Source organism: Piliocolobus tephrosceles, chromosome 8, assembly GCF_002776525.5.
Source record: "Piliocolobus tephrosceles isolate RC106 chromosome 8, ASM277652v3, whole genome shotgun sequence".
NCBI classification, from domain to species: Eukaryota; Metazoa; Chordata; class Mammalia; order Primates; family Cercopithecidae; genus Piliocolobus; species Piliocolobus tephrosceles.
Window position 1 is genome coordinate 105,047,521 of NC_045441.1, and position 71,738 is coordinate 105,119,258.

General features: G+C 39.8%; 2 protein-coding genes and 1 long non-coding RNA gene across 4 annotated transcripts; 2 read left to right on the forward strand and 1 right to left on the reverse strand.

Moving 5' to 3' along the window:
* Positions 1–1,059: 1,059 nt before the first annotated feature.
* LOC111553396 lies at positions 1,060–14,930 on the reverse strand. Of its 2 annotated transcripts, XR_002734939.3 has the most exons (5): positions 14,661–14,930; positions 9,414–9,484; positions 6,283–6,477; positions 3,630–3,738; positions 1,060–2,145 (listed from the first exon to the last, which is right to left on the reverse strand). It is a non-coding gene; the product is annotated as an uncharacterized LOC111553396 (long non-coding RNA). The 2 variants fall into 2 exon arrangements; XR_002734938.3 differs by having other exon boundaries at positions 1,060–3,738.
* Positions 14,931–14,975: 45 nt separating this feature from the next.
* IFRD1 (interferon related developmental regulator 1) lies at positions 14,976–42,109 on the forward strand. The gene is made up of 12 exons (XM_023228164.2): positions 14,976–15,325; positions 20,241–20,345; positions 20,481–20,565; positions 21,370–21,494; positions 23,295–23,452; positions 26,294–26,344; positions 26,428–26,606; positions 26,697–26,805; positions 32,312–32,446; positions 37,114–37,242; positions 37,667–37,762; positions 40,354–42,109. The coding sequence occupies exons 1-12, from the start codon at positions 15,232–15,234 to the stop codon at positions 40,441–40,443; spliced, it is 1,356 nt and encodes a 451-aa protein (XP_023083932.2). The 5' UTR covers positions 14,976–15,231; the 3' UTR covers positions 40,444–42,109.
* A 7,148-nt stretch (positions 42,110–49,257) lies between these two features.
* On the forward strand, positions 49,258–56,050 carry LSMEM1 (leucine rich single-pass membrane protein 1). The gene is made up of 3 exons (XM_023228165.1): positions 49,258–50,151; positions 52,073–52,201; positions 54,953–56,050. Exons 1-3 carry the CDS (start codon positions 50,025–50,027, stop codon positions 55,081–55,083), a joined length of 387 nt encoding a protein of 128 aa, XP_023083933.1. The 5' UTR covers positions 49,258–50,024; the 3' UTR covers positions 55,084–56,050.
* The last annotated feature ends 15,688 nt before the right edge of the window (positions 56,051–71,738 follow it).

Sequence of the window (71,738 nt, forward strand, 5' to 3'; positions counted from 1 at the left end):
CAATAATTTTACTTTAGATTTCAATAAGTGATGGCGGTATTACCTCTCCACTGCAACACTCCTTCAAAACAGACCAGAGCATCTCTGAAAGCTTCAGAGTTGTCATAGTGACCATCAAATTGTGAGCCACTCCAGGGCTTATTCTCATAGAGAGTGAAGATTCCCAGGACAATGAGTCATTATTAAAGCAGAGAGAACCTCTAAATGGTTCCCTTATTAGATCAGTGAGTGTTTGACTGCAAAACATGGATCTGAGAACGTGGGTATCATCATTAGCCAGGGGCTGTCTTCAATTTCACAGACTATGTCGTGAAACTGTCATGTTAAACATTTATTTTTCTAGCTGAATGTCATCTTTAAGGAATATTATTTCACTGGAGAATTTGCTAAGAAGAGACTGACTTGGATTTTGCCAGTCCAAAACTGAGCCAGAGGAATCTGCTACAGGTGTGTGTGTGAGTGTGTGTGTGCACGCGTGTGCTTGTAGAAAACACCACATGGTCTGACTGCAACCACATACATGAGCTCCAACAGCCAGTATAAATTCAAGTTGACCTTAAGAGAAATATTTTTATCTGGTCAGGTTTTAATTGTCTCTTACTGAAATGAACATTCAACATTCATACTTCATTATATCATTAATTTTGAAATATTTTATATGCCTATTACTCTATCGATATTTTGTTTGTTTGTTTTTTGTTTTTTGAAATGGAGTCTTTCTCTGTTGCTCAGACTGGAGTGCAATGGCATGATCTCAGCTCACTGCAACTTCTGCCTCCTGGTTTCAAGTGATTCTCTTGCCTCAGCCTCCCGAGTAGCTGGGATTACAGGCATGCGCCACCACGTCTGGCTAATTTTTGTATTTTTAGTAGGGACGGGGTTTCACCATGTTGGCCAGGCTGGTCTTGAACTCCTGACCTCAGGTATCTGCCCACCTTGGCCTCTCAAAGTGCTACGATTACAGGCATGAGCCACCATGCTGGGCTGAATATTTTTCTTCTTAAAGAAAAAGAATTTCAAATAATGTTGACTGATTAAAGCAGATATTTTTCCTTAAAATTTTCCTTTTTTAAAAATGAAAATATTTGTTCAAGAAACATGTTTTAACCATGAATGAAAGCTGAATGCAACAAATGCAAAATGAGGTCACCAAGGCACATGCCAAGTATTTTGCTTCATTGAATACCCAGAGCAGCAGTGATGAAAATGAATGTAGGGGGATTAGGGATATTCACTATCAATGATTAAATGGGTGGCAGTTTTTCTTGGCCTATACAACGATGATCCATAAATATTTACTTACATTTTATTAATTCAACAAATATTTGTTGAGTGCCTGTCTGTGCCAATCATGGGGCTGGGTGATTGAGATACAAAGATGAATAAAGCAGAACCTCTGTGTGCTATATTCTGTCCCAGCTAATCAGTGTTTCATAAAAGGGGCTAATGGCGTGAAGGAGGAGGAGAGATCAGTTCTAGCTACAGGGTGGCCATGAAATCAGGAAATGCAAATATATTATTTCATTGTGTATTATAGTATAAAACCAACAGACCATTTATTATGTATGTGTCTATGTTTCTAGACTTGCTGGCCACCTATAAAAGGGTCAGGAATGATTTTAAAGGAAAAGATACTTGATTAAGGTCTTATATATAAAAAAATGTTCACCAAGTTTGGGGAAAGGGCTTGGAAAGACATTCCTGATTGAAGGAAATGTCCAGGCAACTGCAAGTGATCTTGCTTAGAGTATAGGAGAAGATTAAGCTGAATAGGTGCATAAATCAGGCTAAAGAGTACAGTGTTTTGTTTTGTTTTGTTTTGAGACAGGGTCTCTCTCTCTCAACCTCTAGAGCCGAAACAATCCTCTCACCACAGCCTCCCAAGTAGTTGGGACAACAGGTGTGTGACCCAGCTAATGCCCAGCTAATTTTGTAATGTTTTTGTAGAGATGGAATCTCACTATGTTGCCCAAGCTGAAAAAGTATGACTCTTATTCCACAGGCAATCAGGAGCCAGTGAGGAGTTATGAGCCAAGCAGTAACCTGATGATTCAATCAAAAAATATGTATGGAGTGTCTCCTACTTTTCAGGCCAGTGCTAGGTGCTGGGTTACAAAGATGAATTAGGTACAAGGAACTCAAAGCCTAGTAAAGAAAAATATAAACAAGTTAGTGCAGTGAAAGTTGTAGATTTTCTATAATAACGATGATGATGATAACTTATTGGGTGTATATCAATACCATGTGCCAGGCATGCGCTAAGTGCCGGCATGTATCATCTTACTTGATTCTCCCATCGACCCCAAGAAGTACTATTGATTAGTGCTATTTTATAGAAGAGGAAACTGAGGAACAGAGAATTGGTAACTTGCAGCTGGTAAGTGGTAAAGCCAGGATTCAAATTCTAATGTTCTGTCTTCAGAAAATGTACCTTGTAACCACTAAGGGCTATGTTACTTCCCCATAATGGAAATCCCTCCAGAGCACTAGGGGCCACACTAGATAAGGCAATCCATTCTGCAGGGATGAAAGTGGGGGCTGGAAAGTCTTCATGGAGATGGTAATGGGATGAGGGATGGGATAAGGAAGATCATTCTGTTAGCTTAGAGCAGGGCATAACTAGAGGTGGGACAGTGAACTAAGAGGCTAAGTAATACTTGGTAATATCAGTGGGAAGGAGAGGAAAAGGACAGGGTGTAGACATATTTTAGATGTGAAATGGTTTAGCATGCTGAATGAGGTAAGGTTTCTGGTTTGCATATTGAGATGGATAGTAGAGCCATTAACCATGATGCATAATGCCAAAGAAGAAACAGGTAAGAGTGGGGTAGTAGAGTGGATACATGTTTCATTTGTTAAATTTGACCAGTCTGTGGGATAGAAAATGAAGAAGACAGTAATTGGATATGCGGTTCTGGAGTTTGGGATAAATATCATAGCTAGGGATTTTATTGAATGTCATCTTTGAAGAACTTCAAAAGAATACATTACTTAATTGCTTGTATCTCTCTAAGTGTCAAATCATAACTACTGATTTCATAAAAAATGGGGCCAAATTTTTGGGTAAAAAAGGAATAATAGCACAAGAAAGAAAATAGTGAAGCTGGCAAAGTGTACTACCTCATTTAAAAGCAAACGTGTAGGCAGGTTTTCTAGCGCATAGGGCTGTGAAAATGGCACGGAAGCACTATGCATAACTTTGAGGAGAAAAATACAGAGGGTGAGGAGAGAGGTAGATTAAGGTAAAGAGGTAGAGTTTGAGAGAACAAGGGTAGGGAAAGAATATTCCTGAATGTTGCCTCAAGCACATAAAGAGCTATAAGTATAAATGTTGTTGGTTCACTTCCTATTTTGAGAGTTTCTTGATCAGCCTGGGGTTTCTAAAAATTTATCATAAGAAACAGAACCTGGAGACAAAGGCAAGTTTGTTTGAATGGATGCATGAATAGAAATAACTTGGGACTAGAAGATACCTCCTTAGCCAAAAAAGACTAGGCTATGGAAATCAAGCCAACAAATAAATAACCTTCAATCTATATATGTCAAGTCAAATTAACCCTATTATCATGTGGGTGGAATCTGTTTTATTCCCTCAGTCTTTGGAATATAGCAAACGTACCATTACTCACCCATCATGGCAACGCTCGTTTAGAAGGAAAACTACCATTCATGAATCATCGACCTGAGCATAATGAAAGTTAGCCACCTGGGATACATTGACAGAAAAATGGATTCCTCCTGTTGAAAGATGTTTCAGTTAAAACAAGTTCTGATGCCAATTAACAACAACAACAACAACAACAACAAGAACAGTAACAAACAACCCTATTAAGGACCACTAAGGGAAATGAAAACTCTTAATTCAGAAGCCAAAGATGGGGAAAGAACAAGAGAGTGAAAAAAGCCCAAAAAAGCAGTCATACACAATAATAGTGGGCATAGAAGGAAGGAAATTCTCCACATAGTTTTAACAGAGTGTCCCTGGACAGAATTCTGTGGAGGCAGAATGAAGTGGGCAGGGCCCTATGTTGGTACATTGTATGTACAAAACAGCAGGTGACAAGAGTGAAGATTTCAAAGACATTTTCTTTCTTGGAACATATGGGACTTTTAAGGGAAGTAGGGAGATAGTTGCACGATTATTTTTACTTATTTCTGAATGCATATAAGACTGTTAGAAATTGCCAAATGGTACCATCATTTTAAAGAGATTGTTAGATATAACAGTACCAGTTAAGATGCTTTTCAGCCCCAAGCCACAGAAATCTCAAGTTTAAATTGTTTTAAATATTAAAGGCATTTATTATGATCACATAAGTGGTCTAGGGGTAGGGGACAGTAGGTGGTGCCTGTTGGTTAATTCGGTAACTCAAAAACCTCATGTATGTTCTTTTACCCTTCTCTTTTGCTGTTCTTGGTGTTAGCTTTGTTTGCCTTTATGGTCACAAATGACAACACCCAGAAAAAGACAAGACCATCTGTTCATTTGTATTTCTCTTGGGAAGGCAAAATCTTTCCCTCAAGCCCTCAACTCTTACACCTCACTGGCTAGAGCTGTGTTCTGTGCCCAAGAATAAACCATTTATAAGAGGAATCAATTATGACCCAACCTCTGGAGCTGGGGTAGGTCTAGCCTTCCCCTGAAGCACATGGCCACTTGAAGGAGGTTGGATATCTAAACAAAATTGGGGTTCTGAGAATAACGAAGAGAGTAAGATGGATCTGCAGCAGGAAATCAATGATGTCTGCAACAAATTAATTTCAAAAGACTTTCTTTTTTTTTTCTTTTGAGATGGAGTCTTGCTCCGCAGTGGTACAATCTCGGCTCACTGCAACCTCTGCCTCCTGGGTTCAAGCAATTCTCCTTCCTCAGTCTCCAGAGTAGCTGGGACTACAGGCGTTCACCACCACACCAAGCTCATTTTGTATTTTTAGTAGAGATGGGGTTTCACAGTGTTGGCTAGGCTAGCCTTGAACTCCTGACCTCAAGTGATCTGTCTGCCTCGGCCTCCCAAAATGCTGGGATTACAGGTGTGAGCCATGGCACTCGGCCACAAAAGCCTTTCTTGAATGGAATGAAAATATTTACTAAGTGTGTCTTATTTATATAATCTTTCAGCAGTCTCAGCAGTTTGATAAATGGTTAGTTTTCTCTCTTGATTTTAATAAAACAATTAACATAATTATAATTTTAAGACTATTTAAAATAAATATTTCTATGTGTTAAGCCTGGTACAGTCAATTTAATTTGGCATAGGTTTTTAAAGTGTCTGTTCAGAATTCTTTTGGCTGGATTGGTTCACAATAATTATCAGTAATGATGAATGAAATTTGGCAGTTCACTCCTCCATAATTTAGAAAGGTGCTAACATGCCTCCAAAGTGTTGGAGAATCTGTTCCTACTTCCTACTGCCTTTCATCTGAGTGTAAAAGATAGGCTTTTAAAGTCCCACTTGCAAATGCCTGGACAGTTTTCTGGAACTCCAAGAGACAGTAATCAAGAAAACAGAGGGGTGCTAAGGAGAAACTGTGAACTGTCCCAGCTTGCAAGAAATAAAAACTGACTGGACCTAACTTAAGCATAAGAAACAGTTTATTTTAAAAGTTGAGGCTGAGTGCGATGGCTCACCCCTGTAATCCTAGTACTTTGGGAGGCCAAGGTGGGCAGATTGTGTGAGTCCAGGAGTTCCAGACTAGCCTTGGAAACACGGCAAAACCCCGACTCTACAAAAAATACAAAGATTAGGCCAGGTGGGGTGGCTCACGCCTGTAATCCCGACACTTTGGGAGGCTGAGGTGGGCGGATCACGAAGTCAAGAGATCTGAGACCATCCTGGCCAACATGGTGAAACCCTGTCTCCACGAAAAATACAAAAATTAGCTGGGCATGGTGGTGCATGCCTGTAATCCCAGCTACTTGGGAGGCTGAGGTAGGAGAATTGCTTAAACCTGGGGGACAGAGGTTGTAGTGAGCCAAGACCATGCCACTGCACTCCAGCCTGGGCAACAGAGTGAGATCCTGTCTCAAAAAACAAAAACAAAAATCAAAACAAAAATTAGCCAGGCATGGTGGTGCACACCTGTAGTCCCAGCGGCTTTGGAGGCTGTGGTGGGAGGGTCACCTGATTGCAGTGAGCTGTGATCGCACCATTATACTCCAGTCTGGTTGAGAGGCAAGACACCATCTCAAAAAAACCAAACCAAAACAAAACAAAAAAGTTCAGGGTGTCCCCTGGAAGCCTAAGGCAGAAATTCAGTTGAGTCTCTGGCAGTTCTGCCTACCTGGAAGTGGAAGCTCATGACGAGATGGGAAGATCCATTTCTTTCTCTGCTTCTCTCTATATTCCTGTTTCATTCTCTCCTCTCTGCAAACTTTCTTTCTTGTTTTTTCATGTCTGTGGTGGGCAGATGATAGCTACTTTTTATTCTCTGCTCAGAAGACAGTCCAGACTCTTCGAGTGTCTCTCAGTTCTAATTCTGAATTCCAAGGAGAGAGATTCTGATTTACAAATGATGCTGAGCTCCCGTGCTAGACTAGGAACTTTATGAGGCCAAATACTCTATTTTCAGGCATTCCTTTGTTCTCATGCTCTAGAACATGCTTGGTATATAGTGGACACCTGAGAAATGTTTGTTGAAGGAACTGAGACTTTTCCAAAAATTATGACTATCCAGTGTTGAAACTAGCGGCCCTGAAGAGTTGTGTGATTCCTAGCACTCACAGAGTTTAAGAAAAAAAACGGATAAATATCTGCTTACTAATATTAATGGCTAACATGTAGTGTTTCATATACTCCTCATTCATATAGCTTAGATTAAGGAACTTGCACACAGTCATCAAACTAGTAAGTGGTTGATAAGGCATTTTGACTCTAGTTCTGTCTGTCTGGACCTAAACCTTGGTGATCCTCCAGCACAATATATGGCCTCCAATAAGATTTTTAGGAGCAATGCTGGAGGCGTGGTTGACTCAGTCTAGTCTAGTCTTGTCCTTATAAGTCTGATCTGGGGCTTAGTAAATTTCTCCTCTTAACCACTTTATCAGCTCCCAACCAAAAGATCTTCCCTTGCTTACTGATGTCTAAAATTCCATCTTTAGGAGAGTCATTTCTTTCTTTGGTTTAATATAAGGAGTATCTCATCATTATAGAGTACTTGGGAGGTTACAAAGAACTTTACATAATGATGTCATTTTTATGACAATCCAGTGACATCAATAGGGCAGGGATTATTGACTCCCATTTCGAGATAAGGAAATGGAGGTTCACTGTGGCTAGGTGACTTGCCCCAGAAGAGATGACTGAACTCTCTAGGGAGCCTGTGGACTCGCTGCTTAGGGGTAGAGAGGAGGAACCTCCTTGGTCATGTCCCTGGGGGTGGGTAGTGAAAGCTGATCTGTCATGAGAGAAGCAAGAGTCACCTCCAAATGGGCTGAGAGGGACGGACAGCCACAGGCCACCTGGCACTGAGTTCTGTTGCTAGACTAGGGACTTTCTGAGGACAAACACTGTTTTCAGTCATCCCTTTGTTCTCATGCTCTAGAACATGCTCGGCATATAGTGAACACCTGAGGAATGTCTGTTGAAGGAATTGAGACTTTTCAAAAAATGACAAATATCCACTGTTGGAATGAGCTGCCCTGAAGAGTTGTGTGAGTTCTAGCACTGGCAGAGTTTAAGAAAAAATGGATAAATATCTGCTTACTAATATTCATAGCTAACATTAATTGTTTACTGTGTGCTGAGTACTGGGCTAAGTGCTTTACATGTATTGTTTCATGTATTCCCCATTCCAGCCACGTGAAATAGGTTCTATCATTAACCACATTGAAACCAAGGCATGGAAGAGTGAAATTACTTGCTCAAGAATCCATTGCAAATAGTATGGCCAGGATTTGAACCCTGTAATACTGAGTTAGAGCCTTGGATCTTAATCATGTTGTCAATGGTTTCTTAGATGAGGCAGGAGTCTGAAGTAGGTCACCCCTTAAGAAATTTTCAACTACGTAAGATTCTCTGGTTGTTGGCCGTAAGATTAGTACTACCACACAGAGAAAGCTGGGAACAAGAACTGGTTGTAGACTGGGTGTGGTGGTTCATGCCTGTAATCCCAGCACTTTGGGAGGCTGAGGTGGGAGGACTGCTTGAGCACAGGAGTTCGAGACCAGCCTAGGCAACACAACACAGCAAGACCCCATTTCTACAAAAATAAATAAGTAAATTAGGTGGGTGTGGTGGCATGCATCTGTATCCCAGCTACTCAGGAGGCTGAGATGGGAGGATTGCTTGAGCCCAGGAGGTCAAGGCTGCAGTGAGCTGTGATGGCACCACTGTATTCCAGCCTGGATGACAGAGGGAGACCCATCTCAAAAAAAGCCCCCCCCTCCCCCAAAAACGGCCGGGTGTGGTGGCTCATGCCTGTAATCCCAGCACTTTGGGAGTTGAGGTGGGTGGATGACTTGAGGTCAGGAGTTCGAGACCAGCCTGGCCAACATGGTGAACCCCATCTTTACTAAAAATACATGAATTAGCTGGGCATGGTGGTGAATGCCTGTAATCCCTCGGGAGGCTTTGGCAGGAGAATTGCTTGAACCTGGGAGGTGGAGGTTGCAGTGAACCGAGATTGCACCATGGCACTCTAGCTTGGGCGACAAGAGCAAAACTGTCTCAAAAAAAACCCCCCCAAAACGAACGCCTTCCCCAACAAAAAAACAAAAACAAAAACAAACAAAAAAACAAAACTGGTTGTAGAATGTAGAGAGGTTTGGTAAAGAACAAGTTGATTTTAGTTATGTTTGGTATGAAGAGTCAGGATATCCAAATGGAAAAGTCCAATGATATCTTTATGTTCAACAAAAAGATAATTCCTACTTATGCTGTTGCCATAAAAAGTTCTTCCAACACAATGCGTCATAACTATCCTAGTTTGGCTGTGTGTATCATGGTACTTATGGCTCACAGTACCCTGCTAACACAGTCTCATATTTTATTATTGATAATACTGCAGTATTGTGAGATAAGCAACATCCCCGTTTTAGAAGACAATTAAACATTTACTGTCTTTTGTCAGAAATTTCATTAGAGAAAGTGCATGTAATTTCAAAACTGAAAACCGCATAGAAGTGTCTTCTACACAACAAAAAGAAAAAAGCAAACAAAATATATCTGCAGCCTTGAAGAGTTCTAACTAAATTTGCCCACTGTATCATTTCTTAGCAAACAGGGATCTCAAATTTAGCATGCTGTATTATCACCATTCTTGGCAATAACACAAAAATTGCAAACATATTAAGAAAATAATGCAATCTAAAACCTAACAAGTGATAATCCATGTAAAAAATTATTTGATGGAATAACATTACTATTTAATAATAAAGTTCTGCTAAAGCTTTATAAATATCAGAAAAAACTTACACTGGCAAACAATCACCAGGCAGTCAACAATTGAATGTCTCCAGTATACTGATACTAGTGGTGAAGAGACTCTAAGAAAAGGGGGAAGAAGGCAAGATTTAGCTTCAACGGGCCTTTTTCGCAGGATTGCAAATAAAACCCATAACTCTGGACATTAAAATGGCAACAGTGACACTGGGGACTACCAGAGGCAGGAGGGATGGAGGCGAAAGAGTTGAAAAACTACTGGGTACTATGCTCACTACCTAGGTGACCTAGGTGACGGGATCATTCATATCCCAAACCTCAACATCATGCAATATAACCATGTAACAAACCTGTACATGTATACCCTGAATCTAAGATAAAAGTTGAAATTATAAAAAAGCAAACAAGAAAACCCATGACTCCTGGGAACAAGCAGTCAGGTTCCCATATGGCCAAAGCAAGCCACGGGCAAACTTGGAATCAGTTAGACCTAGGTTTTCATCACAGACTCACTGTTTACCAATGGTACGACCTTGGGGAAGTTGCAAAACCTCTCTGAGCTCATTTCTTCATCCACAAAATGGTAAAACTAATCTTTTCTGTGTAGGGTTGCTGTAAGAATTACATGAGAGGTGTGAAAACAGTCTAGAACAGTGGCAGTGTGGACTTCCAATAAATGTTAGCCTCATCCTTTTCCCCACATTAGTTCCTTTGCTTTTAAGAAAACTGCTAAAATACAGAGGAAATTGACTCCCTCATTCAATTAAACATATACAGTTATTGTCTACTGGGCCACTATGTACAGATGTATAGGTTGTTCCCTGCTGAAGGGAGACTGGTGACTGGATTCCAGCCCATAAACACTCATCAGGCTTGGTGTTCTGCTTCTAATTTGCACAAAGGTGCTACATATGTGTTTCAGAAGTGACAAAACTGGGCTTTGACCACATGTAGCTTGTAGCTTGTGTCTGAGGGGAAAACAGACAAGTAATCAAGAACTACAATACATATTGAAAAAAAAAGAAGTAAAAGAAAACACTACAATACATATAATTAACGCTAGTCTAAAGAAGGCACTACAGGAACAAAAAAGAAAGACATTTAAATCAGACAAGTTGGGGGGCCCAGGATTAGCGGCCCAGGATCAGTCACTTAAAGGATGATGGGGAGATCGTAGAGAAGGATGTTCTAGGCAGAGGAGGGACATTTAATTATTAATACATTTATCCATTCAGTAAATGTGTTTTGTTAGTTCATGTCTTTTATTAACTCATATACAAGTAACTGTCTTCTGGTTTGCTGAAGCAATAAGTGAGACATTTGTCACAATAATGTCTGCCAAAGTGGCTGGCCATAAACACTCCAGCACGACATTCATCTAAAGAGCACTCTAGATGAAGGTGACCTATTTTGCCATTCTCATCCACCTTACAGTATTTCAGAACGGCCAGCTTCGCCTTCTTTTGCTTACACTTATTCTTCTCAGGAGTGGTATAAACATTCAGTAAATACTAATTGAATATCTAAGTGCCATGTACTGTTCCAGTACTGAAGATACAACAGTGAATGAAACAGACAGGATCTCCTTCCTTGTAATTCTAACATTCTAGTAGGAGAGACAAAAATGATTGGGCCAAAAAAATATTAAGTAGTGAGATGTACTTTGGGAGAATATAAGCAGGGTGGAGGTGCTGGTGGTAGGTAGGGTGAGGATGTGACCTTAGAATGGAGAGTGGAAGAGTGGGAGAGTAGGAAGGCCTCTTCAGGTAGGTGTCATTTAAGCTCAGATCTGAATGGCAACTGTGGGAATCTCGGGTTGATCATTCAGGCAGTGGGAGGAGCTGTTGCAAAAGTCTTAAGCAGGGAATGAACTTTGTGTTTTTGAGTTGGGAAAGACCAGCGTGGCTGAAGTGCAGTGGGTGAAAAGAGGGGCAGGAGATGCAATACGGAGAGAGGCAGGTGCCAAACCTAGGTGAGGTCTGGAAGCTTGAGAGTGGTAAGCTCAGAGACCTGCTAAGAGTTTGATATGGCATTAGGAAAGGGACTGTTAGGTGATGAGAGAAGTGATTTGGGAGATATAGGCAAGAAATGGATTCTGACAAGCCCTACATGGAGGATCTGGGAGGCATTATTTCTGCTTAGTGCCATGCAGAGAATCCCAAGGAGGCCATGACTAAAGTCATTCAAAGAAAACCTTTCACATTTATGCCTTCAAGGAAGGTATGAATATGACTCTTATCTCTATTACTTGTTCTTGAATCAAAGTCATCAACGCACAGACTCCATGAGAACTTAGAACTTTTCTCGAGTGTGCCCCTAAATTCTGATTAATGTAAAATTTATTTTTGCAATATTTGAGTATACTTACCCTGATGGTGATTTCTGTTCGATGAAATGTTAAACTAAGTTGTTTTATAAGAGAATATATTTTACAATGACTTAAATGTTGAGGTAGCACATATTGTCATGCTGGTAACAAATACGTGATATTTTTTTACTAGAGCATGATAGAATTTTGCCTATTGGTACATGAGGCAGACATTGTTATTTGTCTACCTTATATCCATGGTTTCCCCTTCATTCTTAACAATAGAACCTCAATTTTGTTTGCCAATGAGCCCAACCAAAAAGACTTGTGTTTTAAACTTTGCAGCTAGGGATCATCTTGTGACACAGTTCTGGTCAACATGTAGGTGGAAGTTTCTAGGGAGCGTGATCTTCCCTGAAGAAAAAGGCAAAATCTGGAGAAAGCCCCTTTTCCTGTTCCCTTTCGTGCTTCCCCTTCCTTTCTGGTATTTGTAATCATTTAGTGACTTGATGTTTGGAGTCTCCTAATTTCTTTAAACATGATGCAAAACAGTATGTGGAGCTGAAGACCACTGTCCCATGAGGAGTTGGGCTAAATCTTTGTGATATTTGCATTGGTCTGGAGCTAAACTGTAGAAGTAAAACTATAGTAAGGTAATTTTATCAAAAGTACAATATCTCTCAGAATTCATTATACTGAAGGCTATACTTCACGTATGTAGTGATAAGTAGTTTCTCCCTTTCCTTGATCCAGAATGTATGTATGTAGTGATACATTTCTGCCTTTCCTTGATCCAGAAAAATCTAGTCAACAATTATTTCTTAAATGTTCATTTAACTATATATACACTGACTATAATTTCAGTTTCAAATGTAACACTTCTTTTTGTGCCATGAGTGATACAGAAATGATGAAACCAAGATTTTTTCAAGTTCTTGGGTCTACAGATTTAAAAAAAAAAAAAAACAGAAAGAAAAGTAAGAAAAAAGAAAAAAAAACAAATTAAAATAAAAAAAGATTTTTGTTCTTGGAAAGCTGATAATTTCATGAGATGACACATGTGTTCACACATACATGTAAAACAAGTATGTATATGATGTGGTGGGCCATGGCCAGGCCTGCCCAAGAAAAACTAAGTGGATGTGAAAGGATTTGGAAAAAAAGCCCCTGCCCCAAATGCAAAGCACACATTTCCAGGACTTGAACCTGGACCTTAGGCCTAGGTGATGTGCCTCCAGAGTGGTAAAACTGTTGCCTTATGTATAGTACAAGTCGTTTCTGGATGGTGAAGAGCCTAGGGTTATTAAAGTTATTGAGTCTACAATTCTATGAGACATCTCATTCTGTGTAGGCCCTGTCACTGAGTTGCAGTGTGCCTCTAGATACAACGAGTCAGTGCGAGCTGCTTCCTCCCCGACAATCTGCCTCTGTATCTGGTTTCTGTGCTCTGTGCAGTTTACTGGCTGCTTCAGGATTAAACAAAGTAAAAGCAACCCTGAAATGTTGCCCATTTTAGCATCTTTGAGTAGGCCGTGTGGGGAGGTAGTAAGTGCCATTAGGGCATTATTAGGATGAGTGTTAAAGAGTTGTGAGGAGGAAGAAACAATTCTGGCTGGAGGCTTCAGGAAGGTGGCAGCATGAGATACCTCTTGAAAGGCGGATAAAATTTCTTAAGGTGAAGATGGGAGGAAAGGCATTTCAAGAAGAGGAAAGAATATGAATGAGGAAATGGAGGTAGGAGAACAGAGCTGTGTATTGGAAATGAAAAGCATCCCGTTTGGCTGAAGAACAAGGACTGTATGAGGAAGCAGTGAAAGATGAGGCTAGAAAGGGAGTCAGGGCCAGGCTAAGAGGGTTGGCATTTAAAAATTAGTCATGGGAACCATGGAATGTTTTTGAGCAACTATTAAAGCAGGTGGATTAGTAAAACAGAGGACACACAAATAAATCTGGCAGCATTACTGTGCATGAAACATGGAAGAAAAGACTGGGAGGTCGCTTAAAATGCCCAGGCATGAACTGAGGTCACATGTGATCACAGAATAGGACAGGAATTTAAGAGTGTTACTTTAAAACTAATTGCTTTGTGTGTGTGTGTTGGTGGGGGTGTATCAAAGAGAAAAAAGACTGTGAATTTGAGTTTTGGAATTTAACATACGGGAGGATAATAAATAGTACAGTGAACAAAGGGAAGACAGGAAGAAGGAAATACAGTATTTGTTTCAGAGATGTGGGGTTGAGGTACAAGTGGAACATTCTGGTGGAAATGTGCTACAGGCAATTGAAAATAGAAGAATACAGCTCAGCTGAGCGGTGGAGTGGCAGATGACTCACCTACATTGAGGTGAGTCAGGGACTTTGATCTGTCATAAGCATAGTATATGAACCTAATAACAGGCTCTAAATACTTGACAAATGTCCTAACAAGGAAGTCAGAGATCTAGGAGAGTCTTGAGAAAAAAACCAAAACTGCGATTATTGATATGTATAACTTATGTTTGTTTTACCAGCTGTGAAGTTCTCAGAAACTCTTATCCTCAATTGACCTCCCAACTGGCAGGTAGTATTGTCAAGGGACACATTCTTGTATAGAAACCCACAACGCTGAATTGCCATATATTCCTGGTCTAGAATCTGAGATATACACGAACTCCACAACTAAGTAGACGAAAGCATCCCTTTTTTGGGGGGTTGGTGGGGGCACATAACCCTGAACCATGGTCCAATTACAGGTACAGTACTGATGATGGCTTAACTAGTTCATGGAACTAGTTAAAACTAAAACCATGGAAATGTTCCCCAGGAGAGGTAGGGCTGTGTGCCTGGCAGATGCCGCAGGGAAGTAGGGGAAAGGTGAAGGAGAACACCAGCCTCCGGAGAAAGAGAAGCAAAGGTGATTGCATAGCTGCCAGCTAGAAGCCGACTCCCGTCATCGGGCGTACTCGCCCCCCTTGCGCATCGCCCGTGCCTACCTCACCCAGTTCCAAGGCGGGGTCCGAGCGGAGGCAGGGGTGGGGTCACCAGGAGAAAAGGAAGTGGGCAGAAAAGCCCGTAGGGAAGAGAGGGCTGGAAGGAGGCCCCGGCCCCAGCCTTACTACGTTTCCCAGAATTCAGTGAGGCCACGAAGACAGGCTCCCTGGGCGCGGACGGAAGACTGGCCGCATGGGATTTGTAGGCAGGATCCGCGCCCCGCCCGAAGGAGGATTCCAGCGGGGAGGTATGCAGGGATTGGCTGGGGAGAGCTCAAGTCCCGCCCACATGGTGACGTCAGGCGGCGGTCTTGCTACTTAAGGCGTCGAGGCCTCGCCTGCCCCGCCTTAGCTCCCGCGCTAAAGAGAAACATGTATCGTTTCCGATCACAGCTCTTCACGGGGATTTCTGCTGCCGCCACCGCCCACTCTTACCCCCGCCGTTTCTCGCCTCTGTTGTTAGCCGAAGACTCGCCTCTCAGCCGCCCGCCGCACAGACGCACGAGTAAAAAGTGCAGCTCCATCGGCTGATCCTCGCTAAGCTCCGACTCTAGGCGGCACCGGGCGTCCCACGATGCCGAAGAACAAGAAGCGGAACACTCCCCACCGCGGTGGCAGTGCTGGCGGCGGCGGCTCCGGAGCAGCTGCAGCGGCGGCGGCGACAGCAGGTAAGGGGTATCCCCGCCGCCGGCATCCCGGTTGCCGGCCAGGCTGGCGAGGCTCCCATTCTTGGGCACGGTGGGAGTTGTAGTTCTTTCTCTGCTCTACACGTTTGCGTTTCCAGGGTGCGTGGTTTGGCCGCTGAACTACAATTCCCAGCGTGCCCTGGGCGCCGTTCCTCGCGCGATGTAGATCTGGCGTGCGAACCGGACTCTTGGGCACTGGCTGTGGGGGCGGGGAGGAATGGGTCCATGGGCCTGAGAGTGTGTGGGAACAGGGGCTGACCGGGAGCTGGGCGGGAAAGGAGAGTTCCTTTCTCTGCGGCGATCTCTCCCGATCTCTCCCTGACCACGGGTGGGGAAGAACAGGGAGTTGGGTCCATGCCGTCACTGGCCGCCTTTGAGCCCCCGGCTCCAGTATGGAGCTTCTGGGATGCCAAACGTCCGGCGGGTTTGGACGGGCTCTTGCGTCACGCGGCCTGGGCCTTGCGCTGTGGGCCCGGGGTGACGCAGAGGCTTCGGGGAAGTTTTCCGTCCCGCCTATCCACCTGGCCAGGCGGAGGCCTCGGAGGCGGGGGGACCACTTTCTCCCCCCTAGGCTGTGCTCCTGCCCCTAACTGGCACCTGCAGAAGCCCCGAACCTCTAGCACCTCTGCGGTCACCCGAGGCGACCTCCTGCTCACAGGGGAAAGAAACGCGTTCTCCTTTGTGCTGCATTCTATATGTTCTCTGCAGTGAGCCCCAGAGAGGCAGGGTGTTGGGGAGCTTAGGTTACAGTTGGCTAAAAGTTGAGGTTATTGTGCCCTCGCTACGAAGTTGAAGTTTTTCCTGGGTGGGATGGGTAGGTGCTTAACTGAATTTATGGTTTTCTACTTACCATATGATTAAGAAAAGGGATTCCAATTGGAATTGGAAGGCCCTTCTAGGAGAGACCCCAATAAACTCAAATCGAGTATTAAATAACCTGGGTAATATTTTATTTAGAAATTTAAACAGGAGTTAAATATTGGAGTATTCTCCGACGTTATCGTACTGGAACTATTAGCCATTAGGTATTTTTGAACACAGTTGTCACTCTGCCACGGCTGCCACTCAGAACGATATGCCTTTGTTCACAAGAAAAGTAAATATGCGCGTTATGTTGTTAAAGGTTATTGGAAACTGGCATTTAGAAAGCTCAAAAACTCGTGATCATGTATTAAACATTTAATACTTGACCATAGGGAGGGATTCTTAAAACAGCAATCTTTTCCATTTTTTTAGGTGCCTCTTTATTTTGAATGCTCTCCATGTTGATGAAATTCGTTCTTTATCAAGATGTAAAATATGTAATTAGTTTATTGTGGCCTCTGGTTGCTTTACGTGAATTGAGGATACTTTTTTTTTTTTTTTTAAGGGGAAGGGAGTCTGTCTGTGTCGCCTAGACTGGAGTGCAGTGTGGTGTGATCATAGCTCACTGCAACGTCTTAACTCCTGGTCTCAAGCAATTCTCCCACCTCAGCCTTCTGTAGCTAGGACTATGGGCATGTGACACCATTCCTGGCTATTTTTTACATTTTTTGTAGAGACAAGGTCTGTGTTGGCCAGGCTGGTCACAAGTCCCTCGTCCCCAGGGATCCTCCTGCCTCAGCCTCACGATGCTGGGACAGTGCCTGGTCTGAGGACATTTCTTACCACTGTGTTTCAGCTTTTCCTCATCTGAATCAAACATTTTAATTCTTTCTAGAAGATATTTATTTTATTCTTTTACCCTTTTGTTGATGAAATGGAAAAGTTTGACAGCTAAAGTTTGAAAGTTGTAATGATATTAGTAATGGCCTAGATCACGCACAAACCTTTATTCCCGTCTAAAGTTTCTGGGCAAGCCTCCTTCCGTTTTTGTGCTTACGGTACCTATACAGGCTTCTGGTGGCTGTGCGGGGATTGCCTTTTAAATTTTGCCTCAGGGCTCTTTTGTGACCTTTCATCAACTTTATTGCTGCTACCTTTTCACTATTTTAGTAGAAAAGATCCATTTCACCACTGAATTTTAGCATATGTAAACAAATGGAAAATTATTCTTTGATTAATTTATAACACAATACATGCTTTGAATATCTTTGGAAGTATGTGCTAGAACTTGTTAACTGTGGTTGCCTCTTAGAAGTGGAACTGGGGAAAGGGATGGGGTGAGATTTACTTTTTGAAACTTTAACTTGGTCCCATGTGAATGTTTTACGTCTTTAATAAACAATTAATAAATAATAGTTGAGTAGAAGAGATGGAAAATTACACAAACTTTTGCTTACTTACAAGCCACTTACCTAATTGGTATTTTTAAATGACATCTAGAAGAAATGGGATTCAAATGAGGTCTCCACTATATAACCAAATTGTCATTATTACTTTAATGACTTTTCCATTTAAACTATTTTTTATGTTAGTGGAGAGTTTTAGGAAGGTAATAAAATTGACTTCTTTTATACAGGTATGTCATAGCACTTAATTTAAAGAGAATGTTTTCAAGAAAGAACAAAACCTTGTTAGTAAGCCCTCTAGAAATAATTTATGTACCTAGAGTGCCGTCTCTTTCATGGTACTTAGGCTCACAGCGTGGGTGAGTTTGACCTAGATATCAGACATTCATACAGGGTTTTTTTTTCTTGATATTTGTATGTGTGTATTTTTTTTCTTTCCCTCAAATCTTAGAAATCATTAATACTGATGAGTTAAGGGACCAGAGTAAGAGCTGCATAGGAGGAATACTCTCAGAAATAGGCTATGAAAAAGAAAAACTGTGAATTGACTTGTGAATAAATGTTAATAAAATTAATCAGATGACACTCATCTATTGCCATGACTTCAGCCATAAACACGAGGAAGATAGATCCAGAAATAGAGTATGATGTCATAGGTCTTTGTTTATTCCTGTCCTAAGCACTCTAAGAAATGTTGAGATTTTGGCTTCATTACTTAATCTTTATGGTTTACTACTTTGGCACCATGCAAGCAAATCTGAAGGCCACTTGCTTGCTGTGTTAATTTAAAAATCTGCTAAATTCTCTGTTTTGATTTTAAAAAAAGATAACTCCTTTAAAAAAAAATCCAGCCCAACAGTAACAGGCTTAAATTTGGAGCATTAAAAAAAACAAAAACAAAACTCTTAGGGTGGAGACATTTGAACATAGGAACTTTGATTTTACTGAAAGGGAATTAGGTTCAGAGGTTAATCAGGTGACTCACTGTCACTTTTAGGGCAGAATTTGGGACTTAACTCAGTGCTGATTGTAGTGCATGACTTGGCAGGCCTTTTATTAATGCAAAATCCCTAAGCAACTGTGTATTTATTCCTGAAGTTAATGAAGTTGAAAGAAAGATTCTAGTTTTTAAAAAGATTTTATTTTTTTTAGTAACAGCATTGGTACTTTTTTTTTTTTTTTTTTTTTTTGAGACCGAGTTTCACTCTTGTCGCCCAGGCAGGGAGTGCAATGGTGCTATCTTGGCTCACTGCAATCTGTGCCGCCTGGATTCAAGCGATTCTCCTGCCTCAGCCTCCCAAATAGCTGGGATTACAGGCGCCTGCCACCAGGCCCAGCTAATTTTTGTATTTTTAGTAGAGACTGGGTTTTGCCATGTTGGCCAGGCTGGTCTCGAACTCCTGACCTCAGGTGATCTGCCAGCCTAAGCCTCCCAAAGTGCTGGGATTATATGTGTGAGCCACCTCACCCAGCCAGCATTGGTACTTTTAAACTCTTGCACGTTGTATAGAACCTTTCCCTTAAAGGTAGTTTATCTGATAGGCTTTTATACTATATCAAATACCAAAACTTCTATTTTAAGCCTTTTTTTCTTCTCTCACTTTAAGTTGTCTTTAAAACTGCCCTGTCTTAACTCCTTAATTCCCCTCAACATAAGACATGTGTAACCTAAAAACCTATTCACCAGTTCATGTTTGCTAAGCCCAGCCATTCTCATTGGAAAATGTATTTGTCTTACTCTTATGATTATCTATGATACAACACTCTATTTCTGGATCTGTTTTCATGATTTGAAATCATAGTCTGGAAGTAATTTTTTCATCTTCATATCAGTTTTTTTTGAGACAAGGTCTTGGCCTGTTGCCCAGGCTGGAGTGCAGTGGCACCATCTCGGCTCACTGCAGCGTCTGCCTCCCGGGCAGAGCGATTCTTCTGCCTCAGCCTCCCGAGTTGCTGGGACTATAGGCGTGCACCACCACGCCGGGCTAATTTTTCTATTCTTAGTAGAGACGGGGTTTCACCATGTTGGCCAGGCAGGTCTCAAATTCCTGACCTCGGGTGATCCACCTTCCTAGGCCTCCCAAAGTGCTAGGATTGCAGGCCGGAGCCACCACCCACCTTCCTATCAGTTTTGGTGTCATAAAAAAATGAGTGCCTCAGCTGGGGGCGCAGTGACTCACACCTGTAATCTCAGCATTTTGGAGGCCGAGGTGGGTGGATCACGTGGGTGGTTCACGAGGTCAGGAGTTCGAGACCAGCCTGACCAACATGGTGAAACCCTGTCTCTACTAAAAATACACAAAAAATTTGCCTGTAATCCCAGCTGCTTAGGAGGCTGGGGCAGGAGAATTGCCTGAACCCGGGAGGTGGAGGTTGCAGTGAACCAAGATTGCGCCACTGCACTCCAGCCTGGGTGATAGGGACATTAAAAAAAAAAAAAGAATGCCTCTTGTTAGAGGACTGATGCGTATAGTTGATACATCATTGGTGCTTTGAAATACGTATTAGGTGAACTGACTTAGTTTAAGAATATTTAAGAATGTTCACTTGTGATAAAATTCTCTCTTTTTATATGAGTCTGTGGTTTTATTACTGGATTTCTCTTAAGTAAACTTAAAAATTCCAAAGTTAAATATTTAGATATATGCCAATAAAATAACTTATCTTTTTCCTCTTTTACCTAATAGGTGGCCAGCATCGAAATGTTCAACCTTTTAGTGATGAAGATGCATCGATTGAAACAATGAGCCATTGCAGTGGTTATAGTGATCCTTCCAGTTTTGCTGAAGATGGTATGAGTTTTAAATTTAAATTTGCGACTTTAGATAAAATGTTTCAGGTGGAGGAATTCTTGTAGCTAAGGTATACTATTGTTCCCTGTCTTTTTTTCTTTTACTTTATGATGGCTGGTTTATATTATTTCTTAGGACCAGAAGTCCTTGATGAGGAAGGAACTCAAGAAGACCTAGAGTACAAGTTGAAAGGATTAATTGACCTGACCCTGGATAAGAGGTAGGCAATACTGGAAACTCCATTTTGTGTGATTCTATGCTTGATCTTAGTCAAAAGCTAAGAGAAATGATTATTCTGTGTGATTCTAATCAGCTACCTTACATATATATAATTTGTGCAGCTCTCAGATAATAGCAATCTATTTTTCCAGAAGGTTAATTTGTTTACTTTGGATCATGTTTCTTGTTCCATTGGACTTTAATGTGTGTGGTAACATGCCATTAGAGTTTAGATTGAGTCAGATTAGTAATTGTTCTAGCATAACAGCACATACATAACTCTATTTGATTATAATATAAATGAATTTGTTGAATTAAAACATAATGAAAACTTGCTTTAAGCTGCTTGTCTACTAATGTTATAATATGAAAAAATGTCAAAGCTAGATTGTTTTTCTTCACTGTAGCTTCAGAACTGACCTTAATAGAATTAAAAAGCCCTGAAGATGCAATTCTAGACGTTTATAGTTTTTTAAAAAGTGTAAATTTACTTAAATATGTAATATAGGAAAATAATACATTGAAACTATACTCATACATTGAAACGATAAAATATTATGTAGGCATTTAAAGTTGTGGCTATCAAACTAAAAAAAATGCCATGATATAAAGTGGCCTTAAGTGTTTTGTGTAATAAGGTGAGTCATAGATGGAAATTAAATTATATTATTGACAAATGGTTAGAACTTGATGAGAATTAGATTTAAAAAGTCTATACATAGATAAAGTTTAGAAGGAAATAAGATTTTAAAAAGTATTATATACTCCAACTGGATCTTTTTCTCTTACATTGGGTGTTAAATAGTGCGAAGACAAGGCAAGCAGCTCTTGAAGGTATTAAAAATGCACTGGCTTCAAAAATGCTGTATGAATTTATTCTGGAAAGAAGAATGACTTTAACTGATAGCATTGAACGCTGCCTGAAAAAAGGTAATGCCCTTATTTTTGAGTCACAGACATAGAACTAATACTAATAAGAAGTATGTTAACTTCTTTTTGGTAACATTCAGTAATAGCACTGTAACACTGGTCTACTCTTAAAATTTTCTAATAGTCAAGGAGTACACCATCTTGTTATAGTTCAAAATGAGGCTTGTTAGAACTTTTTGTTTTACGTAAAAAAAAAAAAAAGCTTGAAACTAAGAAGGATTGGGGTAGATTGTCATCATCCTTTTTTGTATCAGTAGAGGTGATGGTCATTCTCTTGTTACCAGAAAAGCTTGAAAGTGTATGTCAGACATCTAGCTCATTTTCCCTTGCACTTACATAAAACATTGATTATACCTGTAAATTACATCATTTTCAGGATATCCCTTGGAATACTTGAATTCTAGAACTTTGTAATAGAAATTCTGGAATTCAAGTTGTTACAGTGATAGAACTTTTAAGACCAAAGAGAGATCGTAAAGATAATTTTGTCAGACCTTAAAGTCCAGTGTTACCAGACTTATCAGATTTAGGACCACCAAATTTAAAAAGACTTGTGACCAGGCATGGTGGTTCACATCTGCAATTCTGGCACTTTGGGAGACGGAGGTGGGAGGGTCGCTGGAAGCCAGGAGTTGGAGACCACCTGGGCAACAAAGCAATACTTGGTTTCTATTATAACAAATGAAACAAAGCAAGATTTGGTGTCTGCCAACTTAGCCAAGTAAGAACATTATGAAAATAATTATCTTCCACTATCATTATTTTATTAGCAAAATATTCTAGCACCAAAAATGTAGAAATGCACTTTTAAAAAATTGAATGAACTAAGCTTTATATTCTTATTTTTCTCATTTTACCTGAGAGTAAAAAATTTTGTTGTAAGTGAAACCTTTGATCAAATTCACCTCTTCCATTGAATAGAATAAAGAAAGGCCTAGGAAAACTGAGATGGATCTAAGCTTATATATCTTGTTATTGGTATAGTTGATAGCAGACCCAACTTTTAAAAAATAACACAATGGCTCTATTAAAGGTGTTTTACATTCAAACTGTATGCTATAATGGTTGTTGGACTAGATGACCTTTAAAAATTCCATTTTAGCTTGCATATTTTTTACATTGTTAATTTATCAGGTAATAGTTTAAGGTTAGTATTTGCCCCACACCTCACCTGTGGTATATACAGTTCTCAAGAGTTAATTTATAGTTACCTTTATATAAATGTATTTTTTGCACCACTGCATTCCAGCTTGAGTGACAGTGAGACCCTGTCTCAAAAAAAAAAAAAAGTTAATAAATGTATTTTTTATGGTCTTAAAGAGTTATTTTTAATCCTGTATTTATTTAAAAAAATGTTGGTGGGGAAACCCTGAAGGTTTACCTGATGGACTGTGTACACCTGAAATGCTTAGGAGATTAATTCAAGGGCAATTTGAGCACTGTTTATATGAGTACATTAAGGAGTTTGAAGACAGAAATTGGCTTGAAACACATTTAGTTGAACTGTTAAAATACTCCCTTAAGATAGATATTAATCTCCATTTTACAGATGAGGAACCCTAGAGAATAAGAGTAATTAATCGATGATCGTTTGGCTACTAAGTGGAATCTAGGATTTGACTGAGGTCTGTCTGTCTCTATAGTTTGAGCCTAAGTTTGTAACTTGCATCAAAGCCTGGAGCATGGGGTTTCAAAACTGGTAAATGCTATTTTGTCATTGATCAAATTTGGGAAATTACTGTCTTAGTAAGTGAGTCTACTGAAAAGACTATCGTGATTGCATCTTGGCTGCTTTTATAGGTAAGAGTGATGAGCAACGCGCAGCTGCAGCATTAGCATCTGTTCTTTGTATTCAGCTGGGCCCTGGCATTGAAAGTGAAGAGATTTTGAAAACTCTTGGACCAATCCTAAAGAAAATCATTTGTGATGGGTCGGCTAGTATCCAGGCTAGGCAAACTGTAAGTATAAGATATTTATATTTATAGATCTGTCTATTCATGATAACCAGACATGGTGCACCTATAGTACCATACCAGCTACTCAGGAGGCTGAGGCAAGAGAGAGGATCTTGTAAGTCCAGGAGTTTGAGGCAGCAGTGAGCTATGATCATGCCACTGAACTGTAGCCTGAGACAAAGCCAGACACTGCATCTTAAAAAAATAATAATAATTAATTTTATATTTCTGGGTTTGGGTAGACATAGGAAACTCTGAAATTCTGACTTGCAAAATAGTCTTCCAATTTTGGGGTTCGAGAAAGCTTTCATTCTCTGATTGTTGGATGTTTACCTCTTGTAACACTTGACTTTAGATTTTGGGTTTTGGGGGTTTTATATTTTGTTTTTAGTGTGGCAATAAGTGATACAAATGATCATATGGACATGTTTTACTTTGTCACAGAAACATCTGATGTGGTCTTAGTGGATTTGGGAAAATAACGTGTGATCCTAAACTGTTTTTTTAAACAAGTGAATCAGTTTAAGCTTGAAACATTTTAATACTTGTAATATTGATTATCCGAATCAGCTTCCTTATTAGTATTACTTAAGTGACATTAATCTTTGTCTAAGTAGCTTGGTACAAATGTATTTCTTCTTCTTATCATCACCACCCAATGCAAATTGGCTGGAACCCCAGGCCTCCATTGCAGCTCCACCCACCTGTAGGTTCTCTCCATATGGCAGCCACGTTAGCTAGGTGACAGACTCAGACAGAGCATGTCACTTTTGCATCTAGTTCCTTGGCTTACCAGCCATATGGAAGCTGGGAATAGTCTAGCTGTTTGCCCTGGAGGCAAAGAAATTGGAGTTTGGCAACTTCATAGTAATCTCCGTGCCCTCCAGTAGTTAGTAATCCTGAAATATTTAATTAGCTTTTGCTACTTAACTTTTTCTTTTCTTCTTTTTGGGTGAATATATGCAACTTTTAAATCATGTGGAACTATGGGTATAATTTCGTACTAGAATGACAGAAGACACTCTGCTGGGTAGATTTTTGGAGCAGTCACTTAATTTTGATTGTATGCGAGTTTTTTGTTCATTTAAAGGCATTTTCTTTTTCACACTTCGGAGTTGCTGTGAATTTTTAAAAAACGTTAGTCTCCCTGTTTAGCAGATGGAATCCTTATTAAATTGAGGCAATCCTAGGGTTTTTTTTTTTTTTTGACAGGGTCTCACTCTCCTACCCAGGTTGGAGTGCAGTAGCACAATCATGGCTCACTGCAGCCTCCACCTGCTGGGCTCAGGTTATCCTCCTGCCTCAGCCTCCTGTGCAGCTGGGACTATAGGCATGTGCCACCATGTCTGGCTCACTTTAAATTTTTTGTAGAGATGGGTCTTGCTGTATTGCCCAGGCTGGCCTTGAGCTCCTGGGCTCGAGTGATCCCCCTGCCTTAGTCTCTCAAAAGTGTTGAGATTATGGGTGTGAGCCCATATCTGGGCTCTGCCTTAGTCTCTCAAAAGTGTGAGATTATGGGTTCTAGTTTTTAATTGGCTGTTTTTCTTAGAGTCATCAAAAAGGAACCATGTAGCCTTGCTTCTGCTGCTTACTTAGCAGAAGGGATTATGGATTGAAAATTTCCTTTAATGCTTCGGCTACTTTTAAATTTTAACAGTGTTCAGTTTTTACCAGGATGATATAATGAAAATAAAATAGTGACACCAAGCAGATTAATATCACAGATATCCTCATAGTACCGGAACAGAACTGACTGAAACTTGGGCCTGATGCCAATGGTGACTTTAAAGACTTAAAGCTTTAATAATACTTGGAACAACATGAGGGAATTTTAGTAACAAAATGTGGAGAAAGGGGAAATGGAGAATAATAAAATCTCAGATTACAAATTCTGTTTTTATACGGATTAATTTGTTAAAACAAATTTTCTGAGAATCGAAGGCTTCTGTTTATGTTGCAGGTAGATGGCTTGTGTAAGTATTGTGTTCTAAGTGTTTTATTCGATAAGCTTTACCTGTCTAATCATACAGTGTACTCACTTTTGTTTAGCCCTTCCCCTCCGCAAACAAAAGGCAATTATATGATTCCCGGCCCTTTTCAGCGTAATCCAGAATAAGTGAAATTTGAATTAATGGGATTAATTAATTAATTAGGTGGGAAGTTTGAAGACAGCTATTTATGTTTTATGAAATTTCTGCTCCTGTGTGCTTATTTCTTAGAAGCTGATTTCTTTTAGAAGTTTTCATAGTAGAGTCTTCATAAGAACAAAAGAATATAGATAGTTTTAACAGCTAAAAAACCAGTGGAATTGTAATGTGTTTTAAAGGCTTTTTAATAGAGAGGGCAGGCTTCTTTATCTCATATGTCTGAGCTTTCTATCTTTGAATTTCAGTTGAAGTTTGAAATGATCCAGTAAGCACCTGTAAAGCATACAGAAAGGAAACGAGGGGATAGTTCACCCTTTCAGAATGCTTTACTGACATAGACTCATAAAATTAATTCAGTAATTTAAATCATAGGTTATGGAGCTGCAATTGTTTTAGAAATTATGTAATTCTTTTGCATGCTTTTGATTTTATGGATCAATAAAAGAAGACTGAAGAAGAACAGAATCACTTTGTTAAAGTCATGCTGTGAATTTGGTAGCAGAGCTTGAACTGAAACGCACTTCCTTTGATCTTAGTTCAGTATTCTTTCTCTCCTCACCTCTTTTATATATAATGCTTGGGACCTAATATATCATGTTGCTGAGAACATTTTCACATTGAATTATAAAAGCAGGAAGATGTAGAATTGATAAATAAAATCATTAATGTCTATATATATATATATATTTTTTTTTAGTGTGCAACTTGCTTTGGTGTTTGCTGTTTTATTGCCACAGATGACATTACTGTAAGTAAAAACCTTTGATTCTAGTTATCTGTGGTTATTTCTAATTTAAGGTGGTTATCTTACTTCATATTATTATGCATTAGGAACTGTACTCAACTCTGGAATGTTTTGAAAATGTCTTCACTAAGTCCTATCTCAAAGAGAAAGACACTACTGTTATTTGCAGCACCCCTAATACAGTGCTTCATATCAGCTCGCTTCTTGCATGGACACTACTGCTGACCATATGCCCAATCAATGAAGTGAAGAAAAAGCTTGAGATGTATGTATTTTTAGTTTCATGTTTTATAAAAGCAACATTTAGTGGACGTAATTGGTTGTATTCACATAGTAATGACTAACTGTTTTTTAGGCATTTCCATAAGCTTCCAAGCCTCCTCTCTTGTGATGATGTAAACATGAGAATAGCTGCTGGTGAATCTTTGGCACTTCTGTTTGAATTGGCCAGAGGAATAGAGAGTGTAAGTATCTAACTGGCCAGAGGAAAAAGCTTGTGTCACAAGGCCCATTGTTCCATCATTACCTTGCAATTGAGAATTGGACAATAACTTTGGAACGTGGCCAGCTTGAGAACCCAGTGATTTATTTCCCTGCTTCTTGGCGGTGGTGGTATAATATTTTAGAGAGCGGAAACCAGTAGGGGTTGGTAGAGCAGTGTTTGACTGTGGTTCATTATACTTAATTTTTGCTGTCTGTAGAACTGCAGTTTAGGGATGCTCATGGAGAGAGTTTTTTCTAGTGTAATCTGTATGGAACTGCTTGGATTTCTCAGATACCCGATATATCAAGCTAGTGAAGGCGTGTGATACTTCATAATTAATATCAAACAAATGAATAAAATATTAAGTCATCATAGGTTTGGGATGAGATGGGTTCAGTAACTTCTCTAAGCCAAAGATGGAAAGAAACACTGCTCATTAGACTGGGACATGTGCTTTGCAGTTACCCATTCACTTGTTCACTCACAGATGTTAGTTACCATGGCTTGGCTCTCGAAGGGATTTGAGTTTGTGATAGTTTGATCAGCCGACCCAGTTTGCTTTGTACCTATTTTTGATTTAGTGCCTACCATCTTATGTTCCAGGAAATCCTTTAATTTGGGCAAACTGGGTCATTTGGTAGCCCTAGTTTGTCATCTCTGTTTTAAGGATTGCTAAGATAAAGGAATGCCTCAAATCTTACCATTGGAAGGGAGAATTTATTCTTAAGATATGTGATTCAGATACTGTGCTGATATTTAGAAATGAGGAGCAGGTTTGACTGCCTTCACACCGAATCTGTGAAGGATCCAATAAGAAAACTAAACATTTGGGAAATGGGTAACTAAATAGTAGATATTATTGCCAACCTTGAATTGCTTACTAGCTGCTTTTTAATTTAAGGAGAAAGAGTATATTTTCAGAATGAAACTTTTTTGCATTTAAATAAGTTATTTAACAGTGAACAGTCCCAAACAGGATTAATACAGTTCTGCCATGTATAGTCATTCACATTCCATTCTAGGCCTGTATTGAAGAAAGTTTACAGTCTTAAAATTTTTGTGTGTGAAGGGACTCTCTTCTCCCCTACACTCCTTTTGTTGGAGGGATAGTAGGTAGGAATGGAAAGTAAGTTAATGTTGTCAGTAGGTGGTAATTCTCCTTATGTGAGAAATTGGACTCAAATTTAGCAATTAATTTAATTTTACTGAGCTAGTTAATACCTTCTTAACCTCAAGGCATGGAAACCAGATGTCCCAATTTTTAAACTTACATTCTTCTACTGGCCAGAAATGGCAGTGTCTTTTCGTTTTTTTCCTTGGAAATGCATTTTTAAAATGAAGTCATAATGCAGTTTTAATTATACGTGTTGAATTTAAGTTTGTATAAACATTATATGTATAGACACATACATATATATACACACACACACGTACAAACCCACATATCTTTTCTCTAACTTAATAAATTACACAAGATAACCAGGAGAACTCATCCAGACATACTTCATTTGACTTGAATTTTTGTCCAAGGGCAAAAATGAACTGGGTTACAAAATAGAACCTAGTGTTTTTATTTGCTTTTTTTTTTTTTTTAAATAAGCTTTTTATATGTGGGTGCTGGTTGGGGGATAGTTATAGGGTGTTCAAAAATGAAATCTAGGGTGTTAGTGAAAAACATGGACAGATTTGAAATAGGGTTCATACAGCAAATGAGTTTTGAATTATTCAAGTCCTTTTGCTAACTTACTTTCTGAAATCTAGTGATGTGACGAATTCTGCCTGAGAGACTTAGAAAAAAACTTTCGAAGAGCTAACTTTTAGGTTGGATTTTAATGAATGAGTTAGTTAAATAATAATAAACTGTTCAAAGTTGAAATTAGTAATTATTACTCCTTTGTGAGAGTTCTAGGTTAATGGATGTTTGCCATATAACCAATTAGATAATAGTAGACTCTGGAGCTGTTCTGCCTACCTTCAGATCTCTTTCTCTCTTACTACTTGGATAATATTGGGCAACTTCTCTATGCCTCAGTGTCCTTATCATTAAATGGAGAAATTATTAGTCACAACCTCATAGAGTTGTTGAGAACACATGATAGGTACAGTATAAGTGGTAGCTGTTACTTGGAATGTTGGTTGAATTGAGTATTGCGTTTGGCAGTAGTCTGCTAGTGGCCTTTTGGGAACTCTAGAGTAACTTAATATAAGAGAGACATTATTTGGTGGGCAGAATTAAGATCTTGGGAGCCATTGCTGGTGCAATCCCAACTTGGGAAAATTTAACAAAATCTAGTTAGACCTTTTCCAAGTCTCACCCATTCCATTCCCCAGCTGGGCGGACAGAGGAAGTGCTACAGCATAGAGAGAAAAAAAGATAATAAAAGACCAAATATACTCCTGGGAGCCAAATCTGAAATCACCTAGATTTTATACTTTGGAAGCAGCAACTTAGCATTCTTCTTGTTTTTTGCCCTTGTTTGTATAATAACTGACCCTGTGTAAAAATATCCCCATACCTTGACAAAGATATTCTGCCTTGATGAGTAGGAATTGAAATAAATAAGTCTTTTTAAAGACAGGGTCTCACTCTGTTGCCCAGGCTGGAGTGCAGTGGCAGGATCATACCTCACTGCAGCCTCAGACTTTGGCCTCAAGCAATCCTCCCTCCTCCTTCCAAAGTGTTGGGATTATAGATATAGAGCCACTATCTGGCCTCAAGTATTATTTTAATATTAGGCTTTTGTGTGATTTTGATTTCTTAATACTTAGCTATCCAAGACTCAGCTTATTTTGTTTATAATGAGTGTTCCAGTGACTTCTGTATAGAAATAATAGTTTGGGGAATGGTTAGTTTTTGTGACCTTAAGCATCTCAACCTGTCTGCCTGAACTTTTCCAGAAATTTTCTTTGATTTCATTTCATACTAATTCCATTCAACTTTTGAAACCATTTAATTGGTAACTTATTTTGCTTTGAAATAATTATCTTCAGCTGACCAGTTTGTTGTATTTATTTTGTGTTAGATTCAAACAGGCTATTTATAACAGTAAGATCTATAACTTAATGGATGTTTATGTCCTGTGTTTTATATATTTCTAATAATTCCTTATAATAAACCTATGAGATGTGGGTGGTAATAACTGTTACATAAGAGGAGCCTGAGACAGATTGCTAATGTAGTTCTGTCAGGTTGTATAGATCTACGTGGCGGAAGCTTGTGATTCAAACCTAGATGTTCTGACTGCAAAACCTGTGTCTTAGGTACGATATTAAACTGCCTCATATAGTTGTGATTGCTACACAGATTTTTTTAAAACTGTGAGTTCTATATGCCTCCAAATCTAGAATATTGATATAATAGTTAATGCTTCAGAATTTATTGGGGATTTTATTTTTATGTCTTTTTAATGCTTACAACCATTGTTGGAGAGGGTGGATATTGTCTTTTTTTCAGATGATAAGATAGATTTATAATTTATAAAACTTAGTGTGGAGAGTAGTAGATTTGAGATTCTAATCTAGGATTTTTGACCCTGTTGTGTAGTAATGACTGCTATTTTCTTTTTATTATTGATAAGAGTATATTAGGATAATTAATTTATTTCTCTGGGAGCTCATTTTTTATTTGCCCCAGAGTGGTACAGCTCTATTATATAATTATCCTAAACTCCAATTAATAGGCTTTTGAAAGCTGTTTATGGCCTGTTCTTAGTTACATGTTACATTTTATTTCCTTCCTTCCTTTTTTTTTCTTTTTAATGCCCAAGTACTCTCTAGAGCCTTTTTTCTAAAATACTTAGCATTTAATTTTTCAAGTTTTAATAGGATATTGAACTTGGTGATTCACAAACTAAACTTGATTGGGTTTTATCCATTGCTAAGATTATATTACAGTGGAGTTTTTCAGCCGCAGCATGCACTATTGATATTTTGGGCTGGATTATATTTTGTTGTTGTTGGGGTGGGGGGCTGTCTTGTGCGTTGAAAGATACTTTGCAGCATCCTTGGCCTCTCTCCCACTAGGTGCCGATAGCACCCCCCTCTCCTAGTTGTGACAACCAAAAATGTCTCAGATGTAGTCAGATGTCCAGTGGCAAATAAGAACATCCCCAGTTGATAATCACTGGCAGTGATTCTCACTTCTTAGAACAAATTAAAATAATGTATAGAATTTTCTTAAATTTTGATTTATTCTTCTATACAAATTAAAAAACCCTTTACATATACAGATATACACACACATATATATTTAGAATACTGTAAAAGAACAAGTAGCCAATAAAATGAGTAGGAGACTGCTAGTCCCTGAAATGTACTTGTTTTTTATAAATAAAATTATTCCCATCTTGTTATGATGCAAGCTGATTCTTTGGAATTTAAACACAGTTTGGTCTGTTTTAATACCCACTTTGCATCTTATTAATGGGTATTGTTTCTAACTTAGATATAGGAGGTTGAATTGGAACATTAGAGGAAAACATTTGTTGGAATAGTTAAGAATATGTAATTGGAAATATGCCAAGAAGATATTTATGTACTTAAAAGCTAGAATATCTGTCACATTAATTTCAAGCTTATTTTTCACCAGTGTAATAATCCTTTTCATTTTAGACATAAAAAGAAACCAAGAAGGTCCAGAAGAGCTGTTATTTTAATTGAATAAGTTAAATGATTCTTAACCTCTAATGCAATAAATGTTAAACATGTATGAATAAACTAGAACTGGAGATTGCCCATCTCCTGGCTTCTTAGTAAGAAGTATCTGTTCTAGTTTTGATCAGCTAAATAAGTTTGACTCATTTTTTAGTTTTTAGTGTGGTTGTAAAATGGAGTTAGGGAATAAAAACACCACAAATAAAAGAGACTTCTTAAATGCATAGCCACGTTAACTGTGACAAGGAAGCCCGTAATCTGCTTGAGGTCACAGCAAATTTCAATACATTTTTCAGCTGTGCCCCAGAAAGGGATTAAAACTTGTTCTTGTCTTAAATAATTTAATCACCTGAATTATGTGCTTTATTGCTTATTTGAAATATGGCAGTAAATTAGAAAGTAGGTGCTTTAAAAGCACTACTAGTAGCTTTATGCCTTTGGGATAAGAATAATTGGAATTCTGTGAATGTTTGGTTTGGGGATTGGGAAGCCAAGGGTGGAAGCTATATTGATATATCTGTCTCTCACTGGATTTCGAAATCCCAGTAATGTCTCATATATGGTGGGAACACAAGAAGTATTTGTTGGATGCATGTACTTGGAAGGGAAATGTTAATTGTTTTGCTGCAGTACATCATCTTGTAGTCAGCATTTCTGGGTTCGATTATTTCATGAAAATATGTGTTTATGTGTGCCTAGTCCCTAAACACCATGAAGATTTACATTGCCCTATGCAACTGGATATTTTCCAAAGGTAGACTGTTCTTTGTTAGCTCTATATGAGGTCAGAAAAGAAAAACAATAAAGGAAACAAAATTGCTTTTCTTGACCAGGACTTTTTTTATGAAGACATGGAGTCCTTGACGCAAATGCTTAGGGCCTTGGCAACAGATGGAAATAAACACCGGGCCAAAGTGGACAAGAGAAAGCAGCGGTCAGTTTTCAGAGATGTCCTGAGGGCAGTAGAGGTAGGCTTCTTAAATGCTGTAATAGCTTCTCATTTTGAAATTGGATTGTTTCAGGCTAAACTTGACAATTGGGCCGTTTTGTTGATTGGATTTCACCTTTGAAAATAATATCTCATTTTACAGCCTAGCAGGTTTTTAACAATGTAAGTGAAGACTTTTGTTTTTGTCAAAGGAAAATTAATGCTGATGTATAAAGATACTTTATTTTAGTTTTTTTTTTTTCTTTTAAATCAGAAGACTCATAGTGATAGAAATGTATTTGACCTTGGTGTATTTGTCATTTAAACAGTGGTGCTTAGCATATACATTCTTAGTGTACAGTATTTTTTGTGAATTTAGTAAGTTATTGCCTACCCCTTAGACTCCAACCCAGCTTCATTGTCTTTTGTTTGTTTATTTATTTATTTATTTGAGATGGAGTCTCGCTCTGTTGCCAGGCTAGAGTGCAGTGGCACGATCTCGGCTCACTGCAACCTCCGCCTCCCGGGTTCAAGTAATTCTTTGCCTCAGCCTTCTGAGTAGCTGGGATTACAGGTGCCCACCACCACGCCCGGCTAATTTTTTGTATTTTTAGTAGACACGGGGTTTCACCATCTTGGCCAGGCTAGTCTTGAACTCCTGACCTCGTGATGCACCCGCTTCGGCCTTCTGAAGTGCTGGGATTACAGGTGTGAGCCACCGTGCCAGAGGTCTTCATGATCTTTCTAGGAAAGCTGGAGGCTAAAAACCGAAATAACAAAACCCAGCATTTTAACAAGGCCACTTAAAATCATTATCTGATGCTTGAATTTCTTTTATAATTCTCAAACCTGTTTCAATCTATATGGCAAATAAATTGGTTTAGAATGCATGGCTAAAATGAACTATAGGACAAAAGATAGTCTCACTGGAGAAAACTGAAAACTTTAATAATTGTTTTTGGTAACCCAGGTAAATATTTTTTGGATTTAAAGGGTGTGTTTCTTAGATTATTGCTATCTGATATAGCAGTTATTTTAAGAGTATCTTCAAAATGTCATTCAACTTGATGTGTTTGTGAAAATTTAAAATGAGAATTTAAACTGGAGATAGTGAGACCCCACAACAGATCCAGTTTTAATATGTTCCAGGGAATTCTTACAAGTACCCTACTTTTTTTTTTTTTTTTTTGAGACGGAGTCTCACTCTGTCCACCAGGCTGGAGTGCAGTGGCACGATCTCGGCTCACTGCAAGCTCCGCCTCCTGGGTTCACGCCATTCTCCTGCCTCAGCCTCCCTAGTAGCTGGGACTACAGGCGCTCGCCACTGTACCCGGCTAATTTTTGTATTTTTATTAGAGACGGGGTTTCACCGTGGTCTCGATCTCCTGACCTTGTGATCCGCCCGCCTCGGCCTCCCAAAGTGCTGGGATTACAGGCGTGAGCCACTGCGCCCGGCCTAGTACCCTACTTTCTTAATTTTAATCTATTTTTAGAAAAGTAAAATCTAGGATACAAATTAGATCCTTTGGGATTTAAATACTTTGGTTAATGCTGACTTATCACATTATAGTAGTATTTTGTATTTACTCTGGATATTATAGTCTAAAAAACAAAAAACCTAACTAGAGCAAGTATCCATATTAAGAATTGAAATTAGTCTTATAATTAGGGTGGCAGTATCTCTAAAGTAAGCCATTTTCTTTAAGTAACTATAAACTATTCCTATATTTAGATTTTTTTTGAGATACTATAGCCTTCAAAAATATGATGACATGCCCTAGATTTTCTGGATGGACCAGATTTCAAGTTTTCTGCCCTGATGCATCACCTTTGAGTAGTAGATTGTAAGAGTCTCTACTGGCCCTCAAACTGGGCCAACCATAGCACTCAGTACTGATTATTCAGAGGAAGACACAAGTGACATTTCAGCCTACACCAGTATTAACAGCCCCTTGTTGCGTATTCCTCAGACACAGGTAAATGGAAGCCATTCCTATCCCATAGTGATCTACCTGCCCACCTTCTTTTCTTCATCTCAGGATCTCCCTTGTCTCTCCAGCCTCTGCTTCAATGCACCTGCCTGAGAAAGTCCTGTCCTCAGAACCTTGCTAAGGGTTGTTTCTCTTTTTCTTTTCACTGGAACTTAACTTTTTCTGGAGTACCCAGCTTCTCAGATGGGTGTTTTAAATGAAAGTTGCTCAACTGCCACAAGGGAGATATAAACATCTTAGGTGTCGTAGTGGCTGCCACACCATTTCTTTTCATTTAAAACCTTCCTTGAGGCTCATGCATTCTTCAAATCAGTGAGCACTTAATATTTTAGGTGTTTTGCCATAGTTTTCTTATTTCATTTCATTATACCTCTTAAGCAATAGAATTGTCTCCTTTTAAAGGAGAAATGGGGACCAAAGGAATAAAGAATAGTTAAGTAGCAGAGCTGAAATTTGAACCCACTGTTCCGTGCTCTTTGAGCGTGGCCCAATCCTGTATACAGATAGGTCAAGTGAGAGAGTAACCAGTTTCACTTAGGTCTGTCGATTAGGTCCTTAGTGACCTTTATAACAGCAGCTTCAGTGGACTGATGAGGGAAAAGCCAGATTGAAGTGGATTGAAAAGTGAGAAGTGATTAAGTGAAGATGGTATGCCTTGACTATTTTAAAAACCTTGGCTGTAATGGGAAGGGGAAGAGAGTTGATAGTTGGAATGTAGTGGCGGATTGCGGGAAGGTTTGTTGTTTTGTTTTGTTCTAGATAATAGAGACAATTTATGGAGAAGGAACCAGTGGAGAAAGGAGCATCTGAAAATGTAGTCTGTTTCTTAGTATCCATGAGGCATTGGTGCCAGGATCCCCCTCAGATACCAAAATTTGAGTATTCAAGTCCCTGATGTAAAATGGTATAGTATTTGCATATAACCTATGCACATGTACTTTAAATCATCTGTAGATTACTTATAATACTTAATACAATGTAGGTGCTGTGTAAATAGTTGTTATACTTTATTGTTTAGGGAATAGTGAAAAGAAAGAATAGTCTACGTGTTCAGTGTAGTTGCAATTTTTTTCTGAATATTTTCTTTTTTTTTTCTTTTTTTCTTTTTTTGAGACGGAGTCTCGCTCTGTCACCCGGGCTGGAGTGCAGTGGCCGGATCTCAGCTCACTGCAAGCTACGCCTCCCGGGTTTATGCCATTCTTCTGCCTCAGCCTCCGGAGTAGCTGGGACTACAGGCGCCCGCCACCTCGCCCGGCTAGTTTTTTGTATTTTTTAGTAGAGACGGGGTTTCACTGTGTTAGCCAGGATGATCTCGATCTCCTGACCTCGTGATCCGCCCGTCTCGGCCTCCCAAAGTGCTGGGATTACAGGCTTGAGCCACCGCGCCCGGCCCTGAATATTTTCAATCCATGGTTGGTTGTGAATCCATGATGCAGAACCAACCAGATATGGAGGATTGACTATATACGTAAAAGATTGGGATTAACCTTGAATTGTGGAGGGACAGAAGTCTATCTCTGTTACCACCAGGAGAGACGATAATAGGTAAGGATGCTGATGACTTTATAGAGGGTTGGTGGGAAATAGTTCTTTCCTGGTGCCTTAATGTTTTCTGAAATAAACAAGGTTAAAATAAGATAACTCTGCTATTACTTATTTATTTTTGAGCTGATGTTATGCACCGGATGGTCACTGTGTTTGCCTCACAGGCATGTCCTCTTTTACACCTGTAATAACCCTCATGCAGTGTAGGTAAAGATGGCCCCATTTTATGGGCAAAGGAACAGACTCAACAAGGTTAAGTTACTTGATGAAATCACAAGCCCGCAAATTGCCTGTCTGTGTTGTCTAGAGTTGATGGTCTTTTCTATTACATTATATACTTTGTCTGCTGAGTGAGAAGGGGCTGAGGTAGATGTCTGGAAGGCAGGTGGAGTGGTTTTGTCCTTCAAGTTCTGTCTCCTTTCTCCTCTCCCTGTGGCAGTCAGCTTCTTCCTTCTTGGTTGCTCTGACATAGTCATGATTTACCAAAGAATTAAGTAACCAGTTTTCTTAACAAGTTCTGCCACTATTCCAGCTGACTTTTCTTTATCCATCTAACTTTTATTTCCGTGTCATTTGGGCTGCACTCCCTTGGTTATATCTTTGAAATGGTCTTCTGACAGAATTGTTCCATTACTAAATCTTAGATTCTAGTGTTACCTCTTATTTTCTTATAAACCTAGCCTGAACCTCTTGGAGCCCTCTGGTTGCTGGACCTTTCCTTTTTGCTTGGTCAGTTAACCCTATTTACCCTCACTTTCTTCCCTGGATCCCTGCTGCTCATCATTTCACCACCCCGTTTGTGGTGCCATTGTGTTTTCCTGACTGTTTGCAACTTTCTTCCCTCTCCCATCCTAGGCCATTAAAAACACCTGACCTTTTTTTAAGTTTGTTGAGACATGTTGAAATTTAAAGGTGTTCTCAACAATGCGGTTTTTTGCCTTAATAGTTATTGAAACTCAGTTGAGCCTTCAAGTTTATCAAAATTAGACCAATTGTGTACCCTTACATACAGGATAGCAATAGTTTGTCTACATCTCAGGTATGACAGTATCAGTTTAAGCCATATTGTTCATTTATCTCAGCGTATATGACTGTTTAGAAATTGTGTTTACATTAGATCCCTTTGGGCCTTTTTAGTGCCTGTGGTAATTTTGGTTCTTCCATTGGTTAGGAACGGGATTTTCCAACAGAAACCATTAAATTTGGTCCTGAACGCATGTATATTGATTGCTGGGTAAAAAAACACACCTATGACACCTTTAAGGAGGTTCTTGGATCAGGGATGCAGTACCACTTACAGGTAAGTCTCATCCTTTCTACATATTTGCTTTTAAAGTAGGGAGCAGTCTTGAATATAGCTCACTTAATTGGCTTTTGAAATGAATTAGGTATCCAGAGTGCTTCCACATGTTAGAAAACAGTAAACTTATTTTTGAAAGTAGACTTGAATAAATCTGAAGCTGTTCCTTTTTTTTTTTCTTTGTATTGTTAAAGTTGGGTGGACTGTTACCGATGTCTGTCTGAAAGCAAATAGCTTGACATAGCTTTCTTGGATTCAAGGCATTGAAAACATTTGCTCTCATATTGAGAAACAGAAAATAAGTGATCTAAATTTATATCTGTAGGTTCCACATAACTTCTATTTGAATCAGAGTCACTCTATCTGGTGAAAAAGAGCTATAATGTTTAATACTGAGCTGTACCACCTTTTTCTTTCACATAAGTCAAATGAATTCCTTCGAAATGTATTTGAACTTGGACCCCCAGTGATGCTTGATGCTGCAACACTTAAAACGATGAAGATTTCTCGTTTTGAAAGGGTAGGTTTTGTTTTTATTTTTAATAAAGTAAGTGCACCAGAGCTTTGATTCTGTCTGGTTTCACCAAGTTACCTGTGTCTGCCTATACTTGGGAGTTTTAGTTTTTCATGATGTTTCATATAGAACAGCTGTACTAAAAATATAGAAAGCATTTAGAGTGGGGGGCGCATATATATATATACACACACACACACACACGTATAAATATATACACACATAATACACTTGTATATGTACACACACATATATATATATGTCATTCTGGGTGACAGGAGTGAGACCTTGTCTCAAAAGGAAAACAGAAAATAATATTGCAGCTTGTTTGCCCATGAGGGTAAATCTTTCATTTTATGAAACATATTTTGACAACACATTAAAATGTAATATGTACATGTATATTTTACGTATAATCCTATCTTAATATAGGAATGATGTTCATATTTTGTTTCTTTTTATTCTATGGAGTTTTTATGTTTAAGAATAAGGATTTACATAGTCCTTTTAGATCAGATAATAGCCTACTAAGTGAAGTACCAGACTCATTTTACAAATGAGGAAACTTAAGAGGGTTTGTAGCATTAAAGAGTAATTAGTATCATTTTTACTTAACATTTCTTGGTTTTTTTTTTTTTTTTGAGACAGAATCTTGCTTTGTCGCAATCTCAGCTCACTGCAACCTCTGCCTCCTATGTTCAAGCGATTCTCCTGCCTCAGCCTCCTGAATAGCTGGGATTACAGGTGTGCACTACCACACCCAGCTAATTTTTGTATTTTTAGTAGAGACGGGATTTTGCCATGTTGGCTAGGCTAGTCTCGAACTCCTGACCTCAGGTGATCCACCCACTTTGGCCTCCCAAAGTGCTGGGATTACAGGCATGAGCCACCACGACGAACCTACATTTCAGAAATCCTTAATTTGTATATATTATTTTGTGTTGAGATGAAATTCACATAACAGACTATTTTAAAGTATACAGTTCCATGGTACTTATTACATTCATGATGTTGTGCAACTCTAGTTCCAAAACATTATCACCTCAAAAGAAAACCCTCTCTTCATTAGCAGTCACTTCCCTTCTGCTACCCGCTGCAACTGGCAACCACTAATCTGCTCTCTGTCTCTGTGGATTTACTTTTTCTGGAGATTGCATATAAATGGAATTGTGTAGCATGCAACCTTTTGTGTCTGACTTTTTTCATTTATCATAATGCTTTGGAAGTTCATGTTGTAGCATGAATCAGAGAGCTTTATTCTTTTTTGTGGCAGAATAATATTCCATTGTATGGATATATATCACATTTTGTTTATCTGTTGTAACAGTTGATGGACATTTGGGCTGTTTGCATCTTTTGGCCATTGTGAATAGTGTTGCTCTGAACATTCACATACAAAATTTTTTTTGAAAGGCTGTTTGCAATTTTGGGAGGTATTACCTAGGAGTGGAATTGTGCTGGGTCAGATGATAGTTTTACATTTAACTTTCTCAGAAACCACCAAAGTCTTTTCCATAGCTGCTGCACCAGTTTACATTCCCATCAGCAGTGTAGCAAGATGCCAGTTTCTCCACATCCTCACTAATAATTATTTTAATTATAGCCATTCTGGTGGGTGTGAAGTGTTTAATTACATTTTATAGAACCTGCGTATTTTATCAGTTTTATATCCACATAGTTGTTTCTTGTATGGCATTTTAAGTTTTGTAAGAAACATTAATATTTTTACATACTTTTCTCTTTTGAATCATTTTTTTTGAAGAAATCCCCTGCATAAGGTATTGCCAAATTACCTTCCAAAGTTACTCTAATATTGGAGACAATATTTAAATTGTCTCTAGCAATGAATGAAGGCACGTAGTTGTTACACAAAGATTTGACACCTTCAAGTTTTATAATTTAAAAAATTTAATTGGTATTAAAATGGCACCTCATCACTTTTTTCCTTGTTTTTTTTAATTGACAGCCAAGTAGGACTATTTTCCACATTAGTCATGTTTTGTCTTTTCTTGGATGAAACTAAATGTTGATGTTCTTATTTCACTGTTGTTTTTTGAAATTGTCTTATTTTCTTGGTGTTTTGCAAGTTGATTAGTGCTTTTCTGAATATGGAATAGCTGGAATAGCCATTGACTCTTTTTTTTTTTTTTTTGAGATGAACTGTAGTTCTGTCGCCCAGGCTGGAGTGCAGTGGTGTGATCTCGGCTCACTGCCACCTTTGCCTCCTGGGTTCAAACAATTCTCCTGCCTCAGATTCCCTTGTAGTTGGGACTACAGGCTTGTGCCACCACGCCCGGCTAATTTTTTGTATTTTTAGTAGAAACGGGGATTCACCATGTTAGCCAGGATGGTCTTGATCTCCTGACCTCGTGATCCACCCACCTTGGCCTCCCAGAGTGCTGGGATTACAGGTGTGAGCCACCTCACCTGGCCCCCATTAACTCTTTGTTTTTCTCCTTCATTCTTTGTGTGTATTTTATAAACATTTAAAGGTTCAAATTAGTTCATTTCTTTTCTTTGTGACTTTTACCCTTTTTCAGTTTTATAAGAATATCTTAAGTCTTACTGATGCATGTTTTTCCTTTTCTTCATTTCAGCATTTATATAACTCTGCAGCCTTCAAAGCTCGAACCAAAGCTAGAAGCAAATGTCGAGATAAGAGAGCAGATGTTGGAGAATTCTTCTAGATTTTCCGAACTTGAAGCCTATTTTCTAATTTCTGTTTTTTTTCTATTTCAATGTATTTAAACTCTTGAGACGGTTTTTATCTTGGATTAACTTAGATAACTTTTGTAGTAGGAATTATATTGCTTATAATTTAATGTACAGTATTGAAACTGGTGAGTTCTAATTATTAAATATTCTCTGTAAATCAGTAAACATGTATAAAGTGTTTGTAATGTCATAAGTGGTCATAATTTATTTACGAAGACAGCAAAAAAGTTTGATTTCATGATGGGGAAAACTATTAGCCAAAGTTTAATTTCTTACACTGTGGTTGTCAAAAATACTGATTTACTATAATGATATATACATACAAGATATTTAACTTAATATCTTAGACAAGAGTTCTGGATACAATTTTGGGATCTAGTTCCCTGGAAAAGCTGCTGTATTTTTAATTTTTAATGGAATGTAGCTTTTCAAATCCTGTCACTGGCATCAACAAAAGGAATTATGCCATGAGACCTTACAGTTGTACTTAAAAGCCATTCAGTTCAGCTATTGGGACTTCACGATGAATTAGCATATGCCAGAAAGGTTGCTAACCTTAATGTCTGAGAGCAGTAACACTGATTTTATCTGCTGTATGAGACTTTGTGCATTTTACTTTGAAATAAAGATTTTTTTCACACCGAAAGTGCTTCTCTTCTAATAGAAGAAACATTATTTATGGCTTTGAGGTACAGAGTCCAAAATGACTAGGCCAGGTAGGCAGGGAGACAAAACTTTATGTGTGTATTTGCAAACATTAAAGTAGATGAAAAGAATGTAGCAATACGTAATTGGGATTAAGGTTTCTGACTTTCGAGAATCTTGCTGCTTGGCAACTTGCAGTGGCTCATGCCTGTAATCGGCACTCGGAGGCTGAGGCGGGAGGATGGCGTGAGCCCAGTTTGAGACCAGCCTGGGCAACAGCGAGACCTTGCCTCTACCAGAAATTTGAAAAATGAGTGTGGTGGTGTGTGCCTGTACTCTTTATCTACTTGGGTGCTGAGGCAAGAGGGTAACTTGAGCCCAGGAGGTCAAAGCTGCAGTGAGCCGCGATTGTGTCACTGCGCTCCAGCCCGGGTGACAAGAGTGAGACCTTGTCTCAAAAGCAAGACAGTAAAAGAATATTGCTGCTTGTTTGCCCATGAGGTATATTTCTTTCATTGTGTGAAAAGCGTTTTTGACAGCACGTTCACATTTAACAAACTTCAGATTGAAATACATAATGCGAGCAACGTGCCATTTCAAATCCATAGACTTGTTTCTTTGATACTCTTGCTGTAGATCACAGTGAGGGGTAGGGAAGCATATACACTGTAGGGAGAAGTATCAAAATCATTTAAGGTCTTTTTTCCAAACTAATGTTCCTCTCCAACATCCAACAACTCTTGGAAGTCTGGTGCTCCCTCTAGGTGAAAATCATTTGCTGTCGTATGGAGTCACTGTTACTGAGTTCCATCCCCCAGTTACAGTACAGTGGAAAACAGGTTTAGAATCTAGAACTTGTTTGTATGCTGTCACTTGGTTATATTCCAAGTAGGTTAGAACCATGGAAAAGAGATTGCAAATGTATAGTTTCTTCTAAATATTCAATTGCATATATGTATGTATATGTAATTATAAATAAAAATGAATTTTTATCGATCTGTTACATGAACATAGGTTTTTGTTAGTTTTTGAGACAGAATCTCGCTCTGTTGCCCAGGCTGGAGTGCAGTAGCGCAATCTTGGCTCACTGTAACCTCTGCCTCCTGAGCTGCTGGGATTACAGGTGTGTTCCCCCCCACACCTGGCTAATAGATTTTTAGTCGTGATGGAGTTTCACCATGTTGGCCAGGCTGGTCTCGAACTCCTGACCTCAAGTGATCCACCTGTCTTGGTCTCCCAAAGTGTTGGGATTACAGGCATGAGCCACCATACCCAGCCTGAACATAGTTTAATGGTACTTCAAGGCTAATACAGAAAGCCCCTTGCTCCATCCTTTCCCATTCCTCAGTCCCATCCCAGGAGATACTCAGCCTTCAGTTTTTTCTGGCTCGGTTTTTTCAGCCTTCAGTTTTTGGTTTTAGTTTTCTAAATAATATGATTAGCCATTTATTTTTTAGGCATTTGTCAACTTACTATTAAGATAGGTGAAAATTTCTTTTATCCTTTCACATCCTTCTAATATTATTTTGGTTAGATCATGTACTTGTTTGCATAACTGTGCTCATACTTGTATGTTCACTCATGAACTAGTTTAATGTGCTTACATTTTCATTCTCATACAACATTTTGTCTTGGAGTTAATTGTCTTATTTTTTGGCTTTTTATGCACATCATTGATTCTTCCCAAACAGTCCCAAATAAATTTGTTACAACTTTTCTTGATTCTGTACTTGTTTCAATCTAGACTAATTTCTCTCATCCAGTTGTACAGCAGTTTTCTAGAGACAGCACTATCGTGAGGATTTGTTTTTCTTTCTCTTGAATTGGATCCCTCATTTTCTGGATCCCATGTCTTAATTTACTACTTTGTTAACATGGAACACTTCTTTCAGTAGTTACTTGGGAATGAGTGCGTGAGAGATCAGTCAGTCATTTAGTGACTTCATATTTCTGAAAGATGGTTTGCATGGTATAAGAAATTCTAGCCGGGCGCGGTGGCTCAAGCCTGTAATCCCAGCACTTTGGGAGGCCGAGACGGGCGGATCACGAGGTCAGGAGATCGAGACCATCCTGGCTAACACGGTGAAACCCCGTCTCTACTAAAGATACAAAAAACTAGCCGGGCGAGGTGGCGGCGCCTGTAGTCCCAACTACTCGGGAGGCTGAGGCAGGAGAATGGCGTGAACCCGGGAGGCGGAGCTTGCAGTGAGCTGAGATCTGGCCACTGTACTCCACTCTGGGCGACAGAGCGAGACTCTGTCTCAAAAAAAAAAAAAAAAGAAAAGAAATTCTAGGTGGAAAATCAAATTTGGAATTTTTGGAAGTTTTGACAAGTGTAATCAAATCCAGAATTTTGAAGGCATTGCTCTATTCTAATTTGCAAAATCTTGGGACATCTGATGCAGTTTTTATTTTTGTTTCTTTGTTTTCTCAATCTCTTTGTTTCTAGCGTTCTAAAATTGCATGATACTGTTCTTTGATGGGCTTGGCAACCTGGAAAATATTAAGTTCTTGATCTCTCCCCTTCCTTCTCATTTTCTTTGTTCTGGAACACCATGACATAGTGGAGCTCCCAAATTGAATCTTGGGCTGTATTTTTTTTTTTTCTGTCTGGGATATTTCTCTAAGACAATTTTCCAATTTGTACTGCATTTTATTTTTGGCTAGCATTAAATTGCTTGTCTCTGTGTAGCCCCACACTTCACTCTTGCCTCTAAATCCTAGGCCTCCCTGAATTCTGCAGAGTCAGTCCCACTGCCACTCATCTGTGATAGCCCTGCCAAGGCAGATACCACTCTTTTTACCATGTTCAATACATTTGTTGAGCTCTTCCGTAGTGTTTCATCCTATTTTAATTTTTCTGGTTTTGTAATTTGTACTCCTGCTTTTTTACTGGGCTTTTGGGAGGAAGAAGGTATAGAGTTTTAATCTGCATGTTGAATTTATATGCAGGTGACTTTATGAAACTTGTGGTAACTGCTAGACAAGGGTGGCTGGGTGTTCAGTGTATAAGAATGCTTGTGTTTTTTTGAAAGTAGAAAAATGCTGTGTGATAGGCTAGTTGTTCATTGCTTGATTCTTGATTAATTTTGCCTACTTTCATTATTTTGAGGCTCAAGCATTTTGAAGTATTCATTGTCTGTGACTCCTCTTTGATGGGTACTAAATTTCCTGGGAGTGAATTTAGATACCTGAGATGTAATATATGAAAGAAAAAGCAAATGCTTGAGAATGTCCCTAGATTAGACACTTCACGTGAGAATATTTCTTTTTGTGACCCAAAACTTTTTTTTTGAGATGAAGTTTCATTCTTGTTGCCCAGGCTGGAGTCCAATGGTATAATCTCCTGCCTCAGCCTCCTGAGTAGCTGGGATTACAGGCAAGTGCCACCAAACCCAGCTAATTTTGTATTTTTAGTAGAGACGGGGTTTCTCCATGTTGGTCAGGCTGGTCTCTAACTCCCGACCTCAGGTAATCTGCCTGTCTCAGCCTCCCAAAGTTCTGGGATTACAGGCGTGAGCCACTGCGCTTGGCCCCAAAACTCTTCTTAAAGGTGGCCTTACAGGTACATTATCGTTAAAATGAAGTAGGTTGTCTTGCTTTGTTCTTAAGTGGCTCTCCAGAAGTCTAACTGGTCTAGAGGCAGCCTTATCCCCCTCACTGGTGTATAGTTGAATTCAAACTTGAATGTGAGTTTTGGGTTTACATCTCATCTCTGCCACTTACAATCAGTGTATCCCTCAACAGTTAAATTCCTTAGTCTCCATTTTCTTCCCCCTTCAGAGGAGGTTAATATTCCACAAAGTTAGAAGATTACAGGAGAGAGGAAAAGTAGTAAATGCCCCAAAATAAGGCAGTTACTTCTATTATATCTTCGAAGGATAGATGGCTTAAGGCAGATCAGGTAGTTGGGAGCTTTCTTAAAATCAGCATGATAAGAGCTAACATGAACATTTTGATTATTCAGAGAAATATGACATAGCTTTTTAACGTATAATATGTTTCTGAGAAAAGTTACTAGTTATATTGTCTTCCTCCAAGAATTGGTCTTTGGGTACAGATGAGGCTTGAGAAAATGACATTCCCTCTTAGACTAGGTAGCGTGAAGGGGGGAAAAAAGTGACATCCCTCTTCCCCCAAAGCGGAGTGAGGTCCGTATGGGATATAGGTGTAAAGAAAATTTTGGGCTGGGCGTGGTGGCTCATGCTTGTAATCCCAGCACTTCGGGAGGCTGAGGTGGATGGATCACTTGAAGTCAGGAGTTCAAGACTAGCCTGACCAACATGGTGAAACCCCATCTCTACTAAAAATAAAAAAATTAGCCGGGCATGGTGACACATGCCTGTAATCCCAGCTACTCGGGAGGTTGAGGCAGGAGAATCCAGAGGCAGAGGTCGCAGTAAGCTGGGATCATGCCCCTGCACTCCGCCTGGGTGACAGAGCAAGACTCCAACTCAAAGAAAATTTTGTGGAACACGTTTTCTCACTGACATGAAAAGTTTCAAAGATGAATAATGTCCGTCAAGCCATGGCAATGAAAGTGAGGATGATAAAGGATTGCACAGCTGTGTACAACCTCACTGTTAGTATCCTGCTGGGATAGTTGGTCTCCTCATCACTGTAGCATCTTCTATGTACAGCAGAGGGCAGAAGCTCCTTGGCATGTATGTGAGGGAACCACATAAATGGAAGTCTGATATTCCTGAGAAAGGAGGATGTGCAAACACTCACAGAATAAAGCCTTTGTAAAGGAAAAGCAGCGGATGAGATGGAGTGCTTCCTTCACCTGCGGTGGGTCTGTAGCCATGAAATTGCCCACTCACAGTCGCTTTTTGTAGTTACTGGAAGCACTAGGCCTCTGACCTGCCATCATCCTTGTTATTGATGTCATAATCATATTCTGTCCCTGTTTATTGCAGTTCTCTGGTTTGTCTGGAGTGTTTGCAAGTCAGTCATCATCATGGCAGCTTCTGCCTGCTACAGGATATTTATATATGGAAACATACCATGGCAGGAGTGCTGGAAAGGTGGTGTCAGCTTACACAGTTGCTTCAGCCAAATAAGGACGGTAACTTCAGTTCAATAAAAACCTCAACAGTTACCAACTAAATCAGAGCATGGTGTTTTTTTGTTGTTTTCTTTTTAAAGCATAGTTTTAGTAATATGTTTACTAAAAACCTTAGACATTATGAAAAAAGTCAGGATTTGGAATCTTACACTGCTTGGCTAAATTAAGACTAAATATAGACCAACAGTTTCATGCTGGGGCTTATGGGCCTCATAGGAGCACCTGTATGCTGAAGAAAGGCAAAGAGAGAACTACAGAATTTGTAGAAACGTTTTGTTGTAGTTGCTTCTGAACAATTAGTTTTTGTTTGTTTTGTTTTTCTGGTAACCTAGCAGTCAAAGCTCACATTTTTGTAAGTAACTTGCATGCTATTACTCTACTGAGACTGAATTAGTATTATTGAGTCTGGGAAGTTTTTGTTGCATGTGCTGTGTTTTTCAATTTTGATAGAAATGATTTAGACTTGATTTTAAAAATTACTTCCTGAACATGAAGAGGCATTGACTCGGAAATGAAATTAAAGAACAAATTACCATGACTTATTCAATAAAACTGCTTATTAGCTTTGAATTATGCCCTATTACAACTATTCTGATTTTGTGGCAAGCAATACTGGTGTGAGTTATTTCTATGGTTTGATACCAAGCACCTGTGGTTAAAAAATAAAGCACAAGGCAATTTTTCATAGAGAGTTATCTTTATTTGTCGGAATATTTATTTGTAAATAGCAAAATAATTCTTAAATGACAAAAAAAATCAACTGTTAGCAGTGATCTAAACTAGAGGAAAATGAAATTACTTACATGTTTCCAGTCAAGGTATAAGAAAGGGTTCTGTTAAAGGGATTCTGCTTTAGCCAATCTTGGTGAATAAGAAATTTACACACTGGAGTTGAAAAGGAGGGTCAAGTTAGTGTGATGAAGAATAGCTAGTAACACTGGCTTCTCCAGGCTTGCTGGTTGTTCCTAGATGCCCTCATTTGGAGATGCCAAAGATAGCAACTACTGGGTGTCAAACAGCTGTGGGGCCTGGTTTTAGGGCCATGTGACCTTGTATCCATTTACTAGCAGAGTCATGAGCATTTGCAAGTCATTTGCAGGCTCCTGGAGCCCTGGAACAGCACCCAGCTCAGTTTTCTGTGCTAGTTCTTTATTTTTCCACTTGCATGTTGCGGTTCATTAAAAAAAAAATGGAATAGCATATATTTACATTGTGACTTCACTCTAAAGAAGACATTTTCTTTCAGAGCACATCATGGCTCACTAGGTTGTGTCTTAGTTTTTTTGGAGTCACCTTTTGAGTAGATAGCAAGGCCAGTAATTTGGAGATTTTATTAGCTGTACTCTTAAAGTCAATTTTTGTGGCTGTGATTTTTTAGCTAGGTCTCTATTTTGTAAACATTAATTAAGCCTCGGTATGAAACTTAAGCAACAGCAGATACATTCCTGAAGGGGAAGCTAAGGCTCAAGGCTATTAAGTCAGAGATCCAAAAATGAACCATGCTTCAGTTACCACACCTAAAATAGAAGCTGTGTGTGGAACAATGGTCCTGTGATGTGGCACATAAAACTTTTTTCCATGGTCAAATATTACTGTTTCATCAAATATTAGTATAAATAAATGATAAAATATAAAACACGTCTAAAAGAATTGTTTTAAAATCTGTGACTATGCGTGAGTGAATATTTTGGGGCCTTGGATTTATCTGCAAAAAGATAAGATTCTAAAGCCCTTTTACTCTATTTGCTGCTGCTTTTTGATTTTTTAAAATTGTCATATCAAGTCATAGGAATGCTCTATGAAGTATATTTGGAATTCAGTAATATCAGTAAAGTGCTATGGTAGTATCTTATCTGAAAACTCAGGGAATTGTTTGTTCTTATTAATTAAAATTTCAGGATAAGTGAAACATACCTTTTTAGCTTTAATTCTAAAAAATATTTTAGTTCACGACTTTTTGAGCTCACTTTCTTAGCTAGGATTCTGGTAGCATATTTTTCACAAGTACCAGTAGTTTTAGTTATTACTGGGAAACTGCTGTTTTTTTTTTTTTTTTTTTTGCTTGCTTGTTTGTTTAATATTTTAGACTATAGTTTACGTTGCTCAGTAAATGTCTGATACTTTTTCCCCCATATCTTCTTTAGGTGTATACTTTTTTTTTTTTTTCTGAATTTGGTTTCTCCCAACTCTATATTTCTCTTCATTCTGTAGTTGAGTTTTAAAGGAAATTTTTGCAATAACAGGAAGTACAGTGTGTTGTCAAATATGCACAGGCACCATATTTATCGCATTGACTTCATAGAGTCCAGATAGACATTACATGAGGATTTTTATCCTCAATCTTGTTTCTGTTCATGTACTTATTGTTAACTGCCTCCAATTCTTTTGAAAATGGTGAGATTTAAATCCTAAATAAACATTTCAGGTGTACCATCTTAACGTAAGTCACCAACTTCTAAACCTGGCACTGGGAATTTGAAGAATAGGATTGGTCCCTGCTCTAAGGAGTTTTCAGTCTGTTGGGGAAAATCAAAGATGTAAGCAAATAAGTGCAATAAAATACTATAGATGTTCTGATAGAAGAATGTAAAGAATCCAACAAAGGCAAAAGGAAAGACAAGTTTGTTCTGTCTTCTTAGGGGAAGTGATGTTTGAGCTGAGTCTTGAGGCAGGATTTGGAAGGGATATAGACAAGAAAAGTAGCACAAAGCAAGACTCAGTGAACGCTGAACAAAAGGCCTGATTCCAGCTCTGCTACCAGGCAAATGTGTGATCCTGGGCATTTACCTCGCTGAGCTTCCATTTCCTCATTTGCGGAAAGGATGGGGGCAAAAGCACATCTAACACCATTTCTAGATCGAAAAGTCCTCTAGCATGATTAGACTCGATAACCATGAAAGGAAAAGCTTTTATAGTAATTGAAATTTGTCTTCCTAGAGCCTTCTTTTCACATTATTAAATGGCCACAAGTTCTCTGTTGTGCTAGATAGAGATATATCTCTACGTAAACTTTTAAACTCACCAGGCTTTTCAGTGTTGCTCGCAGTTGTGCTGTCATTAGAGAATATTACTTTTAATATTTAATAAACCTCAAGCTATTTATTACATAAGTGACCTCAATCTAAGGGAAACCCAGGTGGAAGAGATCTTGGAGGTCCTGAAGTCTAGCAGGATTTCTCTCTATAGCATCTAAGTTTGCTAAGATTGTTGTCCTGGGGACTCACAGTCAGCATCTTATGGCTAAAGGAAATGTGTGAAGGGAAGGACTTATATGCCATATGGAGGGAGGCTATAAAAATTGCAATTTTCTATTAAAGCCTCCTGCAATTAGAATGGTTCATGGTAATATTCTCTTCTTTCAGAATGTTTTATGGCCACTGCTGACTAGCTTAATTTTATGTACCTAGTCTTCTTGCGTAAAGGATTTGAGGCATCTCACCAGAATATGAACAATGTAATAAAAGAGAAAAATTTAAAAATCAATTACAAAACAAAAAACAGATCCAGGGAAAGTATAGGCAGAACTGAGAAATCTGAGGAGGAGAAAAGAGCATTTGCAGAGAAGCAGGGTGTACACGGATGTACAATTCTTAAAATTGGGCCACACATTTGACTGTGAGCTTCCTGGCAAGCAAAGCAAAAAGAACGCTTACAAAGTGGTCCACAGAAGGAAATTTTTGTTTCTGGATAAGCCAAGTTCTCTAGACCCTTAGCTGAAAATAGTATTTGTGGGTGGTTCTTCATAGGCCCTTCTGGCTTCCTGATGGCTGTGCTTCTTGTGAAGTTGAGTTCACAAGCCCAACCTCTTGTTTTTAACATCAGTGTTTTCTTCCAGGGACAATGACTCATTCTTCCCAGGACACTGGTACCTGTGGCATTCAGGAAGATGGAAAGCTTTATGTGGTGGATTCCATAAATGACTTAAACAAATTAACCCTCTGTCCAGCCGGATCGCAGCATCTGTTCCGTATGTGTGCTGGGGAAGGCAGAGCAGTCCTTCTTAGCTTCTAGGCTACCTAAAAATAGCCACTGCTGACTGGATGTGTGGATGTGGTGGGGGTGGAGTGGGCATTAGGAAGAGGTTGGCACTGGAAATGTTATTTGTTGTCAGGGAATTTTTGCTTTTGTTTTCTGAACACTTGACAGGATTATGGGCTTTCTTGGCTCCAACACAAGATTTGAACTCTTGACTTCAAATATTCTGAGATCTTGGGGCCTCAGATCTCTGGAAAGGGGTGGGGCCTGCACAGCTGGACTCCTGGAGGCTCGCTCATCCCTCTCCCAGTGACCATGGCTTGGTTACCGATGGGGACCGCTTCCCACAAGAGTGTTGTTTTATAGCAGATTTGCCAAGAGAATGCGCAATCCAGAGCATTTTCTACTTACAAGTTACAAATTGCGCAATTAAGGGTTGGAAAAAGGGGGTAGGGGAAGCAAAATAACATCTGCTAAATATTAAATGTGTATCTTGCCTCCTAAATATTATAAATGAGCTCTGTCAGATCACTCTGAGCGCCATCTTTTCTAGCTTAAACGCTGACATTCAAACACCAGTGTTAATTGCTCACTTGCCATTTGTTTCATATACACTCTAAACTTATTGTCCCAATGTTATATCTATCATTTCCTGTCTAAATCCTTTCTAAGTTCCTCCGTTTTTCTTCATTTTAATAAGTTCACATTTTCAACTGTTTTTATTGCATTCGGTCTCAATAGAAGTAGAAGTTTGGGTATCAGCCTACACTGTTGCTTTGATTAGGAAGCAAAAGTGACTGAAGGGTATGGCATAGGATGTACTTATAAGGCATGGGACATTAGCCACCCATCTGTCCATAATAACGTGGCACAGTGAGTGGAACCAATTCAGCGTAGGAGAGTATGCAAAAAGTAATCCAATGATCTCCACTACCCCAGGTTTCTGTGTTGCTTATTCAATTTAATCTGGGTGTTATTAGGCAAGTAGACCTTGCAAAAATGGTGATTAAATGCAGACAATTCTTGGTTTGCGTGAACCAAGCTGTTGATAAAATGTAACTGCATTCTTAGTTCAACCGCAAAGCATTTAAAAGAACCTTGCTTCCAGAGCATATCCATCCAGAAGACAGCTTTAAGAGAACAATGAGATCACTTGGACACAGGAAGGGGAACATCACACACCGGGTCCTATTGTGGGGAGGGAGAGGGGAGGGATAGCATTAGGAGATATACCTAATGTAAACGACAAGGTAATGGGGGCAGCAGACCAACATGGCACATGTATACATACGTAACAAACCTGCACATTGTGCACATGTACCCTACAACTTAAAGTATAATAAATATAAATAAATAAATAAATAAATAAAATTAAAAAAAAAAAGAAACTAAAATAGGTCAGGGCCATTTTTGTTTAAATGGATGTAGGCTTAACTGATTATTCCTATAATAAAAGAAGTTTCTAGGGAGATATCCCAGAGCATTCAACTGAGTCTTCCACCCGGCATAGGTGTCCCACACCCAGTTCTGTTTTACTCCTGGGTTACTTTGGGAAAGGGTAATTGAACTTCTATCACTCTTAGCCTTTAACATCTATATTCCCTCCCCCGACACACAAAAATTCATGTTCTGCTATTTCAGTGTTAAGACAATCTTCAGAGAACTTTCCAAACAGGTCTAAGGAGATAGCTTAACCCTGCTTATTCCTTGAATACCAAGAGAAGAAGGTAAATAATTCACAGATTTCTCTCTGCCCAAAGACATTCCTAAAACAGAAGTCACTTTCCAGGCTTGTCAGAGAGAAACTGGGTGTATCCATTACTCGTGGTCTAACAGTGGGGTACTGTTCAGTTCTGCTGACAAGTTGTATGCTGAGCAGTTTTTGTCCTTGTTTTTTGTTTGTTTCGTATTAGCTCTAGAGGACAAAATCCCAGTCCTTGGCACAAACTCAGGAAATGGAAGCCGGAGTCTGTTTTTTGTGGGGCTGCTAATTATGCTGATTGTCAGCCTGGCACTGGTTTTTTTCGTGATATTTCTAATAGGTAAGTACCACCACAGGTTTCTTTTTTATTACTTGTATGCATTTATTCATAGCTGGTTGACTTTGCTCCTGCAGAGTTTGTACCCTCCAGTCAATGCTTCCTGGTGGTCAATGCTTACATTGAAAGAAGAAGGAATGCCTCGAGTGAACCCTGCTGGCTGAGGACAGGGTCCCTTGGGCACAAACCCACTGCAGAAGCCCACAGTGCCAGAAGTCCATGAATGTGTATATTGAATAATTCTATAGCACTTTAATTTCTCACTTGGAGCCTCTAGCTGCCCAACGGAAGGCAACTTATTCTGGCTGATTCTAGCTTTACTTTATCCAATGCCTAGATTTCTCCACTAAATTCAGATCTATAACACATAGTCACATTGAGGCTTTGAACTGAACTCGCTCCCAGGTTTTCTCACTTGCATATCATCCTAGACATCAATGAGAAGCACTTGAGGGCTTGTTTAAGGCCCCAGAGACAGTGTTGGAGATGTATAAATGTGGCTTCTTTCCAATTTGATCGTGTTCAGGCAACCTGCTCCTAATATAACCTGCTTTGTCTGCTCCTGGCCTGGGCCATGCATGTTGTGACCTTGAGTGGTGACTCAGACTTCCCCACCTCAGCTTCTCAGTCAAGGATCCTTCAAGCCTCCAGCGCCGCCACCCTCTCTGCCTTGGATGTGGGAGGGGTGCTGTCCACCTGTGGTGCTGTTGCCCCGTTCTGAGCATTGCCTCTTCCCATGGAGCCCACAGGTTTCCCCTCTCATCTGGAATTATTTTGATTCTCTTCCAGATGACTTAAGAGTAGATGGAGCCTAAGGGAAGGTGTCATCTTTGATACCTTTTTGCCTGGGTGTACTGCACTGTCATTTCTTTCACCCCCGAGTGCTTTATAGCTTTTGGAAGGGCTCTAATTTAATCTTATTCAGGATTAGAGGAGGCAGAGGTGGTGATGACCATGAGAGGAGACAGGTGGGCAGAGTTCATGATGACCCTTTCACCACTTCCAATCCCATTTCCTCCCCCGAAAACTCCTCCCTCCTTGCAGCTTGAAGGTCTTTAGCCTCTGGAGAAAAAGGGACTGGGAGGGAGGGGTCATGTTTAATTGCTTCTCTTGCACCTGGCTGATGCCCTTTTGCATTTAGAAGCTAACGTGAACTATTTTTACAATAGTTGCAAACTTGCATCTGATGATCAGTTAGGGGAGGCTTGGCTACCGAACCAGTAATGCCAGAAAGAGCACATGGGCTAGTATTCTGAACCGTTACTCCAACATAAATTAATGCTGGGCATGTTATTCTACCACACCTGCCTGGGGGTAATAACCAAGTTAAACTGTTAGGAAATTTTAGGTATGTCTACAGACATGTAAACACCTCCCCCCCACCCCCCGCCCCGCCAAATTCTTTTTTTCTGTGAGATAAGTAGCAAGATTGAGGGAAATAATACCAAATGCTATATATTGAGTCATTACTCTGTCCCAGACACTGTGCTAAGCCCTTGATACCTCTTTGTTTACAACCTTGTAACAACTCTGTAGTGTAGAATCCATTATTATTATTATTTTAAGATGAAATCTTACTCTGTTGCCCAGGCTGGAGTGCAGTGGTGTGATCGCAGCTCACTGCAATGTCACCTCCCGGGTTCAAGTGATTCTCCTGCCTCAGCCTCCCAAGTAGCTGGGACTACAGGTGTGAGCCACCATGCCCAGCTAATTTTTGTACTTTTAGTGGAGATGGGGTTTCACCATGTTGGCCAGGCTGGTCTCAAACTCCTGACTTCAGGTGATCCTCCCGCCTTGGCCTCCCAAAGTGCTGGGATTACAGGTGTGAGCCACCACACCCGGCCAATTCCATTATTATTTTGGTTTTATGAATGCTGAAACTGAGGTTTAGAGAGATCTATTAATGTGCCCAAGGTCATGTTGCTAATAAGTGGCAAATTGGGGCTCAAGGACACTCCACTTGACATCAGAGACTATGTACTTTATCAACATCACTATGTTCCACTTGTATGAATAACATTTATTTTATATTTGCCTTGAGTGTTTTTTATTGAGGACAAAGTCATATTAAATGAGAAACAGAAAGATCAGGTGAATAGAGTGTCTTTTTATTGGACAATTGCTCTGTGTTAGATACATTAAGTTTATTATCTTAAATCCTTCCTCTAGCCATCTTAGAAAATTTAACTCTGATAAGCAACCTCAAAGTGTTCCATTCTGTATCTTATTGCCAAAGGTCTTGTGTATTTGGAAAATATTGTTTTTCCATTCTAATGGGTGGTCTGAGGGGGAATGATTACACATTCATTTTGGGCTGGTAATTCAGAACAAGCAGACTTAGGTCAAAATAGGCTGGAACCCAAAGAATGTAATTTCTCAAATAAGGAGTGAAAACCTTTTTCTGAGAAGGGGTCTCAAAATAAAGCAGCATAGCAATCACGTCTAGGAGGACAATCAAACATGCTGACAGTTTCCTTTGGTGGCTCACAGCAAGGTCTTTCTCAGCCATAATTGGTGTGAAGTTGCCAAAGGTAGCCTAGGCTGGCACCAAGAGGTTGTAAAAACAATTCACTGGCTAGGCAACTTCAGTCTTCACCAGTTTCTCTCCTGGGCTTCTGGCATGCATGGATATGGGAACAGGGGATTTGCCAAGAGTGTCTTTCAGCATCAGCTGAGCACCAGCACGGGGCTCTGATGAATTTCAGTGGAACACAGTGGAAACCAATGTAACACAGTCTGTTTTCTGTTTTGAAGTTCAAACTGGAAACAAGATGGATGATGTGTCAAGAAGACTAACAGCTGAAGGAAAAGACATAGATGATCTTAAGAGAATAAACAACATGATTGTAAAGCGACTCAACCAACTGGACTCTGAACAAAACTAAAGAAATTATTTTTCTGAGAGCAACTGCTAACACCTTGAGCTTCTTACTTTCCTGGGAGTGTACAGGGTTAGGAACTGAGAAACTGCACTTCTTCAGGCAACAGATGATCTGGTCAGGGAACCTATCCCTGGGGCCCACTTTCTGCAGCAAGATGGGATCAACTCCAAGGCAAGTGGGTATGGGAATAGGAACTAAAAAGGGGTGAACTTGTCTCAGCCCCCTTTTATAGTAGGACACTTCATCTTTAATGGGGTTAAGGGTGGGTGGCTAGCAGGGAGGAAAATCAACAGAACGCAAGAGAACTTGACTATGTACATACAGGTTCTTACCGAAGGAGCTTTGCTACCACAACAAGTTCACTGTGTCAGTGAAGTTCATGACACCTCATGCACCTTTACAGATGCCTGGGAAAGCCTGAGAAATTCATTGAGTTTTATGTGTTGAAGGGAACCAGGTGATTACTCTTTTCAATAAGACGGATTCTGCTCAGGTGATTAGAATTTAACTCTGTTTCCCCAGGGACAGCAATGGGTGGGCCCCAGAGCTAGTTGCTGTCTAGTGTTTGCTGGTTAAAACATGAGCAGTAGTTATGGCAATGGACCTGGTTATGTGGGGTTGGAGGTTGAAAGGGAAAGCCTAATTAATTCAACTAATGTTTAGTAAGCTCCTACTCTGTGCAAATCACTCTACTCTAGAGGAGCTTCCATAAGAGTGCAGAATAAAGAAAGGAGATGGACAGTTATATGTAATTATATAAGCTTCGTTTACTTTGTTTCTCATGAAAAAACCCCTTTGGTACCCTGCTGACTGATTTGGAAGAAATCTGGCAGGTTTGTGGCCTTTGCTAAATTACACTAGGAAATTATGTAGTTAGAATATTTGGAACCTGCATTAGTTCCAGCAACGAAAGTAAGACACACAGCATATGACGTAAGATACAGTGTGAAATAAATGAGCTTAAAAAGCATGAGTCTTAGAAAATCTTTTATTTAATATAAAAATATTCTACCAGTCAATTGAAGAATGTATTATGATTTTATCATTTTGGGTTGATCAAAAACATTTGGGTTTACTAGGATATTAAACATTTACTTTATAACACTAAATAGTTAATGAAATAAACACAACACATTTTGCTTATCCAGTTTTGCACTCAAAAACCATTTGTATTGATACTCTTTTTCTTAAAATTGATAGCTATCATGCAGAACATTGTTAAAACGAGAAATTTGCAATTACTGGAAAATCTTTTTTGATCTATTGATGGAGTATGGCAAAAATCATTGTTATCACAATTTGTCGTAAAGTTGTTTCAGAAACTGATGATCTGATGCAACAGTTCTTTGAAAAAATCACTTATTTCTTTCCTTTCTGTATGCTCTTATTATATTTTTTTCCCTTTTCTGTCTAAACAGTGGATATATTTCATCCTCAGTGATAACCTTTAGTCTGAGAAATTTATGGTTTTTACAACATAAAATAGTGTCAGATAAGTCATTATATTCCTCTTTTTGGAGCCAATGTTTTTTTTTTTCTCTACTGTCCTGCCTGTATTGCACAGACAGAGGTGTGGTGATGCCTCTGACCCTCACAGTCTGGAAGACTTCAGTCACCACAACTCCCGGTATTGGGTATTGGATTCACAAATTAACAGTGTCCACTGAACGTGTTTAAAAAGTATTGGCTGGCTACAGATAATCTTATGGTAGTTAAATACAGCAGTTAAGAACATGGGTTTGGGGATCCAACATCCTGGTTTGAATCCTGGTGCCACCACTTATTGTGACTTTGGGGAAATTAACTTAATATTTTGTTTTCAGTAAAATAGAATAATTAGATAATCGATTTCATAGTATTATGAGGCTTTAAAAAGGTTATACATATAAAGGACTTAAAAATATAAAGGACTAACTCAATAAATGTTAGTTGTTATTATAATGATATTGTTAAAAGTAGTAGGTGTGGCATACTGGAAATAACCGGCTACATTTAAACCTCTATTGGTGAGACTAAGGACCAAAAATTGTTTTTGTGGCATGGTTTAAGATGATAGCCACCCTGATCTCTTCTGACCACGGATGATGGTGTGAGAGTCTTTTAGCAAAATCACTCGTTAAGTTACAGTATAACAGGTGATCAGTATAAGCAGGAGGGTTTGTTGTTTTCCAAATGATCTAGTCTGAAGAACATAAGGATCCACATTCACCTACCTGCTCTGGAGCGAGGAACCTGTCTGTCTGCCCTAGGCTAAGCGCTTGACCCACAGGGTGCACTGGGACACTAAAGGTAAGGCCCAGGAGAAGCAAAAGGAATAGAAGGGACAGCTGAACCAAGACATGTCCTGATAGGAAAAGATAACAGAGTTTTGCACTATTCTTTGGACTTTGGCTGTGTTCACAAAAGGCTGAGAGAGAGATGATTGTTCTACTAACAGATTTTATCTGCATGCCCTTCCTGATGTTGCTAGCCATTATGGGAGGATCACACATATCTTTTGACTCTAGGTCCAAGCTGTGTACTTTGTATTCTGCCATGAGGACCCTGGAAGAATCTTCTTATAGTCCCACAAACTTTTCTGTCTTGGTAACCACCTATAGGTGCTGGCCCAGCTCTGCATACCACATACCACGCACTACTGTGACACATGGAGGCTGTTGGGTCTTGGAACTACCTGGAACTAGGAGGCCCTGGCTTCTAGTAAGGCTACTGAGCGGCAACCTAAGGGATACAGGGTACTTATCACTCAGGAATAGACCAGGATCATCTGGCCAAGACTCTGTCAATGAGCACCAATCCCAAAGCAAGAAGAAAGCAACAAGGAGATATGAAAATAACACAAAACAACTGTTTTGTTCTTGGTAAAAATAACCTGGGGAAAAGGGAAGAATCTTGGTGCGCACGTCATTTGGACTAACTGAGGTATCTTGTAATATGTTGTGCAAACCATCATCTTATAACAAATTGTTATTGCTTAGAAAAAAAATTAATGGAAACAAGTTCTCCTTGAGTCAGGGCATAAAAATAATTTTATTCCAGCTTAACATAATGACCCTATTTATATTCAGGAGAGAAGGATAAGCAAAAGAGATCAATCATCAGAGAAGACTGGTAATCTATCCCCTCTGTGAATGAGTTTGACCCCAAGAAGCTGTGAAAAGAGACAGCCTTAGAACTGTGGTCAGGCAGTGTATTTTCTTTTAAGGGAAAATAAAAATGTTCTTACTGGAATCCGTGCAGCCATGTATTTGGTGAAGATGAAGACTTCTCAGTAATTTTTTTTTTTTACATAGGGAAAACATTACTGAAATGTAATTCTACTTTTTATGAGGATGAAAATGATTTTTTAAAAAGCAATGAAAAAACAACATAGAACAAAAATCCATTTAATAAATGGGTACTAGGCATGTACACTGTGCCCAGCAGTGGGGCCGTGCTGTGCTGTCCTGTGCTGGATACTACAAGGGGTCTCAGAGGCGGCGAAGGCATGGACCCTTCAAAGAGGTTTCTGATCTGGTCGTGCAAATAAGCCATGTACAGGCAACCAGTAATGATCTATAATCATGAATCAGAAATAGCAGTTCCTCAGTGTGCCCATCCAAGTATCACTTGAGAGGCTGGAAAAACCCTGATTCTTGGACCGTGACCTCGGCTATTCTGACTTAGCAGGTGTGGGGTGGGACTAGGAATTCCTGTTATGAAATGCTGCTGTGATGATTCTGGTGCTCAGTTTGGGTGGCTGGACTGATAATGGATTCAGAGTAAGCTTGGGTTCTGATTCTGGTTCTATGCAGGAGTAACAGCGTGGCCTTGATCATATTCCTGAATTCTCCTTTCAGCATTTTCTTCTGTATCATGGGAGGGTGTTGCTATTGGTGAGAATAAGGGAGTTGGCACAAAGCCCTTCAGTCTCTGTGTTGTTTATAAGTTACTAAAAAATTAAGTGAACTTAAATTGTATATTAAAGAGGGGATCCATTCTGTAGATATTATTTTCAATGTTTAGGCAACACTAGTATTCTCTTGTCCAAGAACCCCCAAATGTGTTCAGAAGAACATGCCTGTGTCATTTCCTCCCTCACTCATTTTTATTTTCTCTTTATTTCCATCCCATTCCTGTACCTCTGGTCCCACTTGCCTTGACCTCCTCAACTGCACAGAGCTTAGGTTCCAGTTTATGGGGCTGTTGAAGACTATTTTGATAGCAGGTGTGAGCAAGCACCTGGGAACCCTAAAGGGTGAGGGACCAGAGGAGAGTCCAGGTAAGGGGCTTGCTCTACATACTGCCCCAAGAGAGCCTGGGAAGATCTGGTTGAGAAAAGTAGTGCTGCTTGGGTCTCTGCCTAAGGGAGTAGCTACACATTAGACTCAACCCCGCCTGATCCCACCCACATCAATTACATCAGGATCCACCAAGTCCCATCATTTTGAGTGGGAACTTCCAGTCTTGAGTCTTCTTCAGAAGACATTTTCTAGACCCTGTGATAGGAGAAGATTGACATTCCCTTCTGGGGATGGGCAGATGTCCCTTATTTGATCTAGCCGTATAAGTGACTTAGAAACAACTCTACACTTCAGATTTAGTGGGATTAAAAATGTAATCAACCAATATTAAAATATTCAATAATCAATTGGAACCAATGACAGTTATGTGCCGTGAACTGAGACAAGTGATTGATTTATTCCTCAGGAGCTGAGGAGCAAAACCAAATGTTAAAGTGAGCAGTGATAGGCTGTTATGTAGTACAGTGCAACTCCTAAAACGGCAAAGAATAAAATTTGTCTTAAATTTAGCTGAGTTTTCTGTCTTTGCAAAAGAGTCAATTTGGACAAAACTTGTGTTGCCCTTGAATTTCCCTCACCACTTCAGGGAAATCAAAAGAAGTCACATAATCGGTCAGAAAGAAATTCACGGAAACATTTACTTCTGTTTCATTTCTTCATTTTCTCTCTTTTTTTTTTCCCTTAAAAATTAGTATTAACATTAACATAACTGGGAATTCTTCTGTAGACATTTATTTGCTTTTTGGCTAGCAATGTGGGGAGTAGGATGTGAAGGTGGATAAGAACAGAGAAAGCAGCCATGGCATGAAATATAGAGCCCACCTGCAAGGCGGCAGTGTTTGAAGTCTTCTCAGATGGAGGCAGGCATGAGATATTTCACGTCTTCCCAAGTGGATAAAGAACGAATGATCTGTGAAAAATGCAGTCCTGAATTTAGAGAGTCATGATCCTAATTCTTCATTTCTTGGCCTCATCTGTTCCCTTTTAAATTTTGAAACTTGATTCATTTTTCATGCATGAATCCCTAAAGAAATGAGTTGTAACAGGCTTATTTCATTAGAAACATTCTTTCTGAATGTGGAGTGCTGCTGCCACAGAGCACTTATTGTTTAATGAACAAATGGAGCAGACCAAACAATTGAAAACCAGTTAATAATTCAATTATGGCTTCTCCACTGCTAAAAATGTCTAATTTGTCATTCCCTAAAATGATTTCAATATTGCCAGAATCAGACTAAATTAGAACTCTACTCTGTGTCCCCTTCCCAAACCTAGCAAATTTCTTCAATATTCATAAGTCAGGGTCAGCTTCTGAATTACTATAAACTTATATAGAGGCTCAAAAACAGTTTTTTAATAGACTCAGAAAAACACTGATGAAAGACATGAGGCAGCCTTTGACATTCAGTCTGGGACCTTTTAAAGAAAACCTTCCGTGGAGATGCTAGAAAACCCAGGTTCTTGCCATATTACTTGATAGAAGTCACAAAGGAATCTTTTATAATTGTTTTCCCGCCAACTTGATGCAATTCACTCTTCTTTTGAGCCTAGAACTTCATTCGAACCTCTTAGATTTTGCCTTGTAATTATGTATTTGTGTTGTACCCTTTGTTTGATTCTGGTCCGGGCGTCCCCAGCATGTTAGTACATTGTTCACTATCATGAATTTGTTTAAACGAATTAAGCTAGGAGGAGTTTCCAGGCTGCCTGCATTGCCTCTGATTTGCAATTAGAGCAAAGTGGTGTTCACTAATAGGAGAGGAGGGACACCTGGTGGCAGTTGGGTACTTGAAGCGAAGGAGGTCCATTTGAAAGAAAGAAGGCAAGTGAGAGGATAGAGTATGTGTGGGATATTGGAGGGAGAGCAAATGGTGGCAACTGACCTAGAACAACTGGGAGCTGCAACTGGAGGAAATGGCCATGAGCAAGCTAAGAGGGCTGCGTAGACAGTGGTGAAAACTGTGGACTTTGGAACTGAAGGACCTGCCTTTGAATCTGGCTCTGCTGCTCACAAGTTGTGTGACTTTGGCTAAGTTATTTACCTTTCCTGGGCCTTGATCAGCTCCTCGATAAAATGGGAATAATATCTCACAGACTTGCTGTGACAATTGAACAAAATGATATCTAGCACTTGGTAAGCACTGGATTTATGAGAGGGGCTAATGTTTTTATTTGCAGAAAGAAGGGGGAAAGCAGGGTCTGAGGCCCAGACAAGACCTTCTGCTGGCTCTAGCGAGGGGTTGATGTTTCTTTTGGATTTGAGGAATTTTTCTCAGAAGGGAGCTCTCTGATCCCACTTTTAGGAAGGTCTGCACAAGGTAACCTTATCTTCAGGTCTCCTCTGGGAAGAATCTTCCCGTGAAGCACTAGGAATTTATTAAGCTCCTGATGCTTTCATCATGTAGACGTGCATCCCTCATGGATCTTATCTCTAAGTGGGGAAGCAAGGTTACCACACAATGGCAAAATAAAAAAGAAGACATGGTTAAGCGCCCAAATGTATGACCCAGAAAATAAGAGCTGGAATGGTTCAGGGGAGGGCAGACATCTCTTTGAGCAGACAATAAGCTAACTGCTATCCCAGGAAAGCCCTCAGCCCCATGCAGACTGGGACAGTTGGTCATCCTGCCTTTAGAGAGAATAACAGAGCCATCCAGGGAGTTTCTCTGGATGTCTCTACAGAACTGCCCACAACTTCACCCTAACTTTTAGCTTTTCCTCAAGACTCAGATTGAGGTAAACTGCTTGTTTTAAGAACTGACCTCTGTCCTTAGTTCAATTTCCTATTCCTAACCCGGGACCATGTTCTATCTAGTCAATTTGTCCCTCTCCAACTTGTAAAATATTTCTCAAATCCATCTCTTCCTCCCTATCCGTACCGTCTGTGCTCTACTTAAGCCCACAATTGCGTTTTGTTCAAATGATCACAACAGCCTTCCCACTGGTCTCGTAGACTCTGGGTTTGTCTCTTTCAAGTCCTATTGCACAAGGCCATTAGAATAATCTTCTTAAAAATGTAAATCTATACCCTCCCTAGTCAAAAATCTTTAATAGTTCTCAAATCCTGCTTTGTAGGTTCTTTATAGCATGCTATTTCCACGATGTCTTTGTTCATAGTGTCCCTTCTGTTTGGGATATTCTTTCTAATCCCTTCATTTCAACATCCCTCCTGTATGTATCCAGTCTTCTCAAACAGACCCTCTAAAATGTTTTTGGTTTTGCTTCCTCAAGGAGTCCTACCCCAATATTCTCAGGCACCAGATGGACATTGGAGTCAGGTGAACTGGATTAGAATCTTAGTTCTGATTCTTAAAAGCTCTGTGGCCTGGGAAGGAAACTTAACCTCTCTCTCAGTTCCTTCCTCTCTGAAAATGAGGGTGATAACATTGACTCTAGAGTGTTTGAAAGGAGATCACGTGTTTGTGAAACACTTAGCGTACTCCTGGTTTTTAGATAGCCTTCCACTGGGCTGTAACCACCACCAGGGAAGAGACCATGTCTCCCTTTTTCATCCTTGAAACCTTAGTGCCTAGCAGGTCTGGCAGACAGAAGGCTTGTTGAATAAATGAATAAGGAAACAGTAGCTTTTATGAATGTATTTATATACATAGGTATTTCCTACAGTTTCCTCCTTATTAAAATTGCTTGGGAATAAGAAACCTTTAATTTTCCTAGGCCTTCTCTTATTTGCAAATGCATCTCTTTACTCCTCAAAGGTGGATTGTGGATTCTTCATGAAGAGTGATTTAACCTGGAAAGATTAGAGATGAAAGTTGACCAGGGAAAGCTTTTCTAAACTTGTAGTGACCTTTATGGAGGAATCCATTTCTTAGTGAACTCTGATGATGCAGCTCATCCAGTCAAGGTCCACTCTCCTTGACCTTGCAGCTGCTGTCCTGGAGAAGGATGATGAGGGGGAGCTCAGTCAGCAGGTGAAACAGAAAGGGGGTCTTGCAGGAAAAGGGGGTGAATAGATTGTCCTTCTTCTTGCTTTACTCTCTACTCAAATTTGTCTAGTTTTTGTTTGTGTGTTTTGTTTTGTTTTCAGACGTAGGAGAAAAGAGACATTTTGCTGGTAGTGGTGCAATTCTTTTTTTTTTTTTGCCTAGGCTGGAGTGCAGTAGTGCAATCTCGGCTCACTGGAACCTCTGTCTACTGGGTTCAAGCTATTCTTCTGCCTCAGCCTCCCCAGTAGCTGGGATTATAGACACCTGCCACCACGCCTGGCTAATTTTTTGTATTTTTAGTAGAGACAGGATTTTACCACATTGGCCAGGCTGGTCTTAAACTCCTAACCTCAAGTGATCTGCCTGTCTTGGCCTCCCAAAGTGCTGGGATTACAGGCATGAACCACCGTGCCTGGCCTGTGGTGGAATTCTTTACAGTCTGAATTTAGTGCAGGATCAGCTATGTGATTTGTGGAGCCCAGTGCAAACTGAAAATGCAGTACAGGCCCCATATTTATAAATTCTTAATAACTTCAAGATGGCAGTAGCAGAGTACTAAACCAAGCACAGTGTCCTCGGCAACAGCACAGGTTGGCAACCTAAGAAACTGCTCTAGTTTACAGATTGTAATAATACTGGCAGACAAGAAAGTCTGTGTGTTCCTGACATTTTCTGCAGTGTTCAGCTCAATTCCTGACTTACGAAGTTTAGAAAAAGAAATACCCAGCCAGTAAGTCCTCACTTCTTCATAAAGCTCTGCTATGTTCCCTGTAATTTACACTGTCTTGGTCTTTTTGGTTTGTTTTGCCCGAGACCCTGAACGTCTTCACATTATGGTTTCTCCAGGTTTAATTCTTTTCTTGTTGTTTGTTTTCTTGAAACAGGGTCTCAATCTGTCACCCAGGCTGGAGTGAAGTGGTGCTATCATAGTTCACTGCAACCTTGACCTCCTGGGCTCAAGTAATCCTTCTGCCTCAATCTCCCAAGTAGCTGAGACTACAGGTGTGTGACACCATGCCCGGCTAATTTAAAAAAATTTTTTTTGTAGGAATGGGGTCTTGCTTTTGTTGCCCAGGCTGGTCTTGAACTCCTGGGCTCAAGTGATCCTCCTGCCTCAGCGTCCTAAAGTGCTGGGATTACAGGTGTGAGCCACTGCGCCACCGGGCTGTGCCACCACTCCGGATTTAGTTCTTTTGTCTGCCTGCTCTCATCCTTTCTGTTAGAAATTTGAATGTGCACTACATTCTTTCATTCCTACATTCTTTCTTCTTTGCATTTGTTGTCCTTTAACTAGATTTTCCATCTTTAACTCATTTAGATTGTCTTTGTTAAAAAACTGTCCTTCTATGGTCATTTTAGTTTTCTTTGGATGCTTTCCAATTTTCATTTTTTCCTCAGCAAATAAAGTGTTTAAAATGGAGTATGGTGATCTAGGGGCCATGGATGTGAAGGCAGAGCTTAGGCTGCATTGATCTTAGGAGACCCAGCTTATGAGTGGATGGTTCGCTAACCCCCCAGCAACTGTTATGCTCTAAATTAGACCCACTCTTTTCTCATGGTTGCCTTCTGACCCAGTATACTTGGCATTTCCTTTTTCAAGCTTTTCCTACGTCCATGTTGTATCAGTTTCCTAGGTGTAGTTTTTACTACCAATTATTTTAGCACTCACCTTTAGTTGAATCTTGATTGGTTTTTGACTATTTCTTTATTTTCTTTGACTCCATATCAACTTATTCTTTGGTCTTAATTTTTGACCTAAGAAAAGAAAGTCCACCCATTTTGGGTCAGATATTTAACCCAGGATTCTGCTTTTGGCAGTCAAGGATATTTTATGGGTGAATATGGTGGTTTTCCATAGTTCCTCTGAGTGATTAGAAATTAAAAACACATTATGGATCTATAGCATATGGTATTAAATTCTTCCTCATAGCTGTTTATGTATTTTAATTTTTGACTTTCTGACTTCCCTCTCTTTCTCTTCTCTTCTCTACTGCCTCAGTCCATAATTTCTAAAGCAGGTTTTGTGCCTTCAAGACTATTGCCTAGGATGGGGTAATCAAACTAAACAAAGCATTGGAAAATCTGTATCTATGAAGAAACAGAATTGTTGTTTATTCCTTATAAAAAAAATTGCAACCTCAAAATCTACTAAAAGAATGGGACTTGCTTCACAGACCTGTTGGAAAAGACATCTTTTCTCAGTTTGAATGACTGCCATAGACTGGTGTGGATACGAATTTTTCATGCTTAATATGAACAGGACAATTAAAACTGTGCCTGATGTCACCCACTTGTGTGTAGATTTTAATGTTCTCAACACTAAGTGAACATAAAAATGGAAAAAGTCCTAATAACGATCTGCAGTTCAAGTATACTGTCTTTCTGGAAATGGTAACATTGCTGAAGTTTTTGGTACTGAAATTAACACTTTTTTTTTTCATTGATTAAAGATGTTTGAACAGCTCATCCTCTTAAAAGTAAGTTTTAAAAGTGATCTACATATGTAGTTAATGGCTAATAGCTAATGTATTCTAAATTCTAAAGTGGATTTAGAGTAAAGAGTGGAGAGTTTTTCCACTAGGTGGTAGGATTTTGCCATGGTCATGTCTCAAAATGTTGCGAGGAGGAAAAGTAACTTAATAAGAGTAAAATTAAGATAGAAAGTGACTGTAATAACACCACACATTGATCAAATAGATTTTTTTCTTGGCACAAATGCAGAAATTTACTCCTAATGTATCTTGAAGTAGGCCCAAAATAAGTTCAAGGATTTTTAATTTTCAGAAAAAACTGTGTATTAAAAGAACACTTTTAGAGACTTAGTTTGTATTTTATATCCGTTTATACTTGTTGGATTTCTTTTTTATCATATACAAGCTTTGCAAATTCAAAAAATCAGTTGGAAAGCTCTGTGAGACCCCAGTTCTCTCTGCTTATAGAATGTCTTCTAGCAAGTATATCATGTCTGCATTTCTCAGAATTTTTTTTTTTTTTTTTTTTTTTTTTTTTTTGAGATGGAGTCTCGCTCTGTCTCCAGGCTGGAGTGCAGTGGTGCGATCTTGGCTTACTGCAACCTCTGCCTCCTGGGTTCAAGCAATTCTCCTGCCTCAGCCTCCTGAGTAGCTGGGACTACAGGCATGCACCACTGCACCCAGCTACTTTTTGTATTTTTAGTAGAGATGGAATTTCCCCATGTTGGCCAGATGATCTCGATCTCTTGACCTCATGATTCGCCTACCTTGGCCTCCCAAAGTGCTGGGATTACAGGTGTGAGCCACTGCATGCGGCCGTTTTTTTTTTTAATTAACAGCTTCTTTTTTATGTTAGTACCTTTGTGGAAAAAAAATCTTGGAACTGAAAAGAGGAAAATTTCAAAAGGTCTTCCTTATTGTCAAAACAATTTATTGAATTTCTAATCGCTTCTAAGGACATTTTTATTCCAATGCTCAGCCTTCCTTGCTGATTTAAACGTGATTGTGTTGCTAGTAATACTTATTTTACATATAATAAAACACGCTTTAATTCATTTGCCATAGTTCTAACCAGGAAATAATATTAGAAAATATTCCTTGTTCTTTAGGTTTTTACTTTGACTGTGGAATTAAAGTGTTTACATTTCCATCTAGTTTCTCTGAATAAAACCTTGACTCCTATGCTAACCTCCTTTAATTTTTCCTTATCCAATAAATGAATCTTCCTGATCCTTTTATCATTCCCCTGTGTGACACCCTGGCCCTTTTCCCTACATCCTTTGAGCTCCACAAAGGCCTCTGTTGAAAAGAGGATTCAGCTGTAGCCTCAATAGATTTGGGTCAGGCTCTATGATTAATATTTAATTTCAGGCCTTAGATAAAGGTCGGCCAGACGTTGTTTCTCTCTCTGTCCCTTTGTGTCTAAACTCACAGTGTAATTTGCCATGTAGAGCCATAGCCCTGACCTTGCAACCTTTCTGCTATCTGGGTCTTTCTTCAGTATACAGCTTGTCTTCCTTTCATGAAAATTTCACAAATTGAAACCTGATTTTGTAGTGGAACTGGGCTTAGGCTCTTGTTAACCCTCACACTGACCTGGGGTGCTTGCCTACATGAAGATGACACACCCATTCTACAGGGTGCATGTTCTGGGCTGCTTTCTCCTGTTGCGGCAATGCTTTTGGCAATCCTTCTAATGCTCCTGTGGCACTCCCTTACTGATAATACTCCTTTTATGCCTCTGGTATTTCCTGTCACTTCTCTGTTTAGCTAGACAACTATTATTTATTGCCTATTTTGTGCCAGGCGCTGTGCAAAGTGCTGGGGATATATAGGTACATAAGGTAAATGTGGTCTCTGCCTTTACAGGCTTCATATCTAGTGTGGGGTAGAGATGAGCAAGGCGGCAATGATAATTCAGTGTGGAAATTTAGGATGGGAAAAGTACAGGATGCCCTGGGAATCCAGAGAAAGGGAGTCTAATCCAGGCCTGGGTGGTAAGAGAAAGCATATCAGTTACTAGTGCTAGGCAACAAATTTCCCCAGAGCTTAGTGGCATAATACCACCAATTGATTACACTTACAGCATTTGTGGGTCAGGAATTTGGGATGGGGATAGTGGGGCAGTTCTTCTGTTCTATACCACCTGGGACCTCATCCAGGAAGACTTCAATGACTGGGAGCTAGCATCATGGGAGGTGTCTTCATTTGCATATCTGGTCCCTGGGCGGGACCCACACATGACCTCTTCATGAGACCTGGATTTCCTCACAACATGACAGCCTTGGAATGGTTGGATTCCTTACATGGGAAGCTCAGAGCTCCAAAGAGCATGTGGAATGAGAGATATTGATATGGCCATCTTTGGAAAACCCAATATGTACAGAATATTTCCCAGAAGAATTGAACAGTCAGCAGACCTAATGAATGTGCAGAAATTAGCTGGGCAAAGAGGAGGGAACAGTGTTTCAGGTAGAAGGAATAGAATAAGAATGTGGAGTTAAGAAATAAAGTGTAGTGAATTTGAGGAACTGGATGAAGTTCAAAATAACTGGGGCATCAAGCAGGAGGAGGAAGTGGTGCCTGATCAGGCGGGACGGGCAGGTGTTGATGGTGTGTGGGAGTCGGGTCCCACAGGACAGTGGGAAATTATTAAAAGTCTTTAAGGGAGAATAACAAAGTAATACTTGTGCTTTTAAAAAATCACTCTGGCTGCACCGTGGAGAATTAGAAGGGCTAAGAGGTGAGGCAGTAAGATCAGCGGGCAGGAGGCTGAAAGCCAGAAGATCAGCCAGCAGAAATGTATAAGCCAGTTGTCAGATGGTGATGACCTCTTGGAGCAGGAGGACTGGGAACGGAGAAGATATTTAGAGGCTCAAATGGGCTTGGTGATAATTAGATAAGTGGGTGAGGGAGAAGGAGGAGTCACACATGGTTCTCAGTTTTCTGGCTTGGGCCTCTGGGTAGATGAGAGTGCTGTTCACGGAGATGGGGGAATACTGAAAAGCAGGCTTTGTGGGTGAGGAAGTTGATAAATTCCAATCTGAGGTTGACCAAATTCTGAGAGGAACAGCAGATGTCCAGTGGGCAGTTGAATATATGGGTCTAAAGTTTCCAATCTGTGTTTTGAATCCATGCTTGATGTGATAGCTCATATATGAAACTGGTATTATGAGAAAGTATAAAGTCGACCAGCCAGCATGGACCCAGCCAAGTTCTGTCTTTATTAAATTTCACTGTGGTAAATTTTCTTTTCCAGATTTTCTAATATCACAGTGTTAATTTGCATACTTCTATTGAGTTTTAGGATCAAATAGCAAATTTGAATTACATATTTCACTTGCCACGTGGTCTTGGCTGGACACATGGCTAATTGATTAACTTAAAAAGAAATTAGCCAGGCATGGTGGCTCACGCTTACAATCCCAGCACTTTGGGAGGCTGAGGCAGGAGGATTGCTTGAGGCCAGGAGTTTGAGAGCAGCTTGGGCAACATGAGAGGATGTTGGTGGGGCTGCAGGGATGTGGAGATGCAGGGACTATTTGGCAGTATTCAGTCTGATGGGGCCTGGGCTCTCAAAATGGTACCATGCTGCAGCTGTTTAGCACTCAGGCATGTGGAATTCAGTGTGAGCTCCCTTTCTGGAGCACTGCTGCCATATGGCCTCTAGAGAGCGTCCTATGCTAGTCTCAGGGACCCAAGAATTGAGGGGCTCTCCTGTAGTTAAGATTGCTGGAGTTCATGGTAGGAATGTGGACTGCTGGGGATGTCTCACTTACCCTTTCCCTGCACTGGGGAGCCTTTCTGGGCTCCCAGCTGACCACCTCACTTCCCTCTCCTTTTATGCCTCTGGTATTTCCTGTCACTTCTCTGTTGAATTTCAGTGTTCTTTTAGATGTTCTATTTGCAGTGTGGTTATCTACTTGCTATTTTGGTTGTTCTTTGTGGAGGAAGCGAGTGCTGGAGGCTTTTCATTAGCCATTTTAAAGCCCTTGGGTAAGGTTAATTCTCCCCTACACAGTGGGTTTAGGGGCAGGGCTAATGAAGGAAAAAGTCAAAAGTAACTTGGTGGTTTAAAGTCTGGGTGACTGAGAGAACAGAGGTGCTGTTGTCAGAAACGAAGCCAAGAGGTAGATCTGAGTTGGAAGATAGGAGGACAAGAAGATGGGAGGATGATCATAGATCTAGTTTCTGAGTTTGAGATGATGATCTACTATCCCGAATGTTTGCTGATCTCAGAATGGCAGTGGTGGTGGAGGAGGCAAACCTGCACAGGTGGCATGGGAGGTGGTGAGGCCAGTGGCAGAGGCAGGAGGGGCAGCCGGGGTTAAACGAGGTCCTGAAAAGAGAGAGTGGATGGAGTTTGCAGGGCACCAGGAACCACCACTTACCCTGCCTGGCAAGTCTTGGCTTAGGAAAACAACCTCTGAACAGCCCACCTCCCACTACCAGGCACTTTTGGGAAACCTACTTTTCATAGGTGACAAGGGTGTCACCCTGTTGGGGTCATTTCTTCATGCTGTAAGAAAGTCTTATCTACCATGCTGGTGTTAATACTTTTCTAAGCAATAAAATCAATATCATCATTGAGGTTGACATCACTCAGGGTATTTTTACCCCTATTTTAATTTATAATCTCTTCTATCTCAGTGGTATCTGCCAGACAATTCAGTCTTTATCTGTATCCACAGAATACATATCTCAGACTGGCTTCTCTCAGTAACTTCCAAATGTTCATTTTCCTAGCAGATCCATAAAATTTTCTGTTTGTAATAGCCCTTACTTTAGTCTAAATTTACCTTTAATGTATTTTCGTAAAGATGCTTTGAGTATTAACAGAGCTAAGATGCCTCTCCAGGGTATGCATCTGTATTCTGTGTTTCTCTCCACCAAGCAAAATTTCCCAAGACCCTGAGCCCACTTGTCTATCTAGTCAGTGAATTGCCATTGCTTTTGCCCATAGTCTTCCTGATGATGGCAGCAAAACTGTAAATTAAGAGCCAAAGCCAGGGATACAAATGGAACTCTGCAAAGCTCCAAGTAGAGGTTCCAGAATCCAGAAAAACAAACATGCATGAGCTCTCAGGGAGGTAGTATGATGGGCTGAGGCATGAGATAAGGGGCCTCTGTTCCCCTCTTCTTGGTGGGGCCTGGAGGAAACAATGCACCCAGTATTTCATTCCCCTGAAAGATGGCAAATTACTCCCATTGTTGAATGTCTACCTTCCTTGCAGGCTTGGGCTGGCCAAGTGTCTCCTGGAATGGGGAAAGGAGATGAGTCCCCTAAAAGTCCTGTTTCTTGAAACTTCCCATATCCTTGTAAGAGTCTTATATGGAGGGAGAAACATATTGAGAAGGGGTATTGGGAAATCAAGCACAGCCCTCTGATGAGTGATGAGGAACTGTGCTGTTAATCTTGGCGGGCAGCTTGGTCAAATTCCCTCCCCAGGATTGGCTGTTTTTTCCCATGTTACACTAGTCAGTCTCTCTCTTGCATGCTCTCTTTAGGCAATTGGCCACTGTTAACATCCACGCTCTGTGCTCTGCCAAGCACCACTGGCTTTCCTCAACTCTTTTCTGAGAAGTACCTGAATGGTAACTGAATTGGTAACGGTGTGTCTATGTCACAAGGCCTGGACTAGAACAGAGATGTGGCTATATCTGGCCCACGGGGGTCAGTGACAACTCCCCTTCCTGCATTTATTTGCCTTTACTTGTATAACAAGGTGCCCTGATAGGGTACTTTCCCTGAGCCTTTTTGCTTGCTTTTGAGAGAAACTGACAGCTGTATGCTTAGTAAGTAGAGTCACATGGGACTAGATCTTTAATTGAAGAGTTAGAGGAGTTGAGTTGTTCCTTTTAATGTGTTACTGTAAGGCATCAGCATGCCTGCTCTGGGCAAAGAGGTAAGGGGACTTTATGTCTGACTTGGAAGAGCCAAAGTGCAATTTTATTAC

What these genes read in the sequence shown, in the direction of transcription:
- IFRD1 (XM_023228164.2), top strand. Translation starts at nt 15,232, where the DNA reads ATGCCGAAGAACAAGAAGCGGAACACTCCCCACCGCGGTGGCAGTGCT. An exon ending in TGAACGCTGCCTGAAAAAAG is followed by an intron (nt 21,495 to 23,294) that starts GTAATGCCCTTA and finishes CTGCTTTTATAG; the next exon opens with GTAAGAGTGATGAGCAACGC. An exon ending in ATGTCCTGAGGGCAGTAGAG is followed by an intron (nt 32,447 to 37,113) that starts GTAGGCTTCTTA and finishes TCCATTGGTTAG; the next exon opens with GAACGGGATTTTCCAACAGA.
- LSMEM1 (XM_023228165.1), top strand. Translation starts at nt 50,025, where the DNA reads ATGACTCATTCTTCCCAGGACACTGGTACCTGTGGCATTCAGGAAGAT. An exon ending in CGGATCGCAGCATCTGTTCC is followed by an intron (nt 50,152 to 52,072) that starts GTATGTGTGCTG and finishes GTTTCGTATTAG; the next exon opens with CTCTAGAGGACAAAATCCCA. An exon ending in TTTCGTGATATTTCTAATAG is followed by an intron (nt 52,202 to 54,952) that starts GTAAGTACCACC and finishes TCTGTTTTGAAG; the next exon opens with TTCAAACTGGAAACAAGATG.